The 72,089-nt window shown below is 46.8% G+C and overlaps 2 protein-coding genes, 1 long non-coding RNA gene and 1 pseudogene across 3 annotated transcripts; 1 reads left to right on the top strand and 3 right to left on the bottom strand.

Annotated features, from left to right (window-relative positions):
* Positions 1-13,557: 13,557 nt before the first annotated feature.
* LOC135389275 (uncharacterized) lies at positions 13,558-14,119 on the bottom strand (annotated as a pseudogene).
* Positions 14,120-43,965: 29,846 nt separating this feature from the next.
* On the bottom strand, positions 43,966-45,855 carry LOC135390176 (uncharacterized). The gene is made up of 3 exons (XM_064620150.1): positions 45,613-45,855; positions 45,319-45,540; positions 43,966-44,288 (listed from the first exon to the last, which is right to left on the bottom strand). Exons 1-3 carry the CDS (start codon positions 45,846-45,848, stop codon positions 44,141-44,143), a joined length of 606 nt encoding a protein of 201 aa, XP_064476220.1. The 5' UTR covers positions 45,849-45,855; the 3' UTR covers positions 43,966-44,140.
* Positions 45,856-61,196: 15,341 nt separating this feature from the next.
* Positions 61,197-64,455, top strand: LOC135390175 (uncharacterized). Its single transcript, XM_064620149.1, has 7 exons — positions 61,197-61,585; positions 61,664-61,723; positions 61,883-62,134; positions 62,301-62,435; positions 62,567-62,710; positions 62,853-62,987; positions 63,073-64,455. The coding sequence occupies exons 1-7, from the start codon at positions 61,271-61,273 to the stop codon at positions 63,910-63,912; spliced, it is 1,881 nt and encodes a 626-aa protein (XP_064476219.1). The 5' UTR covers positions 61,197-61,270; the 3' UTR covers positions 63,913-64,455.
* Positions 64,456-66,403: 1,948 nt separating this feature from the next.
* On the bottom strand, positions 66,404-67,046 carry LOC135390174 (uncharacterized). Its single transcript, XR_010421749.1, has 2 exons — positions 66,776-67,046; positions 66,404-66,720 (listed from the first exon to the last, which is right to left on the bottom strand). It is a non-coding gene; the product is annotated as an uncharacterized LOC135390174 (long non-coding RNA).
* Between the last annotated feature and the right edge of the window lie 5,043 nt (positions 67,047-72,089).

The following is a 72,089-nucleotide window of genomic DNA, read 5'->3' as shown; positions in this document are numbered from 1 at the left end:
TGCGCCTATATTATTCCGTCCGAAGACATAACTGGTATCTTCCGTCTCTCGCATCTGACGTCGTCAACATGTGCTGAGCTACATGCTTTGCTCTTTGCCATGCGCAAGATCCTGCAGTGTTCATCTCGGCCATGGGTCTTCTACACAGACTCGAAAGCTGCTATCCAATGCCTCGCAACAATGGGCATTCGAGGTCCTCTCGCGTCCATTGTTGCTGACGTGCTTGAAACTTACAAGGAGCTGCTAGACCTGGGCCACTGCGTAGTATTACAGTGGGTACCTGGTCATGTCGGCGTACCCGGCAATGAAGAGGCCGACCGGGCGGCCCTGCGGGGTCATCATATAGCTTCAGCCCACTCTATCATCTTGCCCAAAGGTGATCGTCAGGCCCTCGTCCGTGCTCTCACTGCAGACAAGACAAGATCACAGTGGCTGCATGACATTACACCCTACTCTCTGCTCCACGCAGTGGATCCTTCTCTTTCACTGTCGCTTCCTCATCGCCTTCCGCGACACTACGCATCCCTGCTTCACCGCATGCGGCTGAATGTTGCATTTACACCAGTTATGAGGCAGCGTCTCGGACCTTTGTGCAGCATGCAGTGTGCGTGCAGACCTGCACCACCTACTTATGGACTGCCCGGACTACCAGCGGGAGCGTGCGATATTGCAGCACGAACTGCATGCGATCGATCATCGCCCCTTTACCATAGGCAAGGTGCTGGGCCCATGGTCCAGTCCAGCTCATACACGCCAAGGTCTGCGTCACCTCTGGGACTTCTTGTCATCAACAGGCCTCTCCACCCTGCTTTGATTACCGGACCCCTTATCATAATCATCATCATCTCTCATCACGTACAAGTGGCACTGGGGCAGCGCCCAGCCTGCTGGCCGGCATCAGCCCCATCTCATCATCGTATCTCTATTTGTGTGTGTGTGTGTGTAGCCGAAGCGAATACGAGTGTACTTAGCAGAGTTGCAAGACTGGCCCACCAGGGGAGAAAAGCAGCGCTGCCGTCGCCCCCCGAAACTCCAGCCGAACATGCCTATTCGCCTCGAGATCGAACTGTAGGTGGCGCTGCGACGGATGCCCTAGTAGAGTACTCTATGCCCTAGTGGGGATACGGCATGATCGGACGCAGCAGGCTCTGGCTTTTCTACGCAGATATAGCAGTGTTTCTGGATGAAATGCCGCTGTCAGTGCCTCACATATTGTGGATGAGTTGAAATGCGATATTTAAAACGCTGATATGGTGCGGAAGTTGACAAAAGTGCTGCACTGCGAAACGCTCAAGTCGCGAAGTTGTGAAAAGAAAATCTCCTGTGTGATTTTGAAGGGAAACACTTCCTCCTTTGTTTCAAGCGAGATTTTGTTTTAGTCTTTTGCTGCTCTCGCTCGAATATTTATTCGTCGCTTGTGTACAGCTCTTTCCCTGTACCTTTCTATCTTACATCGCGACAACAAGGATTAAAAAAATAAAATAACTCAAAATTCCTGTCTCTACTGATCTCAATGTACAACGTACTAATCAACAATAACAATGAGTCTAAATGTACAAATGTGCACGAATGCAATATAAGGGCCCTTCGCTACAATTTTTCCGTCGAATAACAGCAGTGGTTATTCAGGTCGTGTGAGTCCGGGAGAGGTCCCAGGTTTGATTCGTTTGCATGCGGGCATTCATTAAATGGTGCTAAAATATGTTAGCTGATGACCACACCTGTGTGGTGGACTTGACTTTGTGTGGGGTGCTACCGGTCAGGAAATACTGGTTCGAGCGGCAGGTATATTCTGAAACACGCTGTTTCAGACGTGCTTCATACCCCCTAAAATACGCGTGTTTTACATAGAACGTTCAGGGGTGGTGCATTTTACCTTGAATGCGTGTGTTCCAATGATTACGTGTGTGAAAGATAAAGGTCTAGCCTGTCATACGGTCAGATGAAATGAGACGAAAGCTTGAAATTCACACATTTAAAAACACCCGTGTCATAAATATATATATATATATATATGTATATATATATATATTTACTGATCGAGCGTGCCACAATCCCAGCTGTGGACGGCCGTTTCGAGCTTCTTGACTCTCATCGGCACAGCGTAGGGATGTGACACGCTCTTGGGTCGGCAAAAACACTGTGTCTCTGCAAGACATCAATGTTCCAATGTTCCATATATATATACATATATTCATGCGTTCATATACTCATATATTCGATGCAACTTATGTTTAGAGCGCACAGAATATCCGAACTTAGCATTATGAAGTAACTTCGAACCGCTAGCACAGAAGCCATTCTATAAATAACTGTGACATAGTTGTATGCCTATGATTAAAAAAAAACTGTTACAACATTGACCTTAGCTCTTGGTACATTTTGTTTGACACACAGAACAGCAGTGACAAATATAATATAACGAAGGCCGAGTGGAATCCGCATACTGGAACATATGCACTTTCTGTAGTTTTCTTCTCTGCTAAGCACGCTGGTGCAGAGAACTAGAGAAGTTGAAAAAAGTTTTCCACCAAGTCATTTTCACACATTTCGAAGCGATTTTAAAAGCTCAAATGTCCAGAAATTGATCCTTCCGAGCACGTTTTCGAACACGATGACCACAGCGAAAGCACCGGCTCAAGAGGCGCGTCCCCACTAAAGGCAGTTCACGGAGCAACCGCATGGTGGCGACGCTGCTCGATCTCGAGGCGATCGCTAATTGGGCTAGAGAAATGTTGTCTGCTACTCCGCTGTCGTCTGCTACTCGGCTGTTCGGGGTTCTGATAAATAGAGGGCGGATCCGCATGCAAATACATATTTTTTTCCTTGACATGCTCTTGGGTCTGGGCGATACATAAGCGCATTTCATAGCAAGTAGAGACGATTCAACATGGTTTTTAGGTGCATGAAAATGCATATTCCGTACATAACCGCATATTTCGCATTTTTGTTGCATATTTTCCGCCGTGTCCGATATGACGCATTGATTTGAGCTCCAGGCAACTGCTACCGGTTCATGCTAACCCCACATGATCGTTTCCCGCTCTAGGCCTGGCATTTTTCAACCACTGCTAACTTCGAAAGGCATATTTTTGTACTGCAAGCCGACGATCTGACGTGCTGCTCGACTCATACCGTCTCTTCGCCTGCTTCCTCAATTTCTTTCGCGCGACGACACTATGACCTTTGACTGGCACGCGCGTTCGTCGCTTGGGCGCCGCCGAGCAGGGAGTTGTCACTTCAAGCGTCTGCGTCTGCCTGGCATGCAAGCGTGGAAAGCGTCGTCCCGCAATGACGAGACCTAAACTTTCAACTGCGTGTCTGTACAAGAGATGGACGACAGAAAACCGGGCGGATCTGTCTACGGACGGAAAAGTGCTCTTCTGTAGGATATGTGAGAAGAAGGTAAGGATGGAACCCTTTTAGAGAGACAGGCGGCAACTTCATTTGAGTACCAGCGGCCAACGAAGCCGGGCATGAACAACTGTCAACATTTGACGTCGATTGCGTTAGTGGCATGGTACTCCTCACTGGTCAATGAGCAGAAATATTTCGAGTAAGTATTGCTAATCAAAGCTGTGAAAAAGAATGAGTGGTTGCGGCTCAAGATAGAGCTGTCTTCCGCGTTTTATCGCTGGGCGCCGGGGGTTAGCGCCTAAAAAAAGCACACCGTGTACTTAGCAGAGTTGCACAAAACTGCCACAGGCGTCTCTGAAAGCAATGCGCGCTCGCGCCCTCTGGCCAGCCGTACAGGCCAAGGTTACAGTGCACAGTGCCCTAGCACTGTACCTAGGTACAGTGCCCTAGAAGAGTATAGTGGAAAGAGCGGAACCGGTTTCAGCCCGATAGCTGAGGAAGGACGAGCGGACGGCCGCTGCTGGATCTCCTGGCGCTGCTGTCGAATTCCCGAGGAGAAACTGTGAAGCGCCTATGTCCGCTGCAGCGCCTAAGGAAAGCACTTTAATCACTAGCATTTTTTAAACCAAGTGGTTAATAAGCATATTAAAATGCACCATGCGAAGTAATACTATCAACAGGTGCATTAATATCCCAGAATTCGATTTTGAAAATCGCGACCGTGCGCAACGGTGGCAATACCCGGAACGAGCCGTCGAGCCGCTTGCGTCATTTTGACGTCAGAAAGGTGGAGCCCCTGATTGGTTTCGAAGAACGTCGTCTGCTATTTTTCACTCGGAACCCCGCTGCAACGGTGGAAGAAGTTTCTTTTGCTTTTTCTTTGGTTTATCAGATACAGTAAACGAAGACTGGTCTACAGACACTGTTCAAGCTTAGACCGTGAGATTGTCGAGGCCTCCTCATTGAACTCCCCGAGCGAAGTCAACCAAAAATCGGTCAACCTCTCCCCGCTTGACCTTGCTTTCCCTAAAGCGACCTTCCGGAGTAGGTGGATTATGAAAATAAACTTCAGGTGCCAGTTGAACGCTGTTCTGTCCGTGTCTGTGTTTTGTATGCTGTTCGTTATCGTGGTGACTGTTTGTTGTTGGTGGCAATACGTATAAACACAGTGCGGCACTAAGCGCTGCTTCACTTCACGCCTCGAAATGATCGCTGCATGGCTATGACCACTAATTCCGTCCGCTATGTCATTATATCAATATACGCTATATCACTAATTCGCTATGATCACTAGTGCCCGTCACTTTGACTAGCAACTTTGTTAGCCATTCAGTTAAGTCCTTATTCAGCTGGAGGAGTGTTCTTGCCCATACGTTGTCAGATACAATCCAGTGAAATCTATCGCAATATGCCGTCGCCGGCGCGTCGTGGCGTCAGGGTTTGAACATTCATTGCCTGAGTTACACACCAACATAGCCAAGCAGTGTCATAAGACCACCACAATTTATGGTCAACCTACCAACCATCGAGCTAAACGAGAATTGGCCGATGCAGACTACAAATGTGGACGACGCAGACACGCAAGTTTGAGTTCATCCGTGCTCGGCGCCATTTGTTTTGTCACCATATAGTGCATCAGTTTTATCCACTATATAGTGACCGACAACGCCGGTTAAGTTTGCGTCCGACGACATATCAGCGTGCACTGAAACAACACGTGAATTTTAGCTGACTAAAATGCACATGTTGCACGCGGAAAACTGCCAACGGCAAACTGTGATTAACCCACCCATAATATTGCAAGCACACAACTAACCAACCAACATCCCGCCCTGCTAAGCCAAATGGCTTCTAAATGTGTCTTTCGTTCGCTAAGGCGACTTGAACACATATAGAAAATTCCTGAATTTGAGTGGTTAAATAGTGATGTTATGTTCTTAATCGCGGCATAACATCTTACGAAGCAGCATTTCCCCTGTTCCTTGTTTCCAGAACATGAATTTCGAGAACGGGGGTTTCACGACCATGAATATCGAGGTCCTCCCTTATTCATCCCTTGACAGAGAGAAAGCAGGGTGAAAGAAAACGGAAAGAAAGAAAAGAAAACCAGTCAGCACTGACCCGGATAGAAGCGCCATAGAAGTGCGGTCGCCGCTTTCAACTTTTATGTGTGTGGGAGAGATTTACTAGACGGATTTCACATGGTACTATACAACAAGCACAACACGCACATAACATACACAACACAAGTTCAACGATACAGGGCGATGCAAATTGCGGATATTAACAAATGAGAGGCAATGAATTATAAATGATCATGGATGGGGAAAAATATGAATGGTGAAAAAAATATGTACAAAATATGAATTCGCCTATGACGGGACGCCGGCGATGGTGACGAGACCGCCGACAGCGCGAACAGAAGGGTGATGGCCCCAACAGCGCACAAAACCATCCTCCCCTAGCGCAAACAGTTCCCTCTGGAGGACGCTGACGACGCGAGCCCGCAAAGATCTCACAAGCAGGAAGATCGGGACGTCGCGCCTACGCTGCGCCACAGCCTTACATCTGGCACCCCACAAGACTTGGGCCCCACAAGCCGTCACAAGCACACTGTACCGCTGGCTGGCACATCTCCGGTCAAGGGGTATTGGGCACATAATGTTTGTATGCCGCCTGACTAGCTGCCAGAATATGCGGGCTATGCGGCATTCGAAGAGCACATGACAGTTGGTCTCTACACTGGCGCAGTATGGGCAGATATTCGTCGGAGTGATGTTCCACACGTGGAGGCGATCACGCGTCGGCTGTATGCTCCACGCAAAACTCCACAGTGTGTCGAACAAGGAAGGAGGGAGCCACGAGCACACAACCCTGCTCCACGCGATGGTGTCCACTTGCCGACGACGGTGGGCCCAGATTGTGCTGCTGCACGCCTCGTCCCACAAAACTGCCTGCGACATATGAGCGGGGCTGGTGGAGTTCGGGTTCACAGGGGGAGTGATCCGAGCTAGCATGCGATGGTAAGCGTGAATGACAGCATGGAACCGCCCTGGTGATCGCGCTGCCGGGCGTGACGGTGCAAACGACTCCGGTGAAAGAGTGCGCACCAGAGGCCCCATCCAGTACATTAGAAGAACTTGCGTGGGCGATGGCTCTCCACAGATGATTCGCAGAACGGTCTTGAGTGCGATTCCACGATTCATGAGGCCCACGTCCGGAAGGGCTAGGCCCCCTCGAAACTCTGGAAGACTAAGGAAAATGCGGGCCACAGGCCTATTGCGCCTCTTCTGCCAAATGAAGGCTAAGATGGTAGTGTGGATCCGCGAGACAACTGAGCGCAGTGCGATCAGCACATGACTCAGATGCCACACGCGTCCACAGAAGACGCTCCGCACAAGATATGCGCGCTCGAGGTACGTCAAGTTGAACGCGCTGGCAGCCTCGCAGTTCGCGCAAAGTTCTTGCAAAGCGCTCGACCAGTTAGCAGGCGTGGGCCCGGTGCTGTCAAAGACGCCGCCGAGAATTTTTAAGGAAGTACACTCTTAACTCGGTACCCTTTAGTAAAGGGTGAAAAATCGCAATATTTTACCCTCTATTTCAGAAGTTACCAAGTACCCTCTGAGCAGTACCTTTTATAAAAGTTACAAAGACACCCACTAATTAGAGGTTACGGCCTTCAATCCAGCACCTGCCCGTAAAGGTTACGCCAACGTGCGGCTTTTTATACAGGATGTTCATTTTTATTCGCAACAGAGTAGCACTCATTTGGCAGGTGGGTTATGTGAATTTTTGCTAATTAATCGATCCGTAGTTACAAACACATACGTCAGGAAATGTCGGAAATGTTTGTAACTACGGATGGGTTAATTTGCGAAAATTAACACAACCCAAATGAGCGCTGCTATGATGCGAATAAAAACAAACACCCTGTGCGTGGGATATGGACAGACATTTACAGAACACACCAAGGTACCAAAATGCACGAGCAGAAAAGGAGATCTTGCACATATGTATATTACGAAAACAGAATTCTATCTAGAGGTGACACATTGTGAACAAGTGCGATTCTGATGTGAGGAGAAACCATGATCGCTTTACCAAAGGTATGTGGGAAAAAGAACTATCTTCTAAGAAAGAAGCAATGCATAAAAGTGCGAGGAAGCCAGCGAGTCAAAACAACTGACCTATGTTTGCTAAGCTGAACAGACCCAACGAAATGGAGAATTGCAGCAGAAAAAAATTTATTCCACATTCCTGTTGCAGAGGCGAGCGCAAAGGGCAATATAGTATTACATAAAACGCACACAACCTTGAGGAGTATGAGTGTACAGTAACGCAGAAGACACTACATTACTGCGTTATCAGCGTTGGAGGCGCTCTGGGACGAGTTTGTGAGGTACTGCATTTTGCGCTGGTGACGGTATGTGAACCTGCATGTCGGATCCTGGGAACAAAAGTTTGGGCAATGAGAGTAACGTTTACGGAACCATTCAAATCCGTACAAAGCACAAGGTACGCTGAGAGAGCAGCATAAATGCGGGAAGGCGTTCACTCCGCGATTGAGTCTTAGAATATCGTAAGAATACAACAAGTAGGAAGCTGCGAATTATATATCTCGATGCATATATCCGCAGCTCGCAAAATGCACGCCGGTGTATTGACTTGGCGACCAAGTAAGAGCAGAAAAGTAGCAAGCGTAAGCAGTGGCGTATCTAGGGTGTGGCAGGTGTGGACATGTGCCATGAGCGCCAGGTGAACAGGGGCGCCATTATGGGGTCGGGTGTGAATGTGCCAGGTCGGGCACTCAACCTGGCACATTCATAAATGATCTAAAGCACCCGCCATTAGGGAGGTTGTACTGTGAAACCTAGTGCGGACCACACGAAAACGCATCCCCAAGAACATCATGTTAACATGGGCGCAGGTAGCTCTAGATACGCCACTGAGCGTAAGTGGCGTTCATATGCAGGACCGCAAAACGCTTGCCATAATCACAACAAACATGCGCTAAGAGCTCTTGCTATCAAAATAACGCACGTACCTAGCACAAAATGTACACTTACCCAGTGTATGAAGTGTGTGAATTAGGGCTGCGGTGGATGACGTTCGTTTTCGGTTATATATTATTTGCAGTCTTCGCACTCACAACAGTTTCCCCTGAGAACACCGAAAATATCCTTGTTTGCTAGCGACATCTAGCTTTTCGGTTGTTCCTGACGATACTATGATAAACGCGAGGAAAACCACTGATTAAAACAGATTACACTTGTTAACGGTCGGACGACGAGCGTTAAGCGTTTCAAGGAAGCCGCTCTCAGTGTGGACAGACCTAGACCAGGCTCGGCTACGCAGCGAAATCGGAAATCTTGGTGGTTGCGGCATTGACAATGGTTTTTCACCCTTTAGGAAGAAACATACTAACAGTATTCCAGACTGCGAACTTATAATCTGTGTGCATACAGCATTGATAACATGCAGTCGACGTATAGATGACGCTGAAACAGATAAAAAATAACAGCGTAGATTCGCAACTGTCGTCTCGAATGGGAGGCTGAAACGCGGCATTATGCTGCAAAACAGAAGGAAAACAAACGATAAGAAACTAACAAAGAAATTATCGTTGGAGATTTCGCTTAGAAGTTACAGTGCCGGAGTAGAGGGTACATTTATAAGTTACAACAAGCTGTTTTTGTTTTTTCCGAGATGTAACTTCTATTCGTGTTGTAAAGACATGACTTTGGTCGCTTTTAACCTCTAAATATACGTTACAGTGGTGTAACCTGTAAGAAATCTCGAAATCTACGTCTATATAGAAGTTACATGTTTCTTAAAGTTACAATAAAAGGTACGGGTTTAAGAGTGTAGTGCACGAGAAGGGTAGACACGCGGTGGACATACGGTGACCCAGCGGCAGCAGATGGGTCTTGCGGAGGTTTAGAGCTCCACCGGAGTAAGCAGCGTAGATGTCGTAGATGCGACGCACCTCAGACACCGAAGACGGGTCTCGCAGAAGAAGGGTGACGTCATCTGCATAAGCTGCGACTTTCCAAGATCCAGACGAAGGAAGGGGCAGTCCGCGTATACTGGTGGCCGTATCAATGCTCCACAGAAAAGGGTCGATGGACAATACAAACAGAGCAGGTGACAGCGGACATCCTTGCCGGACTCCCCTGGAGACCCGGAACTCCCCAGAAAAGTGACGCAGCATGTACAGGCAGCTACGGTGATTGCTATACAGCCGAGCGATGATGTCTCGAATCCACTGAGGGAACTGATACGCTCGTAGTACAGCAAGCAGGTATGAGTGTTCCACACGATCGAAGGCCTTTGCTTGATCGAGAGACAAGAGGCAACCGTCAACTCCGGTGGTGGCAGCGTAATGCAGGGCATCGCGTAATCCATTGAGCGTGTCGTACATGCTCCGGCCCGGAACGCTGCACGTTTGGGAGGGATGTATTATTGCCGGCAGGACACTCTGGATGCGCTGGGCCAATATATATGACAAAAGTTTATAATCACAATTCAAAAGCGTAACAGGACGCCAGTTTTCTGGGTACGCGAGGTCACCGCTGTTCTTGGGGAGCACAATAATGTGCCCGAAGCCAAAGGACTCATGGAATGCCACCCCACCCAGGCAAAGTCGCATAAGCTCAAAGACGAAATGGCGGATGGTAGGCCAGAAAGCTGCGTAAAATTCAGCAGGCAGGCCATCAGGGCCCGGGCTAGTACCAGAAGCTGCCCTGGATACAGCGTAGTCCAGTTCTTCAATAGTCAGCGGAGCCTCAACGGAACGTTGATCTGCAGGTGAAAGGGACGGCAACGCGTCAAGAAAATCACTGTCCTCGGTACTCGCAACTTGTGTGCTGGTGTAAAGAGAGCGGAAGAAAGCTTCAAAGCCGCCTACTACCTCTTGTGGGTCCTCAGTAATAGTGCCGTCGGCGTCACGAAAGCTGTTAGGTGGCGGCTGGCTGCTGTGCGAACGGCGAGCACAGTGAAGGTAGCGCACGACAACGGGACCAGCAAGCGCCTCAGACTGAGTGTGACGCATACGAGCAGCCCCAGCTGACGACCGAAGGAGGAGCCTATATCGCTCCTGGAGACTCTGAAGGTATTCCTCCATCAAAGGGGTTAACGGGCGCCCCCTGCGCACTGCACGTATCTTTATAGCAAGCCGTCTCAGAAGAGCGTTCCGCCTCCTGGCCCACTGTTGGCCCAGCGACTGAAACAGGCGCCGTGTCCATATCTTGAAAGCTTCCCACGACTCCGGGGAAGGAGAATGACGAGAGAGGTAGTCAGCTATTCTGGATCGGGCCTCAGCCACAATGGCGTCATTGTAGAGAAGCGAAGTGTCCAGTCTCCAGCGCGTGCCCTGGGCAGCTTCAAAGTGCGCCATGTCCAAGGATAGCAGGACCGCGCTGTGGTCGCTCACATGAACACCGAGCTGGTTGGTGGGGACAACAACACAGTCCACAAGACAAGAGCGAAGACTTGAGGGTATATAAAAGCGGTCGATCCTGCTCGACGACCCCGCTCGTGACCAAGTCGCCGAGTATTGAGACCCGCGCAGGGCTGTCCAAGCGTCGGTAAGGTTACGGTGCACCAGTAGACCCGGAGGAGCGAGTCGAGTGGGAACACGCAAGGCGATGTTCAAGTGTCTTTTTTTCTATGAAAAACATCGCGCACAGAGAAAATATTCGTGTTAATCATCAAGTTAAAGTTACCTGCTTCCACAACGCGTTCGGAACGGAAATTTTTTTAGATGGCTTTCAGAGCTCCTTTAAAGGAGCTCTGAAAGCCATCTAAAAAATTTTGATGAGGACGGTGCCCAGAAGATGAACAGTCTCTGTTCGAAATATCGGCGGCTTCTGTCCTGAGGCAACTCCCTTCCTACATCTCTACCGGTTCGCTGGATTTCTACCCATCTACCTTGACTTTCGATGTATGTTTGAAATCAACTAAATAGGAAACACGGACGTTACCTTGGTTGTAACGCAATACTCCAAGGAATTCGCCACAGCAGTGTTGCTTATACAGTCAACCCTCGATTTATGAACACCCTCGGTTCCCCAAAAAAACGTTCATAAATAGAGGGATTTATAAATCGAAAATTCCGTTAACTGAGTACTATCGAGCAAATGGAACAGTATTTCCGAGTTGGGATTGTGTTTATAATGCCATATATTTGTGTAATTTTGCTTTTGACCATGCCTTCTGCTGTATCAATCTCACAAAGAACAGACGTTAGCGCATTCACACGCTGTTTATTATGCAATACTAAATTGTTTAATTTTGCTTTGGACCATGCCTTCCGCTGTGTCAATCTTGGAAAGAAGAGATGTCACCACATTCGCACTGGACTGCTCTCGGATTTCCTCCGGGATTTTTAACCTCCGTTTATTAACCTCCGGGTGACAGCGACCACCTTATTCATCAACTGAGGTCAGGAACACTTGGTCGCATCTTGTGCGACCCCTGAAAACCCGTTTGTTGTTCGGATTTCGAGGGGTTAAGACCCGAGGGTGCAATACCTGAAAAACGTTTTGTCCGTTCAGGCGTCATGACCACGGAATAATCCCTTTGAAGGTTTCTGTTGACCTCGGAACGATCCGTTCATAAATTGAGGGCAAAAACGCTGGGCAACTTCTAGTTGGTTCCCAGAAATTCCGTTCATTTTTCGAATATCGAGGTTCATAAAACGAGGGAAAAATGAATGGAAAAAGTTTGGTTCCCAGTGCTCGTATTCATAAAACGAGGGAATTCATAAATCGAAGGTTCATAAATCGAGGGTTGACTGTACATGAAATTTAATTTATACTTAGGTACCTCGCCGTTCGTTTTGACTGAGACGCTAGGAGGACTCCCGAACATGCGGGAGTTCCCAAGACAGATGGGGTAACTTCGCCAATAATCCTGTGGTTACCGTGGTACCGTGATATGTCGCACGGACGTTTGCCCTTCTTGTGGCATGTCTGAGACAGCAGAACATTGTTTTTTGCGATGCCATATTCCATTTTTACTGTGGAGTAGGGTGGCGCGAATATTTCGGCTCCCAGCAGTTGATTGGGCCACCGTAAGGTACCTGGAGCCGTTGCCGGTCGCACGCGCAGAGCGGAAGCAACTAGCATTGCTGATTTCGGAAATTAACTTCCAAATTTGGATACGCCGGTGCCGGCTGTGCTTTGGTGGCCCAGATGTTGGGAGCATGGCTATTTTTCAGGCAGTGAGAGCCGGGCTGCGTGCACATATCATCCGTGAGCAGTCATTATTTGGGTCTGTGGAGTGGTGTCGTCGCTGGCTTACAGCGACTCGGCTCTTTAATCATGATCAGCGTGAGTGGCATATCAAGTTCTAGTAAGCCCACTAGGACAGTACTGCTCCCCCGTAGTGACTCTTCCGGAGTTTCAGGATTGTTCGCAGGGTATGGCACGTACAAAAAGCAATCTCCCTTTGGAGCGTTGTTATCTGGTATGTAAGATAGAGTTTGTGTAAAAGAGGCTACCTCCATAGGTAGTTATCTTGCTTGATGACAATGCACACCGTGGTACAGGGAGCTTCCCAATGAAGACTTCTGAGGGATGCTCGCATGTTTGCTATGGTGGGTAGTCCTCTTGGTCTACCCAAATCCCAGAGCAAGAGGGTTAGCACGCCCCTCCCTCTCCTGTGCCACCATCACATCTCCCCTTCCTCTTTTTCCCGCTCCCCCTTCTCCCTCCCTTGGGTGCACCGAGCCGCCACTTCAGAGCAGGCTGACCGCACCTTCCCTCTACATCACCCCTCCCCCCAGACAAGGAATATATAGTATATGTTTTATCTGCGAAAGGAAATGCCACTGCCGCATATTTCTTTCAAAGTGGACTGCCTTAGACGTAGTGGCACAGGACCTTCTATATTTTGGCTTTTTATACCGCGGCCCCCATTCTTCTTCATCGCAAATAATTCAAGAGGAGTAACTGAAAATGAGAAGCTGGTGGCCGAGGTTGAAAAACTTTTAGAAAGAGAGTTGGTTTCTACTGTAAACGTCTGCTCACTTCTAAACGAGAAAAATGAAAGATGATTCACTATAGCTGCATGCAGAATATGACCCTATAGTGCTCCTTAGAGTATCCCATTTTTGTCCCCAGATGTTGTCCCTAGGATCAGTCTCATTCTAACACTTTTCTAACAAATTGAGGATATTTTGGGGATATTCCCAGGATGTCATTTTTGCCCCGCAGAGACATCCTCAGGATGAGTGAGGGATGTCAACGTGTTCTTGGGTAACACTATAAGACCCTGAGGGGAGATGCCAATGAGGTATTTGCCTGTGTTGCTACTCTTGTATTGGGACCAAGTCTCACACCTTGGGAGCAGGGAAGACGGACGTTCAATCTTTATCTCAAAGCAGTCAATTATGACCGCCACTTTATCCCCAAACGAGTCCAGGAAGGCTTGCGGCATTGTTTTCTGGATGTAGTGTCTTGATGGCCATACAATGTGTTTTTAAGCGCCAAAATGCTGCATGCAGCCACTTGTCGAAGATCCTGCTAACAGTTGAGCATGAAATGTTAAACCTGTAAGCAAGATCTTGCAGAGGGAAGTTCCATTTCAACTTCATTACAAAAACCACAAACTCTGTGAACTTCTCCAGGCCATTCTGCGGAGAATGTCTCACAGCTGCTTCAACCAGCTTGAACGTGGCAAAGAGAATTGCAAAGTTGGCCAGTCTCGTGTAAAAGAACACCTTTCCTGGGTTTTCACGTAGGGATTCTTCCATCAGCATCACTTGCTGCTTTCTCGTTGCATGCAACTCTGATGCGAGTCTGATTGATTGATTGATTTTAAAAGAAAAAAATGGAGATGGTAGTGCGAGTCTCATGTTGTCTTGCTCAAGTGCTTGCACATCTTGAATCGTCAGATCTGTCTGCACCGCAACGTCCGCAAAATTGAAATTAAATAAGGTATCTCCAGAGTCAAAGCTTTAGTTGAGTACGTCTTGTGCAATACTGTCAAAACAAGCAAAAGCCACAAACCTCTATTGTTATCAAAGTCATTGGTAGAAGTTGGGGGCAGTAAGCTGCTCCCCTGCTCTGTGATCAGTGAGAACCTCATCCTCGTCACCGGCATCGTTATGACTGCAAGTAGAAGTTGATTTCACGGCAACGGCTTTCCTCACTGCTCGTTCCTTTGAACGGTAGTAGCGCGTTGCGCTGGCCGAACAGCCTTCTCCACCACCATGCCCCAGGTGCCGACTCGGAGTTCAGTCGGGGTTGATCTCGTTCATTAAGGACGATGGCTTGCCTGTAAGGACAGAGAACAGAGGTTCACAAAGAAACTGGCAGCACATGAGAATGAGGAACACCACATCCTAAACACGATCATGCACTGGCATTACAAAGAGCACTAAGTACTTCCGAACGCGTGCGAGTCGTGATAGAAGAAAATGTTTGTCAGGCATTAGAGCGCGAAAACAAAGCGTGAGTAATGCTTAGGCTGCAGCTGCAATGAAATGCATTAGTACTCACTTACGCTAGATCCACAATAATGCAGTTAGTTCCTCACCTGATACGAAGGGACGACCTCAGACTCGAACGTTGTCAAGATTCTTCAAGTCATTTCTGTTTATTCGGGCAAGCCTGAGACACCGACGTTTCTCCGACAGAAGCTTCGCGCGATCGCACTGACGCGTAATCACTTTGGGCAAACAGTGCAGTCCAACGCTTCCTGTGCTGCGCATCCTCTGAGTCGATTTGCTTCTACTTCGGCAACCGAAAATTGCACAAATAGGCATGATTGCTGGACACGAAACGCGCACACACCATAAACAAGCGGACGACGCTGAACACAGGGGTGGCACTCAGTGTATTGCTCCGTAGACGAAAGCGTGCTGGGCGAACGCAATGCATCCTGGACAGGTCCTGGTCGCACTTCACAGTAAACGTCAAGGCACGTACACGTGACCTTAAAGATGGCGGCGCCCGTGATCGGCGGCCAAACCGTTTGTAAACAATGCGGTTGTTGTTTCTGCGCGACGTTTTGGATGTCTTTTGATCACGGTAATTATTTTTATCCGATAATCTCGCAGTAAAATGCGCAGTTTTGCACATAAGGCCTCGTACTGTTGACGACTTCCAAAGATGGGATGACGACCGCCCGTTAGGACTCACCGAGCCGGTGCGATGTACTTAAACTAAGGAGAAATGGGGTACCATGTTGCGGATGAAGCACCGCATGGTTTACGCTGGCAAAATATGTTAATCTCTTGGCTTTATGACGATGGAGATATGTCGGTAAGCGGCAAAACGACATGTAAAAAAAGTCACATGACCTCAAAATGACGTTTTCTGTGACGTGCGACCAGGACAAGATGGCAGTTTTGCCAAAGGCACCCGCTTGAGGGTAGTTACAACATTGGCGGGTTTGTGTCACCCCTGTGACGCTGAGCGGTGGTACCCAGCAATGGCGGCTAGGTATCCCAGAAGTCCCGGTAATGACGACAGTGCACACTATGTATTAAAAGCAAAAACAAGCCATTATAAAACGTTCATTAAAAGCAAAAACAAACAAACAAACAAACGCGGGCATCGCTCACGGATGCCGATCATAAAACGTTTATTAAAAGCAAAAACAAGCGAACACAGGAGCCGTCAAAATCCGTCAGTTCATTCCACGAAAACAGAAAAAAAAAAGAGAGACAGAAATGGGATCATGACTCAGTACTTATCGCCGACCATTTTCGCGGTCCCAAGCAACGCGCGTCCCTAGGTTCACATAAAGTCCCTGGAACACGGGCCAACTCAAGGCCGTGGTCGATGGAACGACCCAGTGGTTGTAGCATCACCAAAAGCACCCCAGCGAACCAAAATCCATACCCGCGATGAACCCCGAACCACGTATTCGGACGATCCGTTCGTTCCCGGTAGGAATGCCTATCCCCGAAAAAACTCCGAAAAACGCATAACTTGGCCACCCGAGTAACGTTCCTGCAAGCCACCCGCGGATCACCCGAGAGAGCAAGCTGGGATGATATTGCGAAGCGTCTTTTGAGGTATTGCATTTTTCCATCAATGCTGCTAATAAGTAACTTAGGGATAACAAAGCAAAACATTTTCACGTATTATATAGGGTCGATGTGTCAACCAGAAGGTTTAGACTGGGTTGAGAAACACCTACCTCCGTGTCTGTCAAACTACACCTTTTTTTCTTGTTTCAAGAAAAATGCACCGCGTTAAAACTTGGAAATCCACAGAAAAGGTGGAATTTTTTTCACATACGCGTGGACTCTACTCTGTCGAAACGCACAAAGCTCGCGTACACTTCTGGTATTATTTCATAGTGTGGTAATTTCGCGATCTTTTTGCTGCGAACATTGTCTGCGCAAGGCATTATTACGCAATTACTCACAGCTAATTCATTTGTCTCAAGGAAAAGATACACGTGAACAAAGCATACTACTTCTCGAAACATTTAACAACTGTTCTTGATATACAACACTTATCGCCTTTTCTTGTTACATTCCTCGTTCTATCATACGTGGCTGAGACATACTGTACATCACAAATATTTTTGATTTTTCCCTCGCATAATAGAGTTTCAAGGAACAACGTTTCAAGACAGATCACAAGGAAATATTGTGTACAGTACTTCAATTGGATAAACAATCCTCCAGAACATATCACAGTATAACTCCGCTTTGCACTTTTGGCAAGCAGATCTACTCGGCTGCGAAAAAGTATCGCATTGCATAATGTTCTGCATAAATGTTCTTTTCAACAGAGATCTCTAGCAAAGAAAAAAATTGTGCTACAGTGGATGTAGTACTCAGGAACAACAACTCTATTACCTACAATTACTTTATTACAACTTTATTATTACAAATTTCTTATCACTGTAGTACTCAAGTAAGTATTACGTAGCACTGCGGGTATTACACCCCACGAGAGAAAACAGGTTTGCAGGGGGCAAATAATCCATCCACAAATTTATCCGCTCCTTGCATCACGCAGGTGGAGCCAGCGTCGTATGTCCCCTACCGGCGCTGCGCAAAATGTTGGGTAGTAAAGGGTGCGTATCCTCGCTTGCTTTGACTACACGATTTGACTGCGTTGCGGCTGTTCCCGCTCTACTTGGCCTTAGAAATACTGTACCTAAAGTTGTTGGTTGTTGTTATGACACGGTTTCTGGCCCATGAACTGCCTGGACATTTTTTTTGGACAAAGTTGCGCTGTCAAAGGGTCAAGGATCTGTGAATGCACATCATTCGGCTGAAGATTTCCCGGGGTATTGTCGTAACGTGTGCTGGCTTGGACTCATGCCAAAATCCCTGACTTTTGCGAAATTCTATTTCCGCACGCATGTAATCTCAGAAGTTGTCGATTTGCCCAATTGTTATGTTGCGGTTGAACGGTTATAGTATTTTTATGGCTTTTGTTAGATATGCAGAGTTAAAACACGCGGGGAGAGGTAGCTAGGTCACGGCTACGTTGGTCCCTGAGTTTGCATAAACTATTCACAAATGGTACAGGTGACAATGAATTTCAATTAAAATTGCCGCGGACACTGAGCTGGCGTTTCCTTGGCCTAGTGGCTCTCTGGTAGCAACGAAATTATGGCTGCGAGAGCGCATTGCACAACTTTAATAGTATATTCTGCAGAAACGTTCGAAATGAAAATGAAATTTCGAAAACGCAGAACTACACAGCAATTTTTATACATTCTTTCATTGAACAGTAGACATGACGGCACCTTTAGCTTAATAATTACGTAAGGTCTCTTTAGGCTCATGATTCAAAGCGTTAAAAGTTAAAACCCCAGTGCCGGGGAGCTAAAAAGTCAGACACAGACACATGCACTGACGCCGTTTTGCGTTGTTCCCGTTTAGAAAGCCCTGTAGGAGATGAGGGGGGTGGAGTTTCGCGTAATTTGCTGCACACTTAATAGTGAGTTTCAGTATAACCGTGGTATAACATACGCTGTCGCCCTTGCGCACGTAAGGGAAAGCGTTGGTTGTTCGCACGCGCAAGACATAAGCTGCGCATTGCGCAGAACCAAGACGCTATCCTTTACGTATACGCAAAAGCGACAGCATACGGTATGCTGAAACTCATTATTATCTACTACGGGCCTTTCCTATCAGGATAATCGTGTAGTACCGCAATTTCACCTCTCCCTCGAATTCCACAAGGAATGTATCAAAAGAGAACACCAAGCCATCCGCCAGAAACGTGGAAAAGTAAAACCCACCGAAAAAAAAAAAAGCATCAGAAGAAAAAGAAACCCGTAAAAACCAGCAACCGTAAAATGTCAAACCCACGGAAGAAATTGCGAGTATTCGACTCCTTTTTCATTTCGGCGAGATTTGCCTGGCTAGGGTCATGCACAGGAAGCTCGTCGCGTCTTATACATGTTTCATTATAAAAAATTACAAACGTGCAGTGTAACTTTGTCTAATGATGAAGGAACGAATAACCGAGAGACACGGGACACGAAGACAAGCACAAGAGTTGTGCTTGTACTCTTGTGCTTGTCTTCGTGTCCCGTGTCTCTCGGTTATTCGTTCCTTCATCATCATGCACCAGTTAGTCCGCGCCCTATCTCTTCTATCGATTAACTTTGTCTAACCTAGAGGCACTAAATAAAGATGCGCTGTACTGAGCGATTGTAATAAGCTTCGCTTGAGTGGACACGATTTAGCGAGACAAGTCAAACCGAAGGAAAGGAGGAGTCCCGCTAGAAGTTACTACTCAAATGTTAACACGTGGCTGATAGAGGGCGCTCCAGCTGCTGGAGAAACTCTACTGCAAGGAGCGGATACACTGGATGAACCCTTGAGCGGGCAACATAGTCGTTTGAGCATGTATGAGAACATGACAAGACAATTTCAAGGCTGCAAATGGATGATTTGAGTGTTATAAGCACTTTAGTATGCAGAGTAAAGTACATACGAATGACAATCTTGCCCCAGATTGAGGGCGCTGAAGTTCTTTTTTTTCTTTTACGACCCTTGTAGCTGATGTTCTGTGCCACATCATCTGACATCAGTTGACACAGGATCAATCTAGTGGTGTCCATTTCGTCACTGCCTCCGCATATCAGAAGAACGTGCTCCCGAAAAGCCATGAGCTACTCAACTGACGAAAACAGAACTTTTCGCACAACCTTATCCCAAATACATGTAGCGTAACACATGCGCGTGGAGTATGCGTGCAATTGTGCAGAACGTACCCGGCAATTATAGCCTTTGTGATGGTAAAGAGAGACATCGAATCGCAGAAGCTCTTGACGATATTAGAATAGCTCCCTCAAGATGTCATTTTCTGCATGTCCTTCCGTTGATGCCGTTGTTATCTTGGCCAAAATGCGGTCAAGCCGCGCGGTGGTGCTCCTGAATAAGCTTCATGTTATGCACCATTCTGAGCACTTGAGCTGTAAAAGCTAAAGTAAATGATGTAAATTGCTTTGTGCACATTCGCTGGAAGCAAAGAAGCAAATTGGAGGTGTTTACTTCCGATGTGGGGAGATCTCCTGAGACAGCCCTCGACAAGCACCTATTAGCACCCTGAGACCTAGATGAAGAAACAACGTACAAGGTGCTGGGCCCATGGCCAATGAGCACTCAACTGCCAGCTTTGCGAGCCGTTACACAGTTTTTAAGGGACACCAAGCTGTTAGATGGGCTATGACCTGTCTGTGGCGTTCGTCGCCGCTTCGCGACATCTCCAGTGGGTGATGGTGGATGTGTCTGGAATTCCTTTCCTTAGGTGATCTGGGGTAGCCGGCCCTCGTGATGAGGGCTACAATCCCCATTTTTTTTCTTTCTTTCAATCAATCAATCAAACAACGTACAAAAGATGCAATATGCCACAAAATCAACGAAAACGTTGAAAGTTACATACCTGTGACCGATGTGCCAAGCATCTGCGCCGCTGCCAGACGTTGACATCTAAACGGGAGATGACATTTTTTGTGCCAAAGCACATGTTGGTTTCATGAGCACAGAGTGTTAGAAATGTGTTTACAGATTTGGATATATGTGCAATATGAATGGAATGAAAAAGAAGAAAAATTGAGATGTAGGCACTCGTTAGGAGCACCAGCTACTCACGTAGAATATCTGTGAGAAAGAAAAGCAAAGAAATTAATGATAGAGGGAATCGTATGCTTGGTATAGTACGCGTTCTTTTTTTTTTCTTTTTGATGATGCTGATTACGGAATTTGATATGCAATGCACTTCTAACCTACAGGAAAATGTTTCTACCATGCGCAGGATATAGACTGCAGCAGTACAGGGGAGAGGCCGCTCATTTTGTTGATTTCTGCTTGGGATACACACAGCTGAAACGGTTTGCTTTGCAGTTAGTTTACCATACAACAGCCAACACATCACAATATCGTTTGGGAGCATCTCTATTGGCATACCATACTGTGAAGTTTGTGCATCTGGTTGCTTTATTGGCTGGGACTGAGACAGCTGGGTGACTGCCTTACTGGTAGACGCTCATCCATTTGCCTCGTCTGCCGCTGCATCGTTGTATACTTGGCGGACTGTGTGTGACTCTGTGGCGTCCAACGGTTCTGAAATTTGGGTTGGATTGGTTTGCCGACCATGCTGAAAGCATGTTTAAAAGCGTTTTGTGTGGCTGGAAATACATAATTCTGCGTACCCCGATGGGAAATTTAGGGTCCGGATGCCCAGCTTCATTCACTGCATGATTAATGCCTTAGTTTTACCAGCGCTAAAGTACAACAATTTCAATGTAAGGCCACGAAACAGTGGAATGAATCATACGGTGAGAATAAGGTTGTCACGTAGGTGGAGGCGTACGGCACATCCTGGATTCGTCTGCGCTTTCTGATGTTGCAGCAGAGACAGCGTGACAGCATTTCTCCTATTTTCAACGAAGAGTGATCATGTTCTGTAACAGTGTATTCACTTCACATACAAGGGCCAGGTCTTTCAGTGCGGGGGAACAGTCATGCTGCAGAAGTTGGCGTGACAGAATTTTCTACAAAGAAAAATGTGCTGACTCAACGCTTCCCAAATTGTGGTAATAAAGATTAATTTACCTTGAACGTTGCTCAAGTCCATGTATGTCAGTGGAGAGCATCCTTCAGAATTGCACTCTGACTGAACATCTGTACAAGCGTCCATGCACTTTAGTCATTGACACTTTGCGATCGGTAACGCCTGTTCCGTACAAGCGTTGCTCAAATGAGCCATATCTGACCCTCGCTGATGTAACAAATGTATTTCTCCTTCTGTAGCTTCATCGGAAGCGTCTTGATAAACGTCCCTGACATGCGAACCACTTGCTTGAGAATTGCGGGATAGAAACACGCCGTGTTCCAAGAGCATTGGACCGCTGTTACTCGTATCATCATGCTCTGACTGGGGGTACTGGCTACCCTTGTTGCCGTCACATTGTTAGTTTGGCCGCTGTACCTTACGGAACGTATTGCTTGCAGGCTCTCACTCACGGGGACACTAACATTTCGTCGAAATGTGCGTGATGGCATCCACATTTCTTGGCACCCCATCGTACAGTCTGGTTCCAGAGTGGTGTTCCCAGTTACACTCACAAGCAGTCAAACAAATGAACATTTGCCGCTAGTAGCCATCTTAGCTGCGCACAGTGGCAAATGATGAACTTTCGAAACTCGCTCACAATTGTAACATCACACCACAACACCTTCAGCCTGCAACCCGGACGAGCTTGCTAACGGTTTGAACGTCTGAACCTCGCTCCTACTGGGCACTTAAAGAGCGCAAGTCGCGTATCTTTATTAAAACCACAAAATCCTGGATGTTGCCATGCGAAAACATGAAGAATGAAATTAATAAATTTTACATCGTTTTCGGTAACGATCATATTAAGGATCACGTAGTAACGTTACGAAATGCAGCCGCAGTAGCGTACCGCGCAAGCGCAGTTGGAGGCGCAGAGGGTTCGCACTCAGCCGACACCGCCCACGCGTCCTCCCATTGGCGCGCTCCGGGTGGGCGGGGCGCGCGAGGGAGAGGGAAAATCTGAGGCCAGTTCTCTAGAGCATAGTCGCTCTCTATCAACACCCTGTTTTGCCCAAGTTCTGCTTCGGTGTCACGCGTACACACTACACAAGTAATTTTACGTCGTTGGGATGCGCACATCTTGCAAGAATAAAAAATATATATATGTATAGGGACTGTGCGACAAACTGGTGGCGCCGCGATGCGGCCTCCGGAGAAAGTACCTTGCGTGATAGCCGCCGGGTAGCCAGCTTTGTTTATATGTGAAGTGCGGGCATCTTTTTTTGCCACAGCATCGCTAACTGTGCCAGCACCTAAAAGAACTCTTCATTAGGGACCAGATGCTTAATTTCTCGTGATTTCTACGCTTCCAATACCACCGAGGACTCGCAGCGAATAGCGTTTGTGACGCGCGTTCGGCCATTGCATGAGGTGTGCACAACATGAGCGAATATATTCTATTTCTTTTGTTCTAGTTTCTATGAAACTGAATGAGGACCTGCAAAATGATCAACGATTTACAGTTGCCACTTTCGTGACGGTGAAACGCCGCTGGATATCACCGTCAAATGCACCGACCAAACGGCAACCTATTTCGAGATAATGATTGAGGTGTTTCATCGCCAGTGCCCAGAGCCGATATTGCTCCCGGGATGACGAGTCTTACAGTGAGAACAGAAGTTCTACGTTGTTCAAAAGGTTTAGTATTTACTCACCGACCATTTCACAGCTGTCGTCCCGCAAGCCTACGGCGGTAGCCGAGGTAAAAACTCATATACTTTCTTCTTTGAGGATCTCTTTAGCGTTATTGTATCTGAAGATACTGGAAAGCTGCAGTGCAAGTTCAGGCAATAAGTTGTGACCTCACGTGTTTATTTGTATGGATAAAACGGACGCACGATGTAAATTTCAGTGACGAAGCTATGTGTGTGCAAAGACGACGAAAGGAATACAAGAACAAGACTCAGTCAAAAACATGATATTACAAATGGTTGGAGTCAGAGGAATACACGTATATAGCCTTCGCTAGCAAGCCAGGATTTTGTGAGGAGTCAAATAACCATCCTCTCGACGTATCACTTACAGGTGTTTTGATCGGACAGACGCGAGTTGCTGTTCTCCTTCCGTACTGTTAGATGCATTGTAAATACGGTGGTTGCTTCTGTGCAGTTTGTCTCCATTCACTTCGTTCGCGCCCCAGAAAGGTTCCACATTATTTGCACTTCGAAAATTAGCCCTTCTAATTACGGCGGTCGCCACGCAAGCTACGGTTCCACTCGAGAATGCATAGAACGGGCGGCGTGGTATCACGTCGGATACGTCCAAGACCGCCACTGGCGGCGCTGTCGCGACGGAGCAGCGCCCCCCCTTTAGGTGTCGCACGATACCTTCGGGTGGTACAGGGAAACCCAGTCCTTCTTATTTCCTCCCCCCTCTCCCCTCCCCAAACATTTCTATCCCATATTTTTCTGTCCCTATATGTAGGAACATGTTTTCAGTCTTCAGTCACTCGGAGTCCAGCAACTCAAGATGGGCAAACTTTCATCCAATGTCGCACTCATAAGCGAACGCTCTCAATAGTAAATAATACTGCCATGGCCACAGTGAAAAGAAAAAAAGTACAAAATAAGTAAACTAAAAATCATAGGCTGGCATCCTCGTGCTATGGTGGGGTATAGTCACGTGTCGATGTCATGGAGTTATGAGGACTGGGGTGAGGTAAGTGAGGGATGCACCCTCGAGATCCATTTTGCGCTTCCTTTCCATGCTTTCGTGTAGTATTTATAGCATTACAGGGGATGGAGTCATCAAAATACAAAAACAAAAAATGAAAAGTCACTCAAACGTCATCGCACAACAGGAATAGCCATTTCCCGAATTCAATACCGGACGATAAATTCGTTTCCGTTTCAGTTTCCGGTAATGGAGGACCGTGGTATGCGTTTCCATTTCCGTTATCGTTACCATCTTCAATTTCGGTAATATATACCGTTTCTGTTTCCGTTACCATTACCGTTACCCTTCCCTGGTGTGCAGTATAATTACGTGAACACGCACTGTTGTGTTGTCAGATGTTCTTAAAATCGAACGACAATTGGCGATAAACAAAAAGTATACTGCTAAAATTTTCTCCAATACGTTAACACAAACGAATTCATCGAACAGCGACATCTTAGTAATTAATATGACAAGAGATAACACTTCAAAATTCGTGTTCCACCCGCGGGCGCATAATGTACCAATCATGCTCTCAAAAATTCTATGTAACTCAAGAACTGAAGTCAAAAGCAGTTACTGTTGTTGTTGTAGGAAAATTTAATGCGACATGGAACGGTCAGTACATGAACAGCGCCTCAAAACAATATTTACAATTTATGAGCTATGAGGCTATGAGGGGCGATATATGCATTGCTATGCTGTTACTAAATCTAAATATGCAGCGAAAAGTTCAACAGACGCGTAAAGGTAACTTCCCTGCTACACACGGCAGCAACGCAGGGAAGCCACTTTGACTGTTTCCGAAATTTGGCATCTGGGCCATGTTTGCCGCACAAGGGAACAGCAGACGATTGAGTGACTCTGGCACTTCTTCCAAATGTTGTATCTAGTGGCACCCTACAACGCATATCCACGGGAATATTACGGTGCAGCCTACATTACCAGAGATATTATGAAATCATGAATTATTCATTATCATTATTATAAAATTATTATGAGCGATGAAATCGTCCATCCATACCTCCCATGTATTCACGGTCCGAAAAGCGGGATGTTTGGGGAACCAAAGGTATTTCATGTATGATGATATTTTTCGTTTGTATAAGCTTAGAATAGATGTCAGAACGTGTATCCTCGGGAATATTACGATACCTTGGTACGATACAGCTGCTACAGCACTTTTCTGTTGTCTTGGCGGCAAGTTTCACTCAACGGCCGCGAGAGGGCGCAAGGCGTCGCTGTCCACCAGAGCCGTATATTAAAAGGGAGTCTGGCCATTGGGAGGAGTCACAAAAAGAGGCTCGACCTGTCAATCACAGTTTCGCTCCTCTGATTGGTTTGCTTTTTACCAAGGGGGTCACCATGACACCATACTGCCACCCAAAATGGCGACGAAGACAAACGCAGTGAAGCGGGGATTTCGTGACAAAAAATTTTCACAGACTAACCTGATTTTACGCTGCAAATGTACATCCTAATATCAGTTTCTCGGAAATCAGTTTCAACTTATGCTCATCCATCGATATCTAACTGAAAATAATACGTTTTGTCGCCGGTGTTAGGCCTAGTGAAGACGGCGATCACAACGAAATCACAACAAAAACGGCGCTGTGCTGTACAATCTTATATTTAATTGCTGGATTTCATGGATATAAACATTCTTGCCTCTTATATTCCAACTATTCATGTAGATTTGTTTAAAAATCATACCGACAACAGAATGTGTCCCGGCAGGTAGTTCTGCCGGCAGTGGTACAACGACGGAAGCAGACGACAATTCCCGACGTGCCTTACGCTCCCTAGGTGGCGCTCATCAAATTTGCACCAACAATCCACTACTTTTGCAGATTGCGAGAGGTATCCATTTCAATCCCATCCAATCCACTTGCCACCCAAAATGGCGCTGCCCATGTTGGATAAGGGGGCAAATAGTGAGGATAGGCTGATTGATAGCGCCCCATATTTCAAGACTTCATTGGTCGGAAAGCTGAAAAAGTGGGTGGAGCTTCAGGTATAGGCATGACCCATTAATGGCCAGACTCCCTTTTAATATACGGCTCTGCTGTCCACGAAAGCTGGGATTGAATAATTCAAACGACCAAAGTTTCGTTTGTTTGTTAAAGCAAGCATATTATTCTAAATTTCTAGAAGAAGAGTAATTACTTCTTCATAGACAAGATGGGGGTCAGTGTTTGCCGGACGGCAACACAAGCGCCTGCTGCTGAACGTCGGAAACTTTTGCGGTCAACAACTACCAACCCCAGGAACGCTGTTCTGAACTCCCGAAACTTTGGTGTGTGCTGTCACCTTAACATCCGGAAAACTGCAGCATGATACAATTTTGCCAACACATGTTAAGCGCACACTAAGCTCGACAAGTCTGAGCAAGCAATTTTTAGGGAAAAAATCTTCCCGGGAACAACACCGGAAAGGATGCTGCCCCGACGACCGTTTTATAGGCCGCGCAATCAAAGACACGGCAAGAGAATAGACTGAAAGTAACATATATATACACTTATATTGTAATAACTGATTTACGATCTATCACTCCGATGTTACATACACCTAGCGCATTTTCATTTGTGTTCTATGTTATTCTGGAATGTACTCCGTTTAATGGAAGAGTTTCTCGGTATCTCTTCTTGTTAGTAGCGCGATATATCGAGACTAGTTTCAACTATGAGACCACTTTCTGTATGTGGTTCATAACTATCCTATTTTGTGAAGTAAAATAAATGTCAAAATCATCGTTCATGAAATACATAATGCTAAATTCGGGACGCCATAATGGATAACGCGGCTCGGAAAGACAGCAGTACACAAACAACGGCGTACAGAATTAAAAGCAAAAATTAAGAAGTGCTGGCTGTTTCAACGGAACATTGGATCTACACAGCACCGACTGACACCGTAACCATGTTTACCAGTATGCGCAACGTAGCTTATATAATGCAATTACGACTGGGCCAAACGTTTATCTTGTTCTGAGTTTCACTGACTCCGTTCATATGACCACTCTCGTCGAGCTTAATGCATTTTTTCAAATAAGAACTCCGGAAGAAGTCGCATAACAGATCGATTAGAATTCTCGAAGCCATGGCGTACAAAACTACAGCCACTGCAGCCGGCTCACCTATCAAGTTGCGAACAGTTCCGCCGCTGAGTGGCGTCGAAGGCAGAGCGTCGAGATGCCCCCTGGCGAAGTGAAGACTGTTGATGATTAAATAATGTGAAAGAATGGCTCTGCAAAGGTCGGCCCCACAGGGGCCCGAGACTTCTCGGACTCGACCCGAGCCCGACCGAGCCCGCTGTCAAAACGACTTTGAGGCCCGGTTTCTGCACGCGGGCGGGGCCGGGCTCGGATTTTCGGGACAGCACCGCCCTTTGCAATGCCCTCAGACCAGGTGCTGATCTGCTGGCCAGACCAACCGCTTTACGGTCCCCCTCGCCTGCGACAGTCGTTACATTGCCCGCAAGGGCGTCGCCGTCTATATACGATAAACAGTTTCATCACCACCGGCACCGCTTGGCGGCCCAGATAAGCCTCCAGTGGCAAAGGTGATTCGCTCTTCAGGTGCGCTCAACGTGAATTCGCTACGCAAATGAGCCGAAACAAAATATCGGTGATGACAACAATAACGGCAACAATAAATGATGACGATGAGATGGGGTGTTTCACCGCGGTGGTGCGGCACCCTACCCCATTGCACGTGGAACATTATGTGAAGATGATGAAGGAAGGATGAAAATACAAGAAAGAACTAAAGCGTCTGAAGCAATCCAGTGGACGACAGGAAGTCCATGAACAGGTGAAGAACCCGACGATGTAGCACAGGATCTTCATAGGGGCCAATGAGTGCAGCTAATGTGAGCGGCCTCTTGCTGATACAGCAAGCTCATCACACAATATCCGCCTTTGCGGGCAGTAGAGTGAACATTCCATAAGAATGTGCTGGGCGGTCGCCACGACGCCGCAGGTGGAGCAGAGGCCCGTGTCACAGCCTTTGATCATGCACTTGAATTGCGGGGTGGAAGCCACATCGAGCTGGAGTCTACGCAGGAGGGAGGTAAAATGGCGTAATAGACGGGCAGGGAAAGAAAACGACGAATTTGGGTCTACCGAATGCATGAGAGATTGAGCCGTGATGTCCCGGCGCCATTGCTGCAGAGCCAAGGGTTGAAACGGTTGAAACCATGCAGTTAGTAGGGCCCTTCTGTCACCTCTCGATGATGAATATTTCAAGGCCACGCGCACATTTCCAGATTATTAAAGATCTAACGAGGATTGTCTGCCATCTCGCTTTTGCTCGGAATTCTCCTCAAGAACACACACGATCCCCGGCATGTCCCCACAGTGTCATCGTCCTTCGATGTGTATCCCCAGAACGTCCTGAGGATGACACTGGCGGATTGTCCGTGAAGAGTCGGTCATTCAGGTACGTCCTGTGCCCGTCCCTGTGGGTAGCTAGCGGGATGAGAAATCCTTTTTTTTTTCATTTGCCATTGTATATTAGCACCGCGAAGCAACTGTGGCTATGAGCGGCGTATAGATATGGACAGATAGAGAGGACAACAGGAAGGAGTGGGGAACAAGGGGGGTTAGTATGCGTCCTGGCCCGACTTTAGGGGGAACTGTACCGTATGAGAAATACTACCTTGTACAATTTACCTAGAAAGACTTCCCAAATATTGAGTGACACATGTGTTTTGCTTTTTGGCCGATCCCAGGGACTGAATTTGCATTCGTCAGAAAGAAAGGGCGGTCGTGCGTAAAATTTGTCTCCCTCCAAAAGAGGTGTCCGTCCATGATACCCGGAGCATTTATCGCGGAAAAGATAGAAACAGGCGATTCTGTCGCACTGCTTTTGACTTTCGAAGGTCCTACCCGAATGTCTCAAAGCAAAAGCAGTAAGAAGAGCTAACACTTGAAGCAATTCCTCGCTTGAGTATTGTTTGTTTGCATAATTTAATTAAACTTAAACAGCTCAGCCTTCGTTTTGTGGCAGAGGCGAGCAGAACTCTCGAACTTACGGAGGGTTGCGTAACAAGCAATAAAAAGCATCTGTTTTCTCTTCGGAAGGGAATTTCGAAGTGGGTTTCGCGATCTTTGTACTCCTGGCAAGACTTTTTTTTTTTTTTTCACTTTTTAGAATTCTCTCTTTTTTTTAAGCCGCCGCGCTCATTTCCGTTATCGAAAGCAGGGATGGACAGTATTTAAGTACATTGTAGTTAAAATACTATTTAAAATATAAATACATGTATTTATATTTTCTGTTTAAATAGAGAGTCGGAAAATGTATTTATAATTATATTTAAATACCAATTTTCGAGTATTTGTAGAGTATAACGACTCATATCTTAAAGTCGCCTCGCATTTGACCTTTCGGGAAGAAAGACGAGTTTGGGGTGCAGTTATGCCGTGTTTGCGCTAGCATGCGCAAGCGACAAACCATTTTAGAATGCAAGTTTTTCGCTGTTGTTGCGGACAACGGTCGCCACTACCCAATTACCGTGTTATTTGAAGCATCTTCGTCAAATTTAATACGAGCATTTGTTCATCGGCACCTGTGGAGGTGCTGTTCTCCTTTGCGAATCTGATTGTACGGCAGAAGAGAAGATATGCCTAAAAGTGCAGTCTACGAGAAACTTCTAAAATAACAAAGACGGTTAAGAGCATCAACTGTTTACTATATACATAAAAACAAGACTTTCGTGCAGTAGGCTGCACTTCTTCAGCTTCTAACATTAAAATGGCCATGATAATCTAACGAATAAATGCTATTGTTCGTTGCTGATTTGTTGTTATGATCATCGTTATTTCTGTAATTCCAGATGACACTTTCCTCAAAGTATTTATGGTAGTAGTTACGGTATTTAAATACTGTATTTATATTTTGTATTTAAATACTTATGTGCAAAAGTATTTATGAAGAGTATTTAAATACCCCTTTCAACAAAGTATTTTGTATTTATATTTAAATACTCAAAAAATTATTTATGCCCATCCCTGATCGAAAGTACCAGACTTTATTGCGACAGTTTATCAATATGAATTGACAGTAACCAATCAGTGAAACTGAAGTTGTCCAGACTGCGTGTGGTCTCTGACGAAACCAATGAAGTGCAATAAAACGATGCTAGATTATGCCCCTGATGTGTCATTACCCTGTCCTAAATCGGTCCTTTATGACGTCCTTGGGGCAATGATACGGATTTCGTAAGGACGTATATTAGTCCTACTTTGTCACATGGGTAACCTGAGGGTCGATTCCGCCCTCCGACGGGCGTCGTGTCCGTCCCTGAATGATAACCCTCGGATATCCCAGAGACGACAGTGTTTCTTAGGAATATGATCAAATTAGAGTTAAGTAATGAACTTAGGTAATTATTCAAATTGTAGCTACATAGACACTTCGAGAGGATATTCTCAAGGCTGTATATCTCAACTGCAGAAACGACATCTATGCTGGTTTCGTAGCTTTTTATAAAAAAACATGCAAGGGATTTAAAAGTACTCCTTGTTAATTACACAACACTCCTGCACATAGTACACGATAAGCGGGCGGAGCTTTCGAAATTCGTGTGTGCACTCAATTCATTGCGCGCGAATAGCGTATTCTTAAATTTACACAATTCTACTCGACATGCACCATCAACTGGCAAAATTTCTCTCGTAAGCGGTCGTAAAAGCGTCACCACAAACGATTCTGAACCCCCAATTGCTCATTGTTGCCCTGTGCTTTCACGCGGAACGGTTTATGGACCACGATATCATGCAGTAGTTAAAGGCCAATTCGTAGGCACAGATGTCCTTTCATTGCGTCCCTTTGCCCCAGAAGCACGGCAGTTGAACTGTTGTTGTCACCCCTCGGAGCAGGATGACTACGTGTCGCGCCCTCTTGTGAAGACAAATTGAGAAGGCACGCGACCAGTTCCGCTGTGCCGCCACCTGGTAGCGGTCAAGTGAACTATGACTCTATAAATAAATCATGGCGACGACGCGGCCAAAATGTGGGTTCCTTTCTGTCCCTGACAGTGGGAAGGTCCCGGATATGAGGGGAAATCTCGCTGCAACGTGGAAGGCGGAACCCGTGGATAAATCATCCTCGGTGATGGGAGGGCATGTGTGTACAACGTTGTTTCTGCCTGTTGCAATAAAGCGAAAAGAGAGGTGAAGCTTTGGCTTGAATATGGTCCGCAAATAAGTTATCGAGAAGGGCTGCTTGCTGACAAAGGTGTGAATGGAACTGGCGTTGGAAGTAGTTATGACGGGGCAGGGCTGACCCAGAAATGCGTGACTGGGTTTGGCCTGACGATTGTGGTTTTGAAAATATGAAGCGGAATTCAACGAACTCTAAAGCGAAATCTGTTTTTTGATTGTGGCGGGCTATTCATCCAGCACGTAATGTTTTCGCGTAGGAAGCACGAGTGTAGCACACGTGCAAGGCATGTACACATGCAAACATTAAAGCTTCCGTTTGTTCCTACAACTGACGTGGCCGGTCACGAGGATGTAGCCCAGGCAGAAATCAGGACTGGTTCCAGAATGGTCCTCAAGTAGTTCCATTTGCAGTTGAATGGTCCCAGATGGGTCCCCAAGTGGTATTAATGGTCCCACTCTGGCTTTAAGCGGGTTCCATTCTGGTCCCAGATGGGTCCCCAAGTGGCGTTAGTGGTCCCATTCTGGCTTTAAGCGGGTTCCATTCTGGACCCAGATGGGTCCCAAAGTGGTACAGTGTTCCCACTCTGGCTTTAAGCGGGTTCCATTCTGGGCCCAGACGGGTGCCAAAGTGGTGTGTGGTTCCCACTCTGGCTTTAAGTGGGTTCCATTCTGGGCCCAGATGGGTGCCAAAGTGGTGTGTGGTTCTCACTCTGGCTTTAAGCGGGTTCCATTCTGGGCTCAGATGGTTCCAAAAGTTCCAGCTGGAGCCTCACAGGTACCATTTTGTTCCCAGAATGGTCACTTGAGACTCCAAGTTAGGCAGCTTCCCAGCTTCCCCCTTTGAGATTTCACCTTGTCCACACTTGCCATATATCCTTCTGGTTTTGTTTGATCTATTACTCTGATCTATTTTAGCACATGCATGATCTCTTTTTATTGCTGTTTATCCAGGTGCGCCAGGTTTATCCAGGTACGTTTCTCTTGCTTATGGACAGAATGCCGGCAGCAAAGAATGTATCGAAATCGAAAAGAGGAATGTTGCACTACTAATTTATTCTCAGCCTGTTGAAAATGCCCCACGCTTTCTTTTAATTGTTTCCCTAATCAAGAAGAACGGAACGGAGGTCCCATGTGTCGACAGAGTTTCCGGACCAATTCTGTTACCACGATAATATACCAATAATCCTTAATACCTTAATGATATACCTTAATATTAATCTTAGTATGTAATACCAAACGAGGAACCCGCATTCTTTTGTCGTGTTGATATATATGCACTTTCAGACCTCACGCAAAATAAACAATATCACCGTACTAATGCGGCGTAAACAAGCATCCACTATGGATGTTCTCTGGGATTGAAAGCTTCTGTCTAGTGCCGCACATGTATCAACGAATGACTCGCAAAGATAAAAATATCAGACGAAGTTGTACGTAAATACGTACAAAGAGCGGTAGAGAAAACGAATACTTCACTTTGCCAGAGCATCTCTTCCAGCGCTCAGATGTTCACCGTACAGCATAATGCATGTTAAATAGCTGCACATGTATGGTGTAAAGTGAAGACAAGGTGTCAGATATACGCGTGTACGCCAAGGGTTTTCAAAATATGTATTGTTCACGTATACCTTTGACATACAGTCATAGAGTTCTCATCAAACATCAGGGTCAGAGCTAAAGTCATATGAGCACGCTATCTTCACCACACGTAACAAAGAAAATAAGTGTTATCTTGAGCTGTTGCAAATGCCCATGTGAACGTTAACTTGTGCATTACAATTTATGATTAATTCTCTATGTTCCGACAAAAAGTATCAATTTATAGAGACACTACACTTCCAACGGAGCTGTTGTTCCCTTGATTGCAACACTCACACGTAAATACGAGGGACAATCGGAGGAGAAACTCAAACATGGTATTGCTTGCAGACTAGTAATCCACATTCGAAAGCACATGAAATGTCACTCTTCTTGGAAACATATCCCTGCTTTGCCTTCTTAAATTCTAAAATGCCTCCTTTGTTCACTCGACTCCCGACGTTTGTAAACAAACATCGAGGACGGGAACTTTTTGCCTACTTCTCTGAGTTGAACTGCACAGTATGAGATGACCAGATGATAAAGTTAATTCCTTTTTCGTGAAACATGCCCATTTGTGGGTATTAAAAACTGAAACAGATGAACATAATTAGGCCGACACCTTGCCGACTACGCTTGCTTCGCTCGGGAGACCTCCTTTCGTCCGCCATCTTGGAAGTTCGCGGCGCCACCTATAGTTCATTGGAATCGCGAATACTACGTATAGTATGAACATGTAGAGATGTATTGATTATTTCTTTCTGCTCAATGTATGCTTTTAGCAGAATAAACGGTATTTACTTGAGCAATATCTGCATTTCTACGCATTATTTTCGGTCATGCATTCAGTGGTCCCAGCTGCTAAGTGGCCGGATCCCGGACCACTTAGCAGAGGGGACCACTGGATGAATTCCACTGGTTCCACTTCAAGTGGGACCATCGTGAAGCTGGTTCCACTTTCAACTGGTCCCAGTCACTAAGTTGGACACACTCAAAGTGGGACCTGTCCAAAAACCACTTTGAAGTGGTCCCGCTCCAGAGTGGTCCCATTCTGAAGTGGTTTAACGAACTGGTCCCCCATGGGACCAGTTGGCAAGTGGGACCAGAGTGGGACCATTACCAGAGTGGGAGCAGTTCGTTAAACCATTTTGAAATTGTCCCATTCCAGATTTCTGCCTGGGAGGTCATCATGTGACTAAGGCTGTACACCCTGGAAGGCACCTTACACTCTTGAACCAGACCTCCACCGCATAGCACCCTGAAGGCCAACGACTGCACAGAAAGGCGTACGCCTCTTCGTGACAAATAACATACACTCTAAAAACAGAACTTCACCGCATAGCACGCTGTGCGCCACCCATTGCCATGAATGATAAGGTTGTCGCGTCCGATTCGAACAGAGAGAAACGGGTCCGCCTTTCTGTGTCAATTGTCATATATCCAAATTGGCACAAAGAGGCGTACGCCCCACCTCTCTGTTCGAATCAGAACCCCGTAACCGTGAAAGATGAAAGTCACTGAAAAGGTTAGCCAGCTGTAGGAGTCGAACCCACATCTTCTGGGTTAGCGGTTCGAGTCCTACAGCTGGCTAACCTTTTCAGTGACTTTCATCTTTCATCGTTAATTTCTTAGGTAATTTGAGGCCTTGTGTGTATTTGTCCTTTCTATGTTGTTCCAGCCTCAGAACATCAGTTCTCTCATGCCCATAACCGTGTCGGTCGTGGCAATGATTGGCGCACAGCGTGCTATGCGGTGAAGTTATGTTTTTAGAGTGTAACTGCGTAAGTTTCACACAAAGACGTATGCCTCCCGTTTTCACGAATCAGAGCAGAGAATGATGTCATTTGGGATTGCGGTTGGCCGGGAGTGTGATACGCGGTGGAGTCTGTTTCAAGAGTATACGGCGCGGGTGCGAAGAGCCGTGAAGCAAAAAGCTATTAATTCCAAGTAGTAATTAAGTTACTCAAATTTTTGGTTTTCCACTAGTGGATTACTGTTATAAATGAGTTAGCAGTGCGTGACAGTAACTTGATTAGAGTAAGGTGGGGCAAGATGGAGACACGAATTTCCGGTTGAGTGCCATCCCTTATGTTTACTCGCATTTAAAAAATATCGTAGCAGCGTTCTTAAAGGGGCACTACCGACGTGTTCCGACCTGACAATATAGAAGCAGTAGCGTAACCGTGTGCTAACACGAACAACATCCCCAAGGAATATCCTAGTGGGAGCTAGTGGAGGAAAAATAAAAAAAAATGTTCACTGGGCGGAAGTTCCGTCGCGTCTTTTGTCGAGCACTCACACGGCTTCGGAATACCGGGAGTGGTACTCTGTGCACATAACAGAGTATACGGCACTGGCCCAGTCGTCTGCTGCGGGATATCTCTATAGGGTCTGACTTTTTTCGGGTTAAATGCCTTGATCGAATTCGGGAGTGGAAAATGGAGTGCTATTTTTAAATCTGTAATTCAGGGTGAAATCGGCTTCTATACTGATACATTCGGTTACAGGCGGTGTGCAGAGCGACAGCCACGCCGCCATATACAGGAGACGACCGCAAACGCGCTGGGAGTTGCACGCGCCGGCTGCATTGAGAGACAGGCAAATCCACAAAACTACCGTGTTCGTTCACCACCGTGTTTCATGAAAAAAAGTGCCTGGATGCTTCTCGCCACGCGCAATGAGACGCTGGAAATTATTTCTGTATAAAATAGCGGCGTTCGAACACCAGACGCCTCAATAGTGCGCCTGCTGTACAAAAATCGCCCTTGGCATGAATGGCAGCTGCGAATTAGGGTCTGCACTGCCTATTTTCTTTTATTCCCTTTCTTGTGAAGGATAGAGAATTCGACATTGTGGTGGAAATTTTGGGTAAAATGCGAAGGATTTTGCGAATTTCTTGTTTTGGCATTGACATATCTAATTTTGACTCTCTCTCTCTCTCTCTTTTTTTTCAGGAAGGACATATGAGTAATTTACAATAAAAATCGGAAGATATGCTGCCGGACTAGCTATCGCTAAAAAATCGCCAAACCTAGTACTTTTAGAGAGTCTTTAGAGACCCTAGAGCAAAGCTAACAATATGCTATGAGAAGGTTGGTAAAAAGGTCGCAATGAAATGTAAAGATCGGCACGCATAAATCGATCTAACTATCTAAGTTGAACTCGAAAGTTAACAAAGTAAACATAGCATTTTTGAATCCATCACATTATACTATTGCAATGAGAAAACTGCCATTTGCATTGCATCTGTGAGAATTTTACACGTGAAAATTGTCGCTTGACTAAGCGCACGTTGCACGTCACCCTAAAAACTGAACTTCACCGCATAGCACGCTCTGCGCCAACTATTGCCACGAACGATAGGGTTATCGCGTATGATTCGAGGAGAGAGGAAGGCGTACGCCTTTTTGTGTCAATTGTCATGTATCCAAATTCACACGAAAAGGCGTACAACTCTTCGAATAAGAAACGATAACCGTGCCGTTCGTTACAATGGTTGGCGCAGAACGTGATATGCGGTGAAGTTCAGTTTTTAGTGTGTTCGCCTACGCCTGAAGTGACGCGTTGTGGAAAGAGTGACTTTTTTTATAGTTTCCCAGTTCAGTTAATCGCATTAGTTCAATTAACGCTTGCATTAACACAATCTGCCGTAGTGTATGGAAAAGGCTTTGTCTCACATTCTTGTGTGCTGCAGACTATCCTCAAGAGTTAAACTACCCTCCCTAGACATACACTGTTAAAACAGAACTTCACCACATAGCACTCTCCCAGCCAACCGTCATTCCGAATGATATCATCGGGCGAGCTTCAATCCGCTGCATATCAAGCTATTGAGGCGGTTTGCCTAAATGCAAACAACGACACCTGAGTTATGTGGTAAAAATTACACACGTTTTACCCTTACGAAGAAACGCCTGCTCGAAAACTAGACACACTATATCTAATATGAAGCAATGCTACGAGAACGCTCGCAAGAAACATGAATGCAAACGGGCGCAGCGTAGTCTGATGGCGTTGAACGTCTCTCGAAGCATTTGCGTAGTTTCTCCTCCAGGGGAACCAGCAGCAGTGCCCCTGCTCACCTGTTACACTCGCAGGGGTGGCATCCAATCAGTGTTGCCACACGCAAAAAAATATTTATCTGTAGATCCGAGTCCGAAAAATCTGTAATCGAGCTAAAAATCAGTAGCCACCCAAAACTCAGTGTCTTCGAATCTGGAATGTCTGCCTGCGTCTCTAAATTAGTGGAAGAGCAAGGGCTTATTTCGTTCTACTGCTGAAGACCACAGCCGGAATTTCTTGCTGCGGCGCACTGCCTTTGGAACTTTCGGTTTCGGTTTGCGATGTCGCGTTTTTTGTGACTGCAGCGGACTTAAGTGCCTGCTACAATCACAAAAAAAGTGTCACTGCACGTAGATTTTAATACTTTGACATGTGTATTCACATCAGCTGTGGCGCTCCAATGCAAGAATAACCTATCGCGTGTAGTAGGAACATTTATCTCGCTCGTTCCACCATCGCAGTGATGAGCGAGGATCACAATGGACCACGAAAACAATAAAGCTCGATATATTATTTTCACAGACATAATGAAAGCGTGCGTGACGTGAATTATAAGCGTTTGGTTTCACTTCAAAGCCAGCCAAGTCAAGTCTGTGAGGCAAACTGGTAACGCGCACATACTCAAGAGGTGGTGCTGGTGCTGCTGTTGAAAGAGCTCGCCCAACATTCAAGAAATCTGATTTAGCGCTGAGACTCGCCAATGGTTCTTCGCTGAAGACATCCTTCTCCTCCGGTGAGCCCCGCCAGTTTCGTGATCGACGGATCAAATCCTTGTCAATGGCGAAGGCAAAGCAGCTTGACCCAACAGCATGCGTTTTGTGTGCAGGAGACCAGTTGTGGTGGTCGTTGAGAGGCTGTTTCTTTGATTCGTTTTCATCAAATTAACTGCAGAAAATATTCTAAAAAATAGTCGGTCAAACACTCATTCCCGCGTTCTGCTGACGTTTTTCATCGTTGTCGTTTTGTGCACTGATGCGAAACACGTACTGCGTCGAGTGATCCATTCATTGGACCAAAAATCATGAGATTTATATAAATCTCTGTAGATCTGTAGATTTTTCAAAAAGTAGGTAGATCTCATGATAAATCTGTAGGTGTGGCAACACTGCATCCAATGTATTGCTTCGTAGACGAAAGCGTGCTGGGCGAACGCAATGCAATTGGGCGGATTACTGGCCACTTGTCGGTGCGTAGCGCAGCGTCGTCTCCATAGTAACGCGTGCTGCACGTGACCCGCTTCGTCGTGAGAAGGAAGAAGTGACCTTACTCGCAGCCTGCCACCATCGCCGGGTGTGTGGCGTTCGTAGCCATTGGGCGAGGAGGTCAGCCGACGCAAAACGCTGCGATGTTCGTCGTTGAAAATGGCGCTTGTGTATGCGTTTCTAGAGGACCAAGGAGCCACTTCAGTGCAGTCAACGAGGACATTTCGTGCTCACAAGGATGTCTTCACGTCGTTGTCGGAAGAGCAGTTTGTTTCCTTCTTCCGACTGTCCAAAGCCTCGTGTATACACATACAGGATGTATATGGAAACATTGACATACACATCGAGTGTTTCCCATATAGGGAATGTTATGCACACGCATTAGCTGAGTTAGTGTGTATGTAACCCACCATTGTGAAATTAACTCCGTCTTGCACAAGCATGACATTTCTTTATTTATGAAATATTTGGACACTGCAATAAAAAAAATTGCAATACTTGCGCTATTCATTTGTATGCCTTTTCTACAGAAGCTTGTGCGCAAAATATTGTGATATTGCAGCCAGTGCCTGCGGGAATGAGCCAGCACATATTTTATTGTCCGTATTGTTAGTAACTCTTTCATTGGGCATACTTGGCATAGGCGATCAATGCTTCCTGCGGTCCGCCGTTGTTGTTCCACGATTCTCCTTCGTTCTTCAAGGAGTTGGTGGACATTGATGGTGGCACCTGTCTCCTCCTCCGTCGACATCTGCCTCCGCTCCGCACATTTTGAGCTTGGCTGCTTGTTGTAGCCGGCAACTCTCTGGAAGCCTCAGCAGGCTGTGTAGTCCTGAACTGTTACCCGAATCACTGCTTAGTTTAGTTGTAGAACTAAAAAGGAGGAGATCACTCGACAAGCTCAGCAAGCACACCGTAAGTCCACCAAATAACTTTATCCTCGTCAGTATAGCAATCTTCCACGCGGCGTATAGGGCACAGATCACCGTCCTCGTCTTCTACGAATGTAATGCTAAAATAAAATACGCAATTAATCCTCAACGCATGTGTCGCGTGAAAAGAAAAAGAGACAGCTCCGAGCACCGAAGGATTCCCTTCGAGCCGGCGACGGCAGCAGACGACACTGCACTGCATTCGCATTGGCTGATTCGTGTCTTACGTGCTCATCTATCGAAGTATGTGCAAGAAGGTTTCTTTCCACGCGGTAACAAAATTTATATTTCTTAGAGGTAAATACAAAGTAAGTTAATGTCGTCAAATTTAGGCTTTTTGCTTGACAGACTTGCGTCTGCCACCGAGAGTAGCGTCATTGCTCCTCGCGCCGACGAGGCTCGCCTACCCAGCGGACGACGGTGGCCTTACTGACCACTTCAGATCGTGCGTCGGCAGCGCGCGCTTGCCCGACGGTGGGCGTTGCCGCGTTAGGCCGACGCACCGATGCAATGGCCAGTAATCCGCCAGGGACAGGTCCTGGTCACACGTCACAGCAAACGTCAAGGCACACGTGACCTTAAAGATGGCGGCGCCCGTGATCAGCGGCCAAACCGTTTGTAAACAATGCGGTTGTTGTTTCTGCGCAACGTTTTGGATGTCTTTCGATCACGGTAATTATTTTTATCCGACAATCTCGAAATAAAACGCGCAGTTTTACACATAAGGCCTCGTACTGTTGACTACTTCCAAAGATGTAATGACGACCACGCGTTAAGACTCATTGAGCCGATGCGATGTACAGGGTGTGTGCAGAAAAACATGACCCGCATTTTTACATGTAACTCGTTGTCTACTTAGCCGAGGAACTTCCGGTGGCGCACGACGGCGTATTTATGCGTCCGAAAGCTACAAAAAAATCCTGGAAGCCATACTCAGTGTAAAAAAATAAACAGAGCGCGAAAACATGGGCTTCCATGCATTAGAATAGGGCGGTCATGACAGTGCATTGTAGTGCATTTCCGTCTCATGAGAGTTATGTGCAGGCACCGCTAGGGGTACTACCGATGAGCATCCATGTGGGACATCGTTTCGATTTATGCACCGATAGCTCCCCTAGCGGTGCTTGAACACAACTCTCCTACGTGCACCATGTTGCCCTTTCACATACACCCTGTTGTCCACCATGTTGCCCTATTCTGATGCACGGAAGCCGACGTTTTCGTTGTTCCGTTTATTTTTTAAGCTGGGTATGGCTTCCACAATTTTTCTACAGATTTCGCACGCATAAATGCGCCATCGTGCGCCACCGGAAGCTCGTTAGTTAGGTAGGAAACAAGCTATGTGCCTAAATGCGGGTCATGTTTTTCTGCACACACCCTGTACTTTTAAACTAAGGAGAAATGGGGTACCATGTTGCGGAAGAAGCACCGCACAGTCTACGCTGGCAAAATACGTTCCTCTCCTGGTGTTATGACGACGAAAATATGTCGGTAAGCGGCAAAACGACATGCAAAGTCACATGACCTGAAAATAACGTTTTTTATGACGTGCGACCAGGACAAGACGGCAGCTTTGGAAAAAGCACCCGCTTGAGGGTAGTTACAACAATGATGGGTTTCTGTCACCCCTGTGGTTCCACTAAAGTTTCGCTCCGCGACCGCAGCCCCTATCAGGCCCCTGTTGTACAGCTGCCGTACTAGAGGATCGTGTATGTCGTATTTCTCACCGTTCCGCTGTACTGCGACGGCATCTCTGCCAAAGAAAAGAAAGTAGGGTACACAATACTGTTGTATTGTAAATTGTTCTAACAGCTTGAAGAACACGAGGAGTCGGATTCCTGCAGTAAAGTCGTTCCGTTCCTCTGGTAAACCATACGAAAAGGCAGGCGAGAAGCGCGGGTGACAACAGCATATCCCGCTTGGGTTTAGTTTTCCCTGGTTTGCTGATGCACGAACTGTTGCTCGTGCAACAGGTTATTTGTATTGCTGCAAGTTAACGATTCAGGAATTATGGGTATGACTAGAAATCGGAACGCTACCTTGTTGTGTGGTTGACTGGCTCCCGCTGCCGCTCATCTATATATGTTGTCGCAGGAACTTGTTAAATTTAATTTGTACAGTGACGCTTGACGCTGTGGGCCATGGGAGTACCGACAGGTGGGCAAGGTGGGTGTCCCGTCCGGAGCTCCAAGGTCAGTTGTGAAAATTGTGGCCCTTTAGACATCGTCATAGTATATGAACCTCTGAACGCCCGCACAGTCCGCAGCGCCCATTTCCAGGAAAAGAGGGGCGCACGCTTTGCCGCCCTTGGAGAAACCCTGAGAACGCCCATGCTGTGGAATGAGTCGAAAGTCACAAGCGCCACAGGCGTTTGCATGTGTGCGTGAATGCACTTCCAGCACGTAGAGAGGTGCGCTACATTATAACAGTTGTTGTTTACCGATCACGCCTACTTTTATGCAAATGATTTGAGTAAATGGTATTCACGTTCAAAGACACGTTGTAGTTGATGCCATCTTTCACTTGCGACATGCATTTCCCTCTGATTAGCGTCACGTCGCCGTTAATTTATTCTTCTCATCCGTAGACGTGCTTAACTAGCGTCTCTCCTTTCCGTAAGTTCGAGTCCCTAATGAATTTTATTTCCAGAAACCCGCAGTACAGATGTAAAATGATTCTCAAAACTGTTCGGTTTGCGCGGGTACGCGACCGAGTTGCGGGCTTCCGGCCATATGTGGCGCTGAAGGAAATGGTTCGGAGCGGCCCCAAACGTCGTGCAGCAGGGCCATAGGCTCTGCACACCGCCTCTTATTGGGTTATGTTTTGGTTTCTGTCTAGCAAGCAGCCCGCGATTAAAGGGATAGTCGCATCCGGAAGCGTGTTCCGGAACTATTATGGTCATGTTCCCTGTCGTTCATAATGTACGCCGGCAAATTTTCTCCGCACAAATCCACTTGGTTGACTCAGAAACGATTTTTAAATGTTCGCGCTTCCGACGCGCACGGTAATCCCCGCAAGGCGCCGACACTGGATGACGTCACCCGGATAAACCAACCATCAGGAGGCGCTCCTTCCCGCCGCAGATTCTGTGTGTGTCTGAGCGTGCGGCTGCCCCTTTTTCTTGTTGTCTTGTCGCGTTTGCTTTGAAGTACTTTGAACCATAGCGTGTGGCCTAGGATTTCACGCCGTTGACGTGCGATGTCACAGCCAGGAAACCGGTGCTACGTGCTCGGGTGCACAAAGACTTATAACGCGAATCCCGAGCTTACATTTCACCGACCTCGCAATGGCGAAACGAAACGAAAGTGGGAGGCAGCGATCGCCAGCCACTACTGTGGTGTGGCCCAAGGATTGAATGTTTCACGGGTCTGTTCCTGTCATTTCGCCGACGACGCCTATTTTGATGAAGAAGATATTGCAAGTTCGGCTTGGGCTACGGCAGAAACAGAAGCGCCTGAAGATTGGCGCCGTGCCTACCACCCCTACCACATTCGATCAGGAACAAGGGCAGGAACCAGTAACGGAGGTAAGTGACAATTTTGCGTGGTCACAGCTATACGCTGCGATGAAAAATATCAGTTGTCACAGTAAACATAATCGCGAACACCTGTCCTCGCCGCCGATTGTAACGTCACGGTCATACCGGCTACTAATGTACACAAATTATTACAATGATTGCAGCATCCTGACGCAATAGACTCTACGTACTCTAGAGAAAAAAGATTGGTGTGTTGTTGCTGTGCTAATTGTTGCCAGTATTATGCAGGAGTAACGTAACACTCCCACATGACAGCATTATTCTAATCTTATTGCAGCTAGTGGATGTTTCTACAGTTCATAGTGTAAGCCTGATGGTAGCATTCAGGGATGTGAAAGCATCACAATCTGTGTTTGGCTACGTTTGAGACACTTGCATCAGTATTCTACTGCAGCCGTGTTGCTAATTTCTGGCTCTATTTCAGGCGGCTGCAAGCACGTCAATGGAATCAAGTGGATTTGGTATGTTTTGTCAAGCCACAAAAATATTGCAATTCTTTTTGCACGTCCCACAAAATAATGGATATGTACGAGCCCTGAAAATTGTAGAGTTCTGTGAAAGGAATCTTGTGTGATGCGGCTGCCAGCGTTTATAACGTAATGTCGACAGGAAAATAACTGTGCCAGTGAAATAGGGACCGCAAAGGGGAAGATTTATTTGCATAGTCATTTTTATATTTGTTATTGTACCTGCTAGGCCCTCAACATATTCTTTTGAGTGTTAACACTCAAGGCCATATTTCAGATGTGGAGGTCATGGCTGAAGCAAGTACTGGGGACCCACTTCACGGCACATCTCACAAGGGGGTTGTCATCCCCTGATTCCAGGAAGAGGAAAACAATGGACACAGACTTGCATAGCGTATTAGTACACCAGATATGGATCTGCCAACATGAACCCTCCTAACATCCCTGTGGCAGCGTACCTGTAACCGCCCAGACTTCACACCACATTAATGTAGAACCACAGCACAACATAATAAAATAGCTTAGGTTTATTTGCCTCCCATACATAACGGGAGGCAAATAAACCTATCCTATTTCGTTATTCCCACTCCATCATACTCCACTGTACAATAAATCGATACCATTATAGGGTCATTCTTTATTCCCGTCACTACACCGCATTAGTGCAGTACAGTCTGGATTTGATGCCAGAGCTAATATTGCCACGTGTAGTAGTTTTTGCTGTACAGACGGGTAGACAGTCTGTTGACTGCAACTGGAGATACAGAGTGACAAGACAAAACATCCCCCACACTGCAATTACGAAAAGACGAAAATTGCCGCAAGACAAAAATTTTGCTGACATAGGCACATTTTGTGTAAATGAGCCCTTGGTCCCATCGTTGGTCCTTGCCTCCCATCAGAGGTTTTGGAGGATACTACAGGTGTGTGGTGTACGGATAGGTTTATCCGTACACCAGACACCAATAGCATCCTCCTAAACCTCTGATGGGAGGCAAGGGGGATGACCAAGGGCTCATTTACACAAAGTGTGCCTATGTCAGCAAAATTTTTGTCTTGCCACTACATATCTCCAGTTCCAGCCATCAGTATGCACCAGCTTGTCTCTCTTGTCAAGACACCCTTGCTTCGATGGTCCTAACGCTGATAGCCTTGATAGGACGTAGATGGGAGCTCCCTCCTGATGGCTCGGACAACGCATCCAGGAACCTGTCGTCTGTTCCTTGGACGAAGGTATCCCCAGACCCATCTCGTGAATGACGAGTATGCCGTGAACCTCAGGCAGCTGGAAAAGACAAATCCACATGACATTTCTTTTTGTTTAGCATTATATCTTGTGGGCATTTGCATACCTGCCAAATCTCCCACAGTGTTGGGAAGACAATGGCCAGAACAGAAGAACAGACACTATCCCAACCTTGGATGTGATGTGATGTGATGTGAGTAAAGAAAAAAATGGGGATGTAAGTTTCGACGAAGTCAAACTGGCTACCCCAGTACACTTAGTACAGAAAGTTCAATCTGATGATGAGATGATGAAAACGCAAAAGGATGATGTCCAGAGACGAACAGAGATGATAATTGAGTTCAACATGTAGGTCAAAAGTTCAAGAGCTGCGCCCAACCTTGGAGTTCAAAGCCTGTGCATTCCTTTCTTAGTTCCGGGGTCTCCCGCATTTTGAATGTGGAAGGTTGGCAGGTGTGCAACATAGTACAACAGAAAAATGGTCCGCCTCTTTCAGGATGAACCCGATTCCAACAGCTAACTCCCTCCCGAACCAGCTTCCCTCCAATTCCGGCAAAATCCAATTTCTCCCAAAATATATTACTCTTACATTCTTCAGTAACATGCTCCCCCCCCCCCCCTTTATTGGCACCTCAAATGCTTCTGTTTTCAGACTTGTAAGACTATCCTTCAGAATTCTCACTGGATATCTGTCAATCAGAGTCTTGTGTTGCCAATCAGGACATGGCTAACTGGCATAATTGAGAGCATATCAAGACTAGCTGAGGCGACTGTGTTGCTTCACTTTTCCTAATGGAATTGTTGGACCAGGATTCTGGGTCGTTCCACGGCTGTCGGCCACGCTTATGATTTATGGGGGACAAACTTGTGTAGGCCAAAAAGCTGCTGAGAATAGCCGCCCCTTTTGTATACAACCCCTGTCCACTTTAGGTTCGACAATTTGCGTAACCAACAACACCCGACTAGCACCCGAGTTTACCCTTCCGAACCTTGATGGGAGGTCATTTAAACCGAAAAAATCATTACGGTCGTAATCACAGCAAACGGAAGAGCACTGCAGCAGGCTTACCTGTGGTCCTGGGGATTGAGTCGCCTAAAATGTCGATCATAGCGGCAGAATTGAGGCGCGTACACCACTAGAAGCTCCCTACGGAGGCAGATGTCCCTGAGTAATGGGTGTTGTGTTATGCACTGCACGGCGGCACTGTTGCACATTTCTACCACCCTGGCAACAGAATGGCAACACAGGCGCTCGTCGGGCTCCTGTGGGTCGCAGACTCCACACAGACACCTGCCGACAACAATTTCAACATTCTAAACTGTTTCGCACATCCGACGGCAACCATGCAAAGAGATACGTCACCTGAAAATGTCATCCCGCGGGTTAGCCGCAGCCACATCTCGTGCATGGTCGGCGGGTTCCAGAGGCATTGGGTCCGTAGAGTATAGGTCATCATCCAGCATTAACTCGTCGTCGCTACCGCTTACATGTTCGTCAGAATCTCCCCCAGACAGAGAAACATCACTCTCGTTTTCAGACTCCATGTTTGCTACCTTCGCCTTCGCTTCGCGATCGCCAAACAGGCGCGCGGCTCGCATTTACCCAGGGCGCGCGCTGATTGGCTTTATCCGGGTGACGTTTGCTCCCACTTCTTCTTCTTCTTCTTCATCCTCGGGGAAATGGCCGTTATCCACTAAGGGCGATTGGCCAGTACCAGATGAGGGTCATAGGCGTGGATTTTCCTGAACGCTAGCTATATATGAGAGGAGGAGGAGGAGGGGGTTGAGGCTTGTCGGAATAATGACAGGTGTGGGACTCGCGGAGGATAGCCGTGAAGTTAAGCGCAAGAGAAAAGGCGAAGATACGTTCGCTGCTCAAAAGCGCTGGCTAAGAGTCATGAAGGCAGCCACACTAGATGCTACCGTCCAGTTCCACCTCCCAGCATGCGAAGACCCGAACGATAGAAGAGAGCCTAGGCAGAGGGGGGCGCCTTGCATTTTCAGAGGGCGAACCAGATAGTTCTGGCGAAGTCGATCGTAGAGGCGACAGTGGAGGAAGAAGTGTTCCACTGTTTCGTCCTGTCCACAGTGAGGGCACAATGGCGAATCGTGGACGCCGGCCCGATGCAGGTAGAAGTTTAGGGGGAGGGCAAGGCACCGGGCGCGCGTTAAGAGTACCTCTATGAGGCGCGAGGAGCAGCAGTCGGGCTGCCACGGAGATGACAGGTGGTCGTATCTGGGGGGAAGTGAGCGGCACGCTGAAAGCTCCAAGAATCTCCGGTATCTGGATTTAACGATTTGGGGAAGCGGTGGCAAGGTATCGATGATGGGCCCAGTAAGGGAGATCTTCGCCAGGCTGTCGGCTGCTTCATTGAGCGCGAGGCCCTTGTGTCCGGGGATCCACGTTAGCATGACTTCGGAGATGTGGGGCGGAGTGAGGGAGGCAAGCAATTGCAGCACTTTTAGAGAGCGAGGGCGCAAGGATTCCGGTTTCCTTTTCATCGGATTGCGCGAAAAGTACGCCGCGGATCGAAATGGTATTTTCAGGCCCATTTCAGTGCTCGGCAAGGAATTAGAATTCGCATTAGTTTCGAAATTGACCTCGGAGAATGCGACTGTCCCTTTAAAGTGCATATATTGGTCAAACATACATACCTCACTATTTACAGCATATAAATCATAAGGAGAGACTAGAAGCAAAGGTCTGAGGAGGAAAATGGGAGAGAGCAAAGGAGTTGAACGGAGGGACTTTCCTCCTCAACGGTAAAGTATGGCGGGCTTCGCCATATTGTAGTAGCCCAGTAGCCGAAGGCGACCGGAAGTGCATGAGCGCCAGATAACAAAGCCAATCCACAAAAAAAACAAAAACAAAAATGGCAGCTGGTGCAGGTACGTATTCGTTTTTCTGCCTCCCGAATGTGCCTCTCCAAATATTGTACGCTCCAACGTCATGCTAACCTTTTATGTCAGGTCTCGTATATCTGTTTCAACCGCAGGTTGTGCTAACATGACAAATAATGTCTGTAAACACGTACGCTGTGTAATTTCTTACGGGGATGGAACGTCAAAACTCAAATTTTCGGTGCGTGTTACCGATATAACTTGGTCTGTGCAAGTAGTTTAGATATCGTAAGCTACTCTGTCATATTGAAAAATGCATGAACGGTGATCTGGGTTGATATGTGATCTCCATTGAGCTCGGCGTTCTTCACTAAGCAGACACACAGACACAGGAAAATGGGAGACCTTAAAGGTGGTAGGTGCTGTCATAATTGTAGCATAAATTTTGAGCAAACGTAGGACGCTTGGCGCCTAAATATTAAAGGAGAATTTGCACATGTAACGAACATGACTGGCTGGACTCGTTTATTGGTCTTGTCGTGACCTCCGCCTCACTGGTTCATGAAGAGCACTTGCTTTGTCGGCTTGCTCATGATGTAGGCCTTCTGCGATTTCTCTGTTATCTTGCTGGACAGTTCGTGCAGCCTCAACAGCAGGAACTGCTTCATGATCACTTTCACCTGTGAAGTGATGTGTTCGGGCTCAGAGCTGTAGTGTTCCAATAGATGTTCTTGATCTATGTAGTGGACTTCATGGTAGAGTTATGCTACATTGTTCATGACAATATATGTGATTAACCAAAACAGACTTCTGCTCAATTCATTTTGGAATTTCACCGATGCATGTAGAGACTGTGTTTTCAAATCTGTTGCTTGCGCTTTCTCATTTTCACAAATTTTTAAATCCTAATTTCACAGGCTGTGGAATCTGCAGTCATATGCTCTGGAATGACATGAATGTGGCACCGTGCCTCGCAAACAGGTGAAAGCGCTTCATCACCTTCAGAAGAAGGTATCGCCAGAGTGTGGAGCCAAGCATTAATAGTAAAGCTTTGTACCACAGTACAACTAAACAGTTTTCAGTATTTGCTTATTCATTGTAATGCCTATTTCTTTGGTGCACTTTACTGTGTGCTACAGTAAACACTTAGTAACTGCAACAGCCAGTATCCAGCACTTCTAGTTTGAGCAAAGCAGTAATTCGGCTAGTGGACAGCACTCTACAACAGAGTGAATATCCCTGTGCACCATGGTGTGTTTGAGTTGACCATAAGTTTCAGCTAATGTGACGTTTGATTGAAAGAGCATTCACTGTATAATGCTCGAAATTGAGGTATTGATTTTGAACTTGCACGTTAGTTACACCTCAGTCATAGCTATTGCATATCTCTGACATTAGTACTTTTCTGGAACTGTTACTTACTTGTACTATAATAAAAATCTTGATTATTACTGCCTACTCCTGCCAGAGGTGACAAGATGTAATTATGTAAGTAACTAAGAAAACAAATGTAAGTAATTATTTTATTGACAGGCATCGTGTGTGTACACGACCTCATTCTTGCTCCAAGATTGCTTTCATCTGTCCTGTTATTCGAAGGCCATACCACTTTTTGCATATGAGATAAATTGTAATGTATCACATCTTGTTCGAGTGTCATTCCTGCGTATTTCATGGGCAAATGTAGAATGAACATCATGGACCCCTGACCAGTAGCAAACGCTGCCAATACCCCGAAAGTGTGTATTGAACTCTCTGCATCACAAAATGAAATTAATATACTACCATGCTGCTGTCCTGTTTCCAGGAGAAAATAGTGGGGATAGCACCTGGCTTCAGCCATTTCCTGTTGTGGCTAAAGTAAAAGCATGAGGGCTCGAAGTGTTTGGAACATATCCTTTGAGTCTGAGAAGGGTGAAAGGACTGCTCAGATACACTTTGAATCCACTGTCTCAAAAGTATGGGGTCATGGTGGGGAAACCTGCGATATTGACAGAAGTATACCTATGGCACCTCAACAATTCCCATCGCCTATGAATAGAAATAATGATTTGATTATTTCTATGTCTCCAATAAAGGCGTTAGGGAATGTTAGTGAATAATGACACTCACTCGTGGAAAGATACTCCAGATATGGCAGTATGTCTTGTGTGACACCTTGGAAGCGCGCATGACATGGGCATGACTTGTGCCCGAAGCATCAAACACAATTCGGGAAGCAAAACTCCAGATACAGTGCAGCAAGATTCGCAAGTCCACCAGTCAACACCAAACACCTTATTACAAATGAAGAAATGCTGACATGACAACAACAGTGGGAATAGTGTGTATTACCGGTGTACCTTGAAGAACAATATTCACCACGATCCCGCGGCCTGGGAAGCTTCCTTGCACTGGCTTCAAAACTGTAATCCACATCTCCAGGAAGTAGGCCATTACATTAAAAAGAAAGTAAGTCAGAGCCCCAAAGAATTCTTGGCGAGCTTGTGCTGTGAGGTACCACGTCTTCCCCGGGGGCGCGCCGAGCCCGTAAATCATTCCAATTCACATTATGTAATCTTTCTGCTGTCTTCGCTATTCCAGTGACACTCCTCTTTTCATATGTTGTCTTTTCAATGTGTATTAATTGTGTAAAAAGAAAAGAAAACAAGTCGTCGCACCCCAAAAGTTGAACGTAAGAGTGTCGGGCATAGAAATCACAAGGAGAAATCATCCTTATGATTTCTATGGTGTCAGGGCCCCGTGTCTTTAGCGACAACAGAATACACCTGGGGCGGTATGTTTGTTTGCGCGCTTACGAGATTCTTCCGGGAGAGACGAATATTTTTCGGCTGTGGCGGCAGCCCCACAAAGGAGGGACCGCCAGAATTACCATCCCCAGGGTCAAACCAGTCTTTCAATCGTTTCATTACTCCGTCGGAGTTTCCCCTAATTCCACATGTTCTAACGTTCTAGTCAAGGATGTCTGGTCAGTTGTTTCAGCCGCATTGTTTCTTGTGATGCAGCGAGCGTCAAAGTCGCACTCCGCGTAATTAGCTTTAGCCGATAACCGCGGCCGGCTGTCGGCAACTCCGGAACCGTAACTCTGCTGGCTTCCCCTTGCACTCAAAGCCGCCTTTTCTTTCTAGAACAGGTGATTACAGCACGGGAAGGGCGCAGTATTACTTACTTCATGTTTATTTTATGTTTACTGCACATTTGTTTCCTATTAAGTTGATTACAGCAACAATATTCACCATTGAAACCGAGCTGCCAAGGACAGCGTGCAGAGAGCACTGGCACATGGCAACACTGGCCGCCACAATATGGCGCATCCCTCGTTTTGACGCAGAGCCAGCGCCACCTTTGCTTCTAGCCTCTCCTTATGATTTCTATGGTTTACAGGGACACCACTCTAAAAACATAACTTCACCGCATAGCACTCTGTGCGCCAACCATTGCCACGAATGATAGGGCTATCGCTTGTGATTGGAAGACAGAGGGGGGCGTACGCCTTTTTGTGTCCATTTTCATATATTCAAATTGCCACAAAAAGGCGTACGCCCCCTTCTTTCTTCGAATCAGAAGCGATAACACTATCATTCGTTTCAATGGTTGGCGCACAGAGTGCTATGCGGTGAAGTTATATCCTTGTGGTAGGAACGGTCAGTACATGGTCAGCGCCTCGAGAACAATATTTACAATCTATGAGCTATGAGGCTATGAGGGGCGATATATGCATTGCTACGCTTCATGAAACAAGAGGTGAGTGGGGAGAGTTGGAATATGCACTATTTACACTCGATGGAGCTTGAGACGAGTGATGGGCAGCCATGGGCAGTATCGGAGATACATGTATCTTCGATACTATCTTTCGATACATTTTGTGTATCGGTATTAGGTATCGCGTGTCAAAAATGAGAGTATCGGTACAGAAAATACATTTTTAGTGTATCGTGTATTTTAACGATACTCGACACTAAAAAAAGACGCAAATATTGAGGCTGTTGTGTGCAGTTTTGGGTAAGTTACTTTTAAAAAGTAACTGAGTTACAGTTTATCTGCCAAAAATAGTAACTAAGTTACAGTTATAGTTACTTTCTTGGTCGAGTAACTAGTTACAGTTACTGAGAAAAAGTAACTTAGTTACATTACAGTTACTTTTTATAAAAATGACCATGAGAGGGTGATGCAATTGTTAAAAACATATGTTTATTTACATTTGCTGAAGTGCAATAAAAGTTGCCTTGCACTTAACCGGAAGCAGTATAAGTTAATACGCGGTTATCCCACACGGAAAAATACGACATGTGCATGCGACCTGCCGCATCGCGGTGAAAAAAAGAGCACGGTGACACGCACGCATTTCGTAGCGTGTAGAGGGAGAGACATACACAAGAACAAGGAACTCGCCTCAAGATGCTTTTTCAGGTTTGAAGTTGACGTCCTGTTTGCCGAGTACGTCTTATTCAATAGTTTGCACTTTACAGTTAAATTATTCTCGTCCTTCCATGATAAAAACTCGAACGCTGCTTCATAGAGCGGCTTATGGTAGCTGCAACCAGAGCAAGATTAGCCATTGCACTGGTCGGAGCGCAAGTGGGCTGACCGGAAAGTTTCTTTCTGTGGATAATCATTCCCTTGACCATACCCACAGGAGGCAGGATCCCGTGCTAGGGCAGTGACACTATTACTGACATATGACTCACTCCGGCCGTTGAGGGTCACTAACTTCAACTAATTTCTGTTTGCAAAGCTGGAATTCCCTGCTTGGTCAAGAGCACAAGGCACGGGGCACATACCGATTACGGATAAAAGGAAGGAAGGCACTGTTAGGGGGAAGTAGGGGAAGGTAAAGTAAAGAAAAAACAGGAACGACATTTATTCGAGTAACTAGTTACATTGTACAGTTACTTTCTCAGAAATAGTAACTAGTTACAGTTAGAAGCTACTTCTCTGGAAATGTAACTAGTCACTGTAACTAGTACTGTAACTAGTTACCCCCAAAAGTAACTTAGTTACTACCCAAGACTGGTTGTGAGACTTAGGGTCGGCAGCGCTCGCTCAGGCGGTAGTACAAGCCAGGCCGGAGCGGCGTAGTTGCTATGCTGCTTATTGAAGCGATCGTTTCAACGTACCCATGGCTTCAGTCCAATCTAAAGTTATAAGACGAGCTGCTCAGACAGTGCAGCTTCATTAAATCCGTGCGGTCGGATACGTTCAAGCCCTCTCAGAAAGAGTGCGCTATAAAAATACACTAAAGGTTCCAGAAATAACGGATAAATGTTTTTACTTCCCTAGTCATATTACCAGCTTTATTATATTGTGATTTCAGTTATGTAAACTTCGCTAATCATAACACCAGCTTTATTATATTGTGATTTCAGTGATGTAAACTTCGCTAATCATAACATCAGCTTTATTATATTCGGGATTTCAGTGATGTATCGAAGTATCGACGATACAGTACCGAGTATCTGTATCGACAATCAATTTCGGTTCTGTATCTTGTGTCGGTAAATACAATTGGAAATACAATTTTTGAGGGTATCGAGTACCGGCATCGAAGATACGTTTTTGAAGGATCGCGCCCAGCCCTGGTGATGGGAAATGAAAGAGAGGTACTGTTCACGGAGAGACACCCTGGACAGATACGGAGCCCCCTTGCACCAAAAGCGAAGGGTGGAACCGCCACCGCTGTAGAAATTCGCCGCCGCCGAGTGCAAAGAGCTGTCGCTGTAAGTTATTAGTCACAAGAATGCGCAGTTGTCGAACCAGCAGGAAAATGGGGGTGTTCCGTCGCCGTTGAGCGACAGCCTTGCCACGGGCCTTCCACAGCACTGCAGCGCCACACGCGGTGACTAGCACTCTCAGCCTGTTTGGGCGCCTTTGGTCACACCGCAAGGGACAGAGCACATTCGCGCAACGTCTAACCAAGGTCCAGAAGATGCGGGAAATGCGGCACTCGAATAGCACATGGTAGTTCGTTTCTGCCCGGCCGCAGTACGCACAGGCCTCAGTTGACGTGATGTCCCACGCATGCAGCCGGTCGCATGTGGGGAGTATCCGCCACGCAAAGGACCAAATGATGTCGCGCAGTTGACCAGGAAGGCACGGGCCAACGAACGATGTCCAAGAGATGCCTGAAGCATAGTCCACCCGCCTTCTAAGGCTCTCAGTGGTTGCGGCAGAGTCCAGCAGAACTAGTTTGGCCATCGCTGAAGGCGAAGTGGATAGCAAACTGGAAGCGACGGGGAGCGGAGACGGGACCTTCTGATAGTTAGAGTCACTAAATAGGAAGCAGAGTAGCGACACTGAGCCACGCCGGCGAGCGGCCCAATCAAGGACACCGAACAGCCGCGAACAGCGGCTCCGGCGCGGAAAAGGAATGCGATACTCTGTACCCCTATTTAGTGATTCTACTGATAGTAAGCCCGAACCGGTGAAGAGTTGCACGATGGCCTTGTATAGAAGAGCGTCCCACCAGAGGCTGAGCAAGACTTTAGCTGGAGTGTCCGCTGCGTCGAGAATTCGCAGTGTGGTGCTGAGCGCAATGCCCCGGTTCATCAACCCAACATCGGGCCATTATGTTTTCAGAGTGCAGCACCTCACGCTGGTTTTGTGAAACTACTATTGTGCCATATTTTTGCGTCACAACTTCTATAGCTGGGAATTTCTAGTGTGGAGAGGTTAGGTCATTTTGCTAATTTGTACGCAGATATCTTTTTCTTTTTTTACTTGAACCCCCTTACATATAGCGCATAATATGCGAATTAAGCTGGAGGAAATGATCGACTGTCTTGTACCTTAACTTGATTGGATTGGATTGGATTGAAAAGAAAGAAAAATATGGAGAGGTTAGTCCCGACCCAGTCCCGACCTAAACTTGATCATTCTGACCATAGCAAAGGAAACCCGTTGAACATAATAGCATTGTAATCATTCAGATAATGATTCCTAAAAAATAGGCCCATCGTCGTGTGAAGTCTTCTTCAGACTGAGAAGACTTCACAATAGAGTGATTAGATTTGGCTTCGACCCGCGTAGCTGTTACTAGAATCAGGATAAACCGCGGTGGAAGTCTAATTCTACAGTAGCTTTGGCTGTAACGTCAAACGTGTTTCGCATGCTTATTGTTGCATTCAGGTAATATTTCCATCACCAATAACTAACATTTTACGTTTTCAACAACACGTTTTTGTAAGTGCGTGCAACTGCTTTTCCCCGCTATAATTTCCAATGATTGCAATTGGACACACGCGTGCTATGTCGTGCCATGCGCTCACATCGAGACTGGGAGGTACCCGGGTTCGAATCCCGGTGCCGGCTGTGCTGTCTGGGGTTTTTCCTGGGTTTTCCTCAGACGCTTTCAGACATATGTCGGCACAGTTCCCCTAGAAGTCGGCCCAGGACGCACATTTCCCAGGGCGTCAGTCGTGACGTTGCCCACATACGTGAGGCCGACAACGGCAAGCCCTTTCACCACCACCACCACCACCACCACCACGTGCCATGTGCGAGCCCTATCACCATCACCACCACCACGTGCCATGTGCAGTACTTTTGTATTTTCTTTTTTAAATAAATGTTACCGCTGCTGGGAATGTAACGAGGCTTCCTTTTTAGTTTGACGTCTCTTGTTCTTAACAGCATAAAGCTCAATATAAAGCAGCCTTTTACCTGGTTCTCCAAAGTCTGTGCGACAGCAATAATGAAGGAAGTACTAAGGAAGGGACTAACAAAGCAGAACAAACAAACAACATTCAAAAAGATCCATGATAAAAAAGCCGAGACTGGGAAAAGACAAAAAAACAGACGTTGAAATTTAGACTTTGTGTGCGTCGTCTGTTTTTCGTCTTTCGCCCAGTCTCGGGTTTTTCATCATGGAGTTATAATAATTTTCATAATCTTTCTTGGTCTCCTCAAAATGAAGCCAGGAAAACTGCACGTGGAATCCACGTGACTGCAGCGCGCCTCTGAAATGTAAGAGAAGGAGAGAGAAACAAAAAAGGCACGACGTGATTGCCGCTGCGATACCATCGTTGTGCCCTAACACTTCAGCTGTGAGCGTATTCTCCGATTCTGGCAGCAGCGTCTTACGGTTCTGAGAATCGAGTACAGGACCTCTTACAAGCACTTTACCCGCCACCACACGATCATTTCCGTAGCGGTACATCTGCTCTGTAGTATTTCGGGCTCCACTTTACTGATGCCAAACACTAACGTTAAACTGCACTTTGACAGTAACAACAGTTACCACATTTATCCAAGCACAGCACGAAACCCTATAAACAGTTTAATGCCGCGCAGTATCATTAGTACCAACTACCGACACAGTAGTTCAATGCCGACGTCACATGTGAACATGACGAAAGTTCTTTTGAGGCTCACGTGCCTCCTAGTGACTTGAAGACACGTGAGGCCATGAGGGCCCTCATGAGGTGAGGGCACGTGAGGATGAGGACTCGTGAGGCCATGTGGGTCCTCATTAGGCGAAAGTACGTCAGGCGCCGTGAGGACCTAAGGGCCCTCATGAGATGAGGGCACGTGAGGATGAGGACTCCTGAGGCCATGAGGTGAAGATACGTGGGGCCATGAGGATCGTGAATAGACTCATGAGGTGAAGGCATGTGAGGATGAGGATGGTGAGGCCTTTCGGGATCTCGATGCCCTGAAGTGAGGTTTGTGAGGGCAAAATTTGAAATAGAATGTGAGGGTGAGGGCGACTGAGGTTAAGTTACAAGTGAGGAACATTCGGTGAGGGTGAGTGAGGCTGATAATGTCTGTGCTTCGTGAGGTGAGGATGAGTAAGGCTGCAGGAAAATGCCCACCTATGTTCAGACCCTCATTTGCAGGTGCTCCTTGTCTGGTGACCTGTTCCCACAAGTGCGAGTGCCACAGAATGTGATGGAACAAGACAATGGCATGCATGCATGGAAAATGCGAGCTTTCGTACACTGGCAACAAAAATTCTGTTCTGTGGCTCATCATCACATTTGGCTTGAATGAGATAGCTTGTGATCTACCTGGATATCCCGATGGCATGTGAAATGGGGAGGACACATCCGACATCTCCCCGAATACCTGTGTGACCACACTACCCGATCATTACACCCCGAATTGCAAAAATCTTAAAACCCGAACACGAACAACCCTAGGCCCATATCCTCCGGAGATAGACGAGCACGAAAATAAGGGTCGATTCACACGATGCAACTTTTTCCTGCAACTCGGTTTCCGCTATAGTTGCACGCAACCGAAGTTGCGCCAAAAAGGTCCCTTTCATACGGCGAGCAACTCGGAATGCCGTAGTTGTCACCGAGCTCGCCAGATGGCGCGAAAAACATCATTGTCATCATTTTCGTCCAATCGCACTGCGACTTCTGCTCGTTACGAGTTCAATCCGTTCCGAGTTTGCTAATTTTGCATAATTTCCACTGGCTAGTGATAATTTCATCGTCTCGCGTACTGCCGCTGCAATAACTGACACATGGAAGTCTTCGTGATTGGTCGCGCTTGCAAGGCGGAGCCGTGTGATTGACAGGTTGCAGCTAGAGTTGCAGGAGAAATCGCTCGTGAAGCGATCGGCTCTGCAACTCCTGCAACTCGAGTTGCGCAACCAGAGTTTCGCGTTCACACGGTGCAACTTGGTGGCGCAACCTGGTTGCGCGCAACTAAAGTTGCATCGTGTGAATCGACCCTAAATCACACTGGGCGCGCTCGTGCCCGTTTAACAGCACAAAGTTACGATGTTTTGCTCGTATCCTTTTCGGGCACGATATTACGAGAAGCGCCCCCCCCCCCCCCCCCCACTAGACTCTCTGTAAAGAAAAAAGAAGAAACATCACATATGCAGTTCGGAGCTCCTCTTGCTCCTCTTGCATGATTTTCGTCTTATTGTCCAACCTAGCTTCGAGAGCCCACCTTGTGGAAGAGGGCCGCTTAATGCCTCCTCTCACTCCTTCACACGGAAACTTATAAAATCCGAGAAAGTGGTGGTGGTGGAGGTGAAAGGACTCGCCGTTGTCGGCCTCACGGAGGTGGGCAACGTCACGGCTGACGCCCTGGGGGAATTTGCGTCCTGAGCCGACTTCTAAGGGAACTGTGCCGATAGATGTCCGAAAGCGTCTGAAGAAATCCGAGAATCGCCGGAGCCAGCCAAGATGTCATCCAATCCCTGCATCCCTGCAGACGATTTTGAAACCCAGGCTTTCCGTGGCTTCCCATGCAGCTCGTGGCGGGTCGTCTTGTGCTACGGCCGCTGAAAGCAACGTCACGTCACTCAAGTAACCAGGCTCTGTCACTACATGGTCCTGGCAGTGTCAGCATACTGCCAGTTTATTGTGACCAGAGCCGCATAGTAAAAGGTAATCTGGCCAATGGGATGAGTCCCAAAAAGAGGCTCGACTTGTCACTCACAATTCCGGGCCTCTGATTGGTCTGCTTTTTACCACGGGGTCGCCATAACACCTTGTTGCCACCCAAAATGGCGAAGAAAACAAACACGGTGAAGCGGGAATTTCGTGATAAAAGATTTTCACAAACTGCTCCGATTTTACGCTGCAGGTATGCATCCTCATATAAGCTTCTCGAAAATTAGTTTCAACTGATGCTCCGCTATCGATATCTAACCTAAAATAATACGTTTTGTCGTCGGTGTTAGGCCTATTGAACACGGCGATCAGAATGAAATCATAACAAAAACGGCGCTGTGCTGTAAAATTTTGTATTCAATTACTGAATTTTATGGATGTAAACATTATTGCCTTTTACATTCCAATTATTCATGTAGATTTGTTTTAAAACCGTACCAACGACAGAATATGTCCCAGCAGGTGGTTCTGCCGGCAGCGGTACAGCGACGGAAGCAGACGACAATCCCCGACGTGCCTTGCGCAGCCAAACACACACTCGTTTTATAGATCGCGAGAGGTATCCATTTTAATCCCATCCAGTTCACTTGCCACCCAAAATGGCGCTGCCCATGTTGGATAGGGGGACAAATATTGAGGATGGGTTGACTGATTGTGCCCCATATTTCAAGACTCCATTGGTCAGAAAGCTGAAAAAGTGGGTGGAGTTTCAGGTATAGGCATGACCCATTAATGGCCAGACTCCTTTTAATATACGGCTCTGGTTGTAACCTACACGTTTCGCTTTTCAGGTTTTTTTTGTTTTGCTTCATCTTCATGTTTCGCTTCGCAAAATCGGTTTTTCGTATACTCGATAGATCTCGGACATCAGTGAAAAGAAATAAAGCAACTTATTTGTCGGCTTGTGAATTACTAAATGAAACATTGTCGCGCTATGCACCATGCACGTCCTTGCCTCTATAAAATTTTCTCCTCAAAATCAGGAAAGCCTATTGTTTGCACAAGTGTAGCTAAACGGAGAAACAGAATACGTACTTACCTGGACATAACATACGCTTGTAAGCTGTCGCATGGGCTCGTGAAAAGAAGAAGGAAAAAAAAAAAGAGTTCGCGCTTTTTTGTCAAGTCTTTATCCAAGCAGGATACGTTCTCTCTCTCCCTCTCTCTTCATCGCATGCACTAATCACAACACTTCGCAAGCTAAATAAAGTGTACATGCAGGGACACATTTCAGTATTGTATCAAGTTCATGAGGCACTACTTTTCTGAAATAGATGGTGTCAAGCGAAAAACGTCGCGTTTTACCACAGGTCACATTTTCCTACCCCGTCCCACTTACCCTGTTTCACGTAAATCTTTCATGGGCTTCCTGTACCTCTCGCTTTTAAGTTATTTTCAGGTGTTCTGGTGTATCGACATGGTGTGTCCAGATATCACTTCCGTTGCTCACAGTCATTTGTGTCACCCTGTCAGATGCGTAACTGATGAGCTTATATGAATGGCATCGCTCTTAGTTGCTTTCAAAGTGGCTTCGAAATGTCCACCACTTTTAAACAAATGTAGCCTGAAATAATGAAGGAGCAATTATATTAAATTTCACTAATAACTGTAACGGAAGTGCATTTTAGTTCCGGTAACTTTTCCTTGAACTTGATTATTGTTACGTAGTGCCGAATCATGCGTGTGCAATTTTCACAGTGCGCTAGTACGTTTGCAACGTACAGGCGTCCAGAGCATTTTAATTACGCTATATAATATGAGAAGCTGAAGCACATCGTTTGTTCCATTCCCGCGAATTTCTATTCGTGGGACACGAGCGTCGTTCTATAAGGGCTGCTTCTCTCAAAGCAGCGATGTGATTGGTGAACGCTGCTTTACAGTAGTAAATAAATGGGAGACTGCACGGCAAGCCCTTTCACCATCACCACCACCACCACCAAATGGGAGACTGGGAGGTGACCCGGGCTCGAATCCGGGCGCCAGCTGTGCTGTCAGAGTGGTGTCCCTGTGCATTCCTCAGACGGAGCTTTAAGGCAAATATCGGCGCAGTTCCCTCTAAAGTCGGCCAAGTACGCACGTCCCCCCCCCCCCCCCGAGCAACATGCCGCCAAGCAGGCAGGTAGACCGCTCGAAAATAGCATGCTACCACCACCACCAACAACAACAACTGGGAGTCGACCTACGCGCTTAAAGTAGATGGTGGTGGTGGTGGGTGGTGAAGGGGCTTGCCGTTGTCGGCCTCACGTATGTGGGCAACGTCACGACTGACGCCCTGGGGGAATGTGCGTCCTGGGCCGACTTCTAATGGAACTGTGCCGACATATGTCTGAAAACGTCTGAGGAAAACCCAGGAAAAACCCCAGAGAGCACAGCCGGCACCGGGATTCGAACCCGGGTACCTCCCAGTCTCGGCGCTTAAAGTAGAGCTTGACCGCATGACACGTTGAAGGCCAATCCATTGTTATACACAACGACAAGGTTGTCACTCCTGATTTGTAGAAAGCGCCGATCGCGTGCCTTGTGACAAATATTGTAACTGCATACAAAATGCCATGACAACCTCTCGTTTTTCGGAAACCAGGGGCAAGGACGATCATGCAGACTTGTACGTATTTGGAGTATTGTATTTAAAATACTGTATTTTAAATACAATTTGCGGTATTTTGGTACTCTACTCAATACTTTTTGTTGTGTATATTTGTACTCTATTTAAAATACATTTTATGGCATTTTCTACTCAATACTCTAATTACCTATTTTGGATCTCCCTCTCAAACTTTCTGTGTCTCGTCTTTCGATTATCTTGCGTGTTCAGTGGAAATTTCCTGAGTCCCTCGGAGTTGACCCGGATAGTGACTCTAAACCCGGACATTGTCCCGGAAGTCTCGATTTAGAGATCTTTCCCCGTGTGTACTAATCCTTGGCCAGTGAGGGTTCTATTATGTGTGCCCTGACGCGGTGACGCCGAATTCTGACCTCGGGACCTGCTAGAAATGTGCTTTGTTCTGGGTCACGTATACCTAGTGGAGTTATGTGGTATCTCTTTGTCATCTTTTTGGGACTTGTGTTTAGAGGACTCCTATGTCCTATCACACAGCGGCGGCTAGCGTTGTGCGCGGGGTTTAGGTAATTCATGACTATATGACATAGCGGGAACTTGCCGCATTGACCAGTGACCAGTGACTTTTTGCGTTCAATAAATTGTATTTTAATTGTATTTCAAATATTTTTGAAGAATTTTGTACTCTATCTTAATTACTTTAATTTTCATGTATTTATACTCTATCTTAATTACATTCTAACGTTAGTATTTGTTATCTTATCTTAAATACATTTTTGACTATCTTGTACATGTCTGGCGACGATGTCATTCGGGATGATGGCTGGCTAGAAATGTCTTATGTGGCAAAGTCATGTTAATCATCACAGTTAACTCTTCACAGTTCGCGAGTGCCTGGGAAAGCGCTTGCATGGCTTTCCTACTTCCTGAGCCAAAGGAAAATTTTTGTCAGAACAGGCTAGGGTGACACAGAAAAGACTGCTGTTCCGCAGGGTGTCCCGCAGGGAAGTGTCCTAAGCCCGTTACTATTTAATATTGTCATGGTTGACCTCAAGGAATATCTACGGACGGGATTAAATCTCTCCATATACACCGTTTTCCAACCAAGCCTCGTCCCCAGCATGCTCGCAGCGCGCCAAGCACTTTCCTCCTCTCTGGAATGTGCGAACACTCCTGCTGACTTCCGAGCGGCTGTGTTCCGTGTGTTAACTGCGTACGTTGACGTCGTGATACAGTTGTCCTAATGCGTTTCCCTGCGTACTAGTGCTATGTCAACTAATGTACGATCGACGGGTAACCACTGTGTCATCTTCGGATGCACGAACAACTACCGGAAACGAAAAATGCTGGAGAATGAAGTCTGTGAAGTGCACGGCCAGCAGCGCGGGCATTGCGGTTGCAAACTGTTTCACCTGCACAGATTTCCGCATGACGATGAGGAGCGTCGGCAGTGGATAGCATGCGTAAACAGAAAGGATTTTACGCCCTCACAGTCATCTCGCGTGTGCTCTGAACACTTTGTCGATGGAAGAAGAACAGAGAGGAACCCGACGCCGATGATCAACCTTGGCTATGAAAGAAAGGTGCGTCTCTCTGGGAGTTCACAATGCGATTGTTTCGCCTTATTAAGCAATGTCTCACATGCTTCATGCATATCTCAGGTGAAGGTCGGTCGACGGCGCATTCTAAGGCAACCCTACCTGCCGAGAAAAAAACGAAAAGTGAGTAACCGGAATCACGTTGGGTTTCAATTGTGAGACCGTGAAAAGTACTGTTGAGATTACCCGGTGTTTGAACACCCTGACAGATTTCGTAAGCCTAAGCACTGGAATATCTCTCTCCTCATGATACATTTCTCTGACTTTGAAAATCGTTGTTAGGTTCGTCCCGACGAAACGCAACCAAGAACAGTTCCCGGCATGGGCTTGGTGCAGGGTGCAGCAGATAGCAGGGATGAGGTGCCTATCACTACTTCGTTTCCCGGCATAGACTTGGTGCAGGTCGCAGCAGATAGCAGGGATGAGGTGCCTATCACTACTTCGTTTCCCGGCATGGACTTGGTACAGGTTGCAGCAGATAGCAGGGATGAGGTGCCTATCACTACTTCGTTTCCCGGCATGGACTTGGTACAGGTTAGAGCAGATAGCAGGGATGAAGTGCATATCACTGCTTCTTTTCTTGAGCAATATTTACATAATAGCACTGTCCCTACACAGCTTGCTTCACACAGCACAACCTTGCTGTCCGACGTGCAGTTACCAATAGCATGTTTTCTCATACTTTCACTTCTTCTTGAAGTGTGACTCTAGTGCAGAAAGGAGTCCCCCAGAAGTGCAGCACTGGAACACCGGTGAACCTGGCACAGCACAAATATTTCATGTAGTTCCATCTGTGCCAACAACTTCTGTTGAAACACAGACAGACAATGACTCTGCAAGTATCTTTAGTAGTTATTGTCTTTACCCGGTGTTTGAACACCCTGGCAGATTTTGTAAGCCTAAGCACTGGAATATCTCTCTCCTCATGATACATTTGTCAGTGACTTCTCTGAAAATCGTTGTTAGGTTCGTCCCGACGAAACGCAACCAAGAACAGTTCCCGGCATGGACTTTGTGGAAGGTGCAGCAGATAGCAGAGATCAGGTGCCTATTGCTACTTCGTTTCCCGGCATGGACTTGGTGCAGGTTGCAGCAGATAGCAGGGATGAGGTGCATATCACTACTTCGTTTCTTGAGCAATATGTACATAATAGCATTGTCCGTACACAGCTTGCTTCACACACCATAACCTTGCTGTCCGACGTGCAGTTACTGATAGCATGTTTTCTCATACTTTTACTTCTTCTTTAAGTGTGGCTCTAGTGCAGAAAGGAGTCCCCCTGAAGTGCAGCACTGCAACACCGGTGGACCTGGCACATCACAAATATTTCATGTATTTCCATCTGTGCCAACAACTTCTGTTGAAACACAGACAGACAATGACTCTGCAAGTATCTTTAGTAGTTATTGTCTTTAGCAGCACAGGCAATATAGAAATATAGTTAACACAGAAATTCTCTGTGTTCATTCAGGATCGCAACCGTGACGTAGCCACACAGTGGGAGGATCTAGCCTCAGCGGACCATACATACAGCTTGCCACTGAACTTGGGAACTCTCCATTCATCCGTGAGGTCTCGGATGTCGACTTCTGACATTCTGTTTTACACAGGACTGTCAGAGGAAGTGTTTCAGAAGATCCTTCTATGCCTCGAACAATCATTTCGGCCCCTCTCACAATTGCCATTGGAGGACCAGTTACTGCTTGCATTGATGCGCCTCAGACTGGGGACTTTGTACCGAGATCTTGCTTGGCGGTTTTCTATATCTCCATCGTCTGTTTGCAAGATATTTAACAGTGTCCTGAAGTCACTGAATGAAATTATGAAATACTCCGTGGTTTGGCTGCCGAAGTCAAGGATACAAAGCAGCATGCCAGATTCATTCATTCAGAGCGGTTACGAGAACACCAGGTGCATTCTAGACTGCACAGAAGTTTTCCTCCAGAGACCGAAGAAACAAATGGCCAGGGCACAAACGTACAGTTCCTATAAGGCACATAACACACTTAAGTTTTTGATTGTTATTGCGCCAAACGGCTTTATAATGTATGTGTCCAAAGCATATGGGGGTCGGGCCTCTGATAAGTTCATTGTGAAGGATTGTGGAATTCTAGAGTACTTCGCACGAAATGATGAAATCATGGCTGATAGGGGCTTTACACTGGACCCTTACCTGGCAGCCCAAGGGGTGAAGCTAAATGTCCCAGCCTTCACTAGAGGTAGGTGGATGCTGAATGTGCGAAGTGTGCTTGTGATATTGCTGTTAATTCATGCAACAGCTTCGCTTATCTCAAACTTTCCATTCCATTAGATGTTCTGACATTTAATATTTGAATTTTTAATTTCTTGTGATTATTCAAGCCATAATACCTGGTTAATGACGTTTCGCTGTACATGGTCTCAGTGCTCAGCTGAGGCTTGCTAACCAATACCAAAAGTGTTAGTTAACCTACAGAGTACTTGGCAAAAAAAAAGTAACTGAGCCGAGTACCAAATAGCAATACAATTTTTTCCCCGGCTATTACCGTTGTAGTAGTGAAATCTGGGATGTGCTTTTTTTTCCTGAAAAATAGTGTGAGGCGGACTTGGCAAACTTCGGAGTTCAATTTTGAAAATACAATTTCTCACAAATTAAATTTCATAGAAGTGCTCAGAAGTCATGGCAAAATCTCCCCCGAGATAAATAGCATTACCCCATAGTCTTCAGACAAGTAGAATTTGTACTACTTTTTTTCTTGTCCACATCGGGTGAAATACTGTGTTTGTACCCCCTCAAGGCAAGGCACAGCTGTCTGAAGAGGAGGTCACCAAAACCCGACGGATTGCATCCGTTAGAATCCATGTTGAGAGGGCCATCAACCGGATGAAAACCTATCGAATATTCAAGTCATCCCTTAGCATCAAATGTAAAAAGACAATCGATATGATGATTTTTGTGTGTGCAGGACTGTGTAACTTTAAGCCACCCCTTATTGCTGAAGTAACAGGCACACAGGAGCAACAATGGGGCCAGACTGCAAATGAACCATGAATAAAATACTTCAGTCATTGAACTGTATAGTTTAACTTTACTGTGTACCTGGAAGAACATTTCAATTTCTCAGTTCCCGTGATATCTTTACATCTGTGACAGCTGCCGGTACTCCAAGTCCATGTCCAGTGTACCTTCCCGGCCCATTTCCTCAAGCCGTGGTAACATACTTCCAAAATAAAACTTCTTTAGCCTTGGAGTTGTTTTTCTTACATAACTTTCACTGAAAGGTACCCTTGCAAGTACTGCAGTTGCTACTGACCACACATAGAAGAAGCACAGTTTTTTCTGAGTGCACAGCATTGTGTACTGAACTTGACTGTAGTAGTTGTTTGGACCGCTTTCTACGAGAATGTAGTCCTTGCCTTTCTTGGCTATGTCATACCGCCCGCTGCCAATTAATTCCTCACAGTCCTCTACGAAGGGACACTTAATTTCCAATATTGCATCACAGGACTCTACAACACCGTCCGGCGTGGCCGAAAGCCACGGATAGTCTTTGCACACATGTGTACCACAGTGTGTAACACGAAGCCCAAAGTCAGTTTGGAACTGTTGGCGAGCAACTGCTTCATTCCTTATGCCGTGCTGTGTGGCAGCATTTCCATGAAAACTTGGAGAGGTGAGAGACTGCAGTGCCTTGGCCGTTGATGTTGTTGCTCGCTTCGGGACCTTTTTGATATTCGAGGCAGTTATTCGCAGCTTTCTGGATATGTACCACAGGGAGCTGTTCTGTGTCCTGGTGGCTTCCTCTAAAGTGGTCATTGCAGAAACAGAAAGATCAATATATCTGTTGTAAAACGTGTTGCATGGACCACAAGATGCTGGCAAACTGGCGATGTCCTCATGTGATGAATGCTGGACAGCAGGAATGCCTGCTCGATGCTGTGGCTGCCGTGCTGGAGCTGCCATTGTTGCATGAAATAATGTGCCTGCAGTGAAGAACACCGGTCACTATGGTGCATCATACATTAAGCACACATTTTAGTATTATTATTTATTTTATTTTCATACTTTTTATTATTAAGCATACACTTTATTAAGCTTCCAGGCTCAATGAGTCTCTGTATGCTGTGCTCCTACATATGAAGGCGAACGCATTTCAGGGCTATGAACCACAATTTTTACTTACATGTTCCCAGACTGTTGAGACTGTTCCCAAATACAAAAAAGAGGTAGCATTTTTCACACTCAGTTAACTCTGCAACTGCAGCATAATACAACAGATCATGTCACATGATGATGCTCACCAGGTATATTTATAATGTTGTGAAATGGGGACCTCTTGTAAAACTCCTTCAGATCGTTGTCGTTCCCACACAGCTGTGGCAAAGGGGGCTGCGGCCTTCTTGGGACATCTTTGTCTATGGTTCTCGTCTGTACTTTGAAGTTGATATCTTGAAGAGCTGCAGGCTCCATGTTTCTTTTGGTGCCCTTATTCCATGCAGCTGCTCTATCAGTACACGCCTCCCCAGTGAGGCCCGATGCCACGGCAAGATCCACCTTCCACAACAGGGCCCCACCCAGGCAAAAATCTGGAGTGGGACCACTTCGAAGTGGTTTATTGGACAGGTCCCACTTTGAATGTGGGACCACTTAGTGACTGGGACCACTTGAAAGTGGAACCAGCTTCACGATGGTCCCACTTGGAGTGGAACCAGTGGAATTGATCCAGTGGTCCCGTCTGTTAAGTGGTCCGGGATACGACCACTTAGCAGCTGGGACCACTGAATGCATGATCGAAAATAATGCGTAGAAATGCACATATTGCTCAAGTAAATTACCGTTTATTCTGCTAAAAGCATACACTGAGCAGAAAGAAATAATCAATACATCTCTACATTTACATACCACGTAGTATAAGTCTGATCACTCACTGTGTCTAAACAAAGCATATGCCTGACTGTGCGATGCACTCACGGACCACAGGGAGCTTTCGTTCGTTGGCCACCTCACGTCTTGTATTTTCTTAGAGAAGATGACACGACACTCCTGTTTTCCATGCAGGTCGCGACATACACCCCATTCCTCTTCACCGTACGTTCGGAATCTTCTTATCTTGTTTCTCTTCAAGTTCCTCCGAAGTTTCTAAAATGAAACATCTAATTAATAGTAATCAAAACATCACGGTCATCACTCATACCTGCAAACATTCGCGACGTGCAGTCCGATTGGCGTTTCACAGTGCGTTCTTGCCTCTACGCCGTTTGCGTCTTCTTGGCGTCAAAACTCTTCCGGGAAATCGACAATGTGTTGCAGAGGAACCATTGTCATCGCATTGTCTTACAAAGCGCACGGAAACACACGTAAATAGTGCACAGGAGATACACCATCACCATCCTTGCGACGGTTACTGAAGACAAAACGAACTTGCTACGACGCGTCGAAGTTGTTCTAACCAGTTCTAACTTCCAACTGCCGCCTCGCCCTCTCGCTCCGTCGCTCGCCTCTCGCTCTCTCCACTCCCTCTCGGCTCTCGCCGTTTGAAGTTTGAATTGCCGTGGCGTCTTCACATTGCATCAGCCTCTGCAATCACATTTTCTTTTTGTCTTTCTTCTAGTATTTAGCTTAATTTTTGTTGTTGTTGAGATGTATTTTTTTACATTTCTCTGGTACTTAATATGTTATGATATTCACCTCAGATGAGAATGTGCACGAATTGGAGTTACAGCATTCGCAGACGCGCGCACCTGGATAAACAGCAATAAACAGAGACCATGCCTGTGCTAAAATAGATCAGAGTAATAGATCAAACAAAACATGGCAAGTGTGGACAAGATGAAATCTCAAAGGGGGAAGCTGGGAAGCTGCCCCACTTGGAGTCTCAGCGACCATTCTGGGAACAAAATGGTACCTGTGAGGCTCCAGCTGGAACTTCTGGAACCATCTGAGACCAGAGTGGTCCCACTGATGTCACCAAAGTGGAACCAGCCACCCCACTTGGGAATCCAGCTGGGACCATCCACATTCAACTGGAACCATTCCGGGACCATCAAACATCCAACTGGAACCAGTCCAGATTCAACTGGAACCGTTCTGGGACCAGTCCAGATTTTCGCCTGGGCAACATGGCTGCATACTTTGCCTTTGCCTGCCATACATGTGCAGCCACTGTTAACTACCTCACCAGCTCGCTGACAGCACACCCATGAGTCATGATGTACTTTAACTGATTGTGATGCCTGTACTTGACATTTCAGTAACACAAGAGAGCTGTCAATCTCATGCACAAACACTGCACCAACCCAGCCACTCTGAAGGTATGTGTACGAGTCCATGCTTCGAAAGGCGTTTACATCCTTCAGGTCGCATGCCTTGTTACTGACAAGATAACACACAATGTGAGGCATTCGTACCTGCGGCCACTTCTTCATGTCGTCACTCCAGCCTGCGATAGAGCTTGGGTGCTGATATACTTTGTTACCTGTGCAAACACGAGAGAAATCAAGCATCGCAATCAGTAAAGGTGCTTATCTGCGCAAGATAGAACAGGCACGTTCACACGCAGTATTCATACACATGTGGCATACGATATTGGGGCTCATATGTGCATGGCTTTGTCACAAATGGCAACTGTACAAACAACCGCCTCAAGTTAAAATAAAAACAGCATTCCCATAAGCTTTTCCTGAATAATAAATGGAATAATTTCCATCTGCACATCCTCTAACAATAGTGCTTTGGGCTGAACCTCCCAGAGAGACCCAGGCGTCTTATGCCGTTAGTTTGCGTGGTGCACCATTGCGCGAACGTAGCCTGAACGAAAGAAACGAAAACTAGCGGCGCACAGTGTTCCGCCAATATGATGAAGAGATAACAAATATGACAAGCATTCAATACGAAGAAAGGAATAAACGCTCACCTCCAATGCATATTGTTGGTTGGACAGATCTTCTTCCTTCGCCTGTGTCGGCTCCGGCCGATACGTCTGTATTATTCATTCTAAGCTGGCATAGACAACAGTCACCGTTTTGACAGTTTTTTCTTCTCTCTCTGTCTCACGGAAAACTCCACGCAAAGGCACAATCCAAGAAGCTGCTAGTCGAACTGGCAAACACGTCGATACGTGCAGCAACCCACAGCACGCAAAGGCTTTCCCATTTATCCGCACAAGCCAGCATGGCGCCGACGCCCCTTCGCACGCTAGACGGCGCTGCGCTGCCAAAATGGCGACGTCCACAGAAAATTCATGTATATGCGAACGTTGTGTGTATCTGGGCTGTCGGAAAGTGCCGGCCGGCAATTCAACATCGGTTGCAAAGAGCACTGGATACCATAAACAACTTCTTCTTGAACGCGGGGATAGATATCTCCACCGAAAAAAGCGCTGTCCTTCCTTTTACTCGAAGAGAGATGCGGAGGTTCCAACTGTGGTTTGGTGATTGCCCCCTCATAAAAGTCAAGTTTCACAGGTTCCTGGGTGTTATCCTGGACCGCAACCTGTCGTAGAGAAGGCACATTGACTTCATCATCTCAAAGGCTCAGCGCTGGGGGAATGCGATTCGTCACTTTGCGGGCGTGCGCTGGGGCTGCACTGAGCAGGATCTTCTTGTGCTCCACAAAACTCTGGTTCGCGGCTCCCTGCTATACAGCTTGCCCGTATTGAACGGTATATCAGCCACGTCTGAACACAAGCTTCTGTGTACACTGGCACGCAGCCTGCGGACGTGCCTTGGTGTCCGGCGCAGCGCTGAGACACGAATGGTGATCGCCGACGCCGGTGAAATACCCATCGATGTCCTCCGCCGAAGAGAAACCATCCGACACTACCTACGGTTGCTCGCTCACTACCGGCGCCAGCCTCTGGTTCAAATGCTACGTAGGCGGAAGAACAGTAAACTCTCGCTATGTGTTACAGCAACATCTGGAAACATCCCTGGCTTCACTGTTGCCCCGACCGCCCCTTCAGTGGCACCATGGACACTGCGGAGCCCATCCCTCTCGACACACATCCCTGGCCTCCTGGGGCCGAAGAGCCAGATCCCCGTTTCGGTGCTCAAGCAGTCTACTTTGTAAATGATGGATACAAAGTACAGAGGCCGCACGGCTGTGTTCACAGATGGTTCGTCTACGTCGGATGGCTCCTCCGCTGCCTTTGTCATACCGGAGGAGTCACTATCATGTGGGTTCCGCATGTCACATCGCACTTCGTCGACCTCTGCGGAGCTGTATGCCATCTTGTTATCTCTAAAGTCTCTCCAAATACCCTCCCCGCTCCTGGGTGATATACACTGACTCAAAATCAGCCCTGCAATGTGTAGGAACCATGGGCATCCGCGGCTCGTTGGCCCCGGTGGTAGTTAGTGTCCTGACGGCGCTCAAGGTTCTCGGCGAACAGGGACACCGGGTGACCCTACAGTGGGTCCCCGGCCGCACCGGCATTCAGGGCAACGAAGAGACAGATTTGGCGGCTGCTGCGGCACACCGTATCTCCAGAGCCAGGTCCCCCAAACTCACCTCGGAAAAGCGTGCAACGAAGAAGGCCGCCACTAGATACCCACTGTTGCCGTTCCGGATCACTTCAGCGCGCTAAGTTTAGCGGCAAAATGTTTTTGTTGTTTCTGCGAATGAATCTAGTCTTTATATGTCCAAATAAAACGCGTATAACAACTTTCTGTGTCGTGTTTCACTTTTTGGTCCCGTTTTTAAACGTGTTGAGCGATCGGAAGGATCTAGTGCACGGCTGCGTGCATCACATAGCGTACCTGTCGTACCAGGCGCCGCAGGCGCAGTCGTCCATTTCTCCTTCGGTGACTTGGCCTGGCTTGGATTGTGCTTCAACTGGATCTTTAGCGCGCTACAATCAAACGCAAGCCAACGTCTGGTAACAATGGGGTACCTAAGGGCGGCCTCCGGCATTGCACACATCGGGATAGGAACAAATACATGGGAAAATGGCGACCTTGGGGGACCTGTCCAGAGCCGTGCCCATTATCCTCTCCAACGGAGATAGGCGCTCCTACTTGTGTGCGTTGGTGTCACCCTTGGCCCGCCAGCAATGGCTCCAATGGCTCCTCAGCCTGTCCAAAGTACTTGGCCCATGGAGCTCCCCTGCGCATCAGCACCGGGCTCTTCGCTCTCTTTTTGCTTTCATGCAAGCCACTGGACTCCTCGAAGAGCTCTAAACTCCGACTAAAAGAGCTCCGACCTGTCGTCGCTTCACTCTCACCATAATTCATCCTCTCATATTAACCACTGTGAAGTGGGGTAGGGTCCTGTGGCTACCACAGGGAAACATCCGATGTCATCATCACTTCTTCATTTATTGTTGTTGTTGCTCTTCACAGTTTTCTCCGACAATGTTTCCTTGGCTTTCTGCGTGGTTGAAAGGTATATGATAATAACGAATAACTAAGAACGAGAAAAAATCTAAACATTGGCTTGACACGACAAAAAGTAACAAGTTTACTACAGACGTTTCGTTTCCCATACTGGAGACATCCTCAGTGAGAAACAGAATGAGAGGCGAACACAGCCAACAGATTATTTAAGCAGGTCACAGGTGAGAGGGAGAGCCTCGCACCCCCTTATTTTAGCGCTTAGAATACGATTCAGTACCAATAGACCCAATCTGACACCTTAACTGTGCGCCGTATCCTCCTAAAATATGGTTTCTCTATGTGAAGTGGAAGTATGATAAAATTAATTTATAGTTTTGAGAAGTATGAATGATACGCAATCTGCAATGCTTGTGGTAACGTTGCTCCCCGAAAGTCGATTCCCCCCCCCCCCTCTTCCTCACTCATAGCTGCTGACAGACTTCCACCGTTGGATGAAGAGCGGAGACGCTCGCGCTATTTGTGAGTTTCTTCGCCTCGCGGAGGCCCGCAACCCGCGTGACGTCTCCGATAACGCTGTACGCTATTCCTCGAGGAGCCCCCCCCCCCCCCCACCCGCCACACGCCAATTTCTTGCAGACTCCATCTAAACTCATGCATTCCTGCAGTCCACCGACCCCTCACTGCAGTTTGTCATCGGTTGCCGCTGTACTCGCGAAGAGGAGCCCCTTCTACATCGTTTTCGGCTGAGCGTTGACGTCGCCCGTTGACTCCTGTTCAAAATGACCGCCTCCCATCTCCCACTTGCCCCTGCTGCGAGGTAGAAGACCATATCTCCCATCAGCTCCTCCACTGTCAGCGTCACCATCATCGGGTCGTGCTCTGGTAACATCTCTCAGAGCTTGGGTGCACGGACGGACGGACGGACGACCCCCTTGCAACACCCCTTGGTCCCGTGCAGCGAGCTAGCCAGTGGAGCGTCACAAAAGCGGTGCTCCGCTTCCTGCGTGATACCGGCCCCCTGGGCTCCCTGTGAGCCGGGTTTCTTTTCCTTCTTGTTTCTGTTTTGCTTTATTTATTTATGTCTTTTTTATGTTTTCTTTCTTTTTTGTTTAGGGAATAGCAAGCCGGCATGCTGCACGGCTGACCTTTCCTCTCTTATTTTTGTCTTTTCCTTTT

The sequence above is a fragment of the Ornithodoros turicata genome, chromosome 3 (assembly GCF_037126465.1).
Source record: "Ornithodoros turicata isolate Travis chromosome 3, ASM3712646v1, whole genome shotgun sequence".
NCBI lineage: Eukaryota > Metazoa > Arthropoda > Arachnida > Ixodida > Argasidae > Ornithodoros > Ornithodoros turicata.
The sequence above is the reverse complement of the archived record's forward strand: the minus strand, read 5'-3'. Positions and strand labels throughout refer to the sequence as shown.

Excerpts from the sequence above, each read along its gene's own strand:
- LOC135390176 (XM_064620150.1), bottom strand. The coding sequence starts at position 45,848 with ATGCGAGCCGCGCGCCTGTTTGGCGATCGCGAAGCGAAGGCGAAGGTA. Across the intron at positions 45,541-45,612 it reads CCGCGGGATGACATTTTCAG|GTGTCTGTGTGGAGTCTGCG; the intron begins GTGACGTATCTC and ends TGTTGTCGGCAG. Across the intron at positions 44,289-45,318 it reads CTCAATCCCCAGGACCACAG|CTGCCTGAGGTTCACGGCAT; the intron begins GTAAGCCTGCTG and ends TGTCTTTTCCAG.
- LOC135390175 (XM_064620149.1), top strand. The coding sequence starts at position 61,271 with ATGTCAACTAATGTACGATCGACGGGTAACCACTGTGTCATCTTCGGA. Across the intron at positions 62,135-62,300 it reads CCGGCATGGACTTGGTACAG|TGTGACTCTAGTGCAGAAAG; the intron begins GTTAGAGCAGAT and ends TTCTTCTTGAAG. Across the intron at positions 62,436-62,566 it reads CACAGACAGACAATGACTCT|GTTCGTCCCGACGAAACGCA; the intron begins GCAAGTATCTTT and ends AATCGTTGTTAG.